Source organism: Notamacropus eugenii, chromosome 6, assembly GCF_028372415.1.
Source record: "Notamacropus eugenii isolate mMacEug1 chromosome 6, mMacEug1.pri_v2, whole genome shotgun sequence".
Classification (NCBI taxonomy): domain Eukaryota; kingdom Metazoa; phylum Chordata; class Mammalia; order Diprotodontia; family Macropodidae; genus Notamacropus; species Notamacropus eugenii.
This window is the reverse complement of record NC_092877.1, coordinates 289,111,416-289,183,504: the sequence shown is the minus strand read 5'-3', so window position 1 is coordinate 289,183,504 and position 72,089 is coordinate 289,111,416. Positions and strand designations below refer to the sequence as shown.

The 72,089-nt window shown below is 35.0% G+C and overlaps 1 long non-coding RNA gene across 2 annotated transcripts; it reads left to right on the top strand.

Moving 5' to 3' along the window:
* Positions 1 to 30,458: 30,458 nt before the first annotated feature.
* LOC140511456 (uncharacterized) lies at positions 30,459 to 61,216 on the top strand. 2 transcript variants are annotated; one of them, XR_011969561.1, is made up of 4 exons: positions 30,459 to 30,558; positions 31,602 to 31,690; positions 31,967 to 32,057; positions 60,801 to 61,216. It is a non-coding gene; the product is annotated as an uncharacterized lncRNA (long non-coding RNA). The 2 variants fall into 2 exon arrangements; XR_011969560.1 differs by lacking the exon at positions 60,801 to 61,216 and adding an exon at positions 46,977 to 47,101.
* Positions 61,217 to 72,089: the final 10,873 nt, after the last annotated feature.

Below are 72,089 nucleotides of genomic sequence, written 5' to 3'. Positions count from 1 at the left end.
GTATCTATAAATGGTCAGACAGTTGGATCTGTCTGCTGATCTGTGACATAAGTGTTGCTTATGGTCAGAGAGTTAGAAGCCCTGTCTGTTGGTCTTTATTTCTCTGCATACATTTTCTCTTTTGGTATATGTGATTAAAAAAGATTGTTGATCCCTCAAAAGTGCTTTCCTTTAAAAAAACAAATCTAAGAACCTGTGCTAGCAGGACATCCTGGATGTGCCAAGGTGCTTGCTGATACACAGAGGTAGAGAACAGCAATATTAGAACCTTGTACACTCTTTTTTTAAGTGACCTAAGTTCACTTTAGCTTTCTTAGCTGCTATATCATTTTGTTGACTTATTTTGAGCTTGCAGCCTTCTAAAATCCCTAGTTACTACTCAGCCATTACTCCATCTCATACTTGTAGAGTTTTACATTTTTTTGTCTTTCTTCTTTTAGATTTGGCCCAAGGTCCTAGCCTTTTCATGGTTGGAAATATTTAATAATAATAAAAAAGCTGGCAGTTATATAAGTCTCTAAGGTCTATAAAGCACTTTACAAATATTTTATTTCATCTTCATAAGAGATTTATGAGAATATGTATTACTATTATCTCCTTTTTACAGTCGAGGAAACTGAGGCATAGAGAGATTTGTGACTTGTCAAGGATTGTATACTAGTAAGTATATGTAACTAGATATCAATTTAGGACTTCCCAACTCCATGTTTCATGCTCCATGTACCGCAGTACTTTAGTAACCTAAGATGACTTTAGCTGAGGTGGTCATTTGATAAACAGGACACCTCTGCCTTTGTCTAAGTCATTAATTAAGAGATTAAACACTTCAGGACAAAGTAGAGATGAACATCACTATACTGAAGCCTTCTTGCAAGTTTATATTGAAACATTTATAACATTACTTGACTGTAGACAATCAACCAGCTCCATAAATACTGAGTTATTCCATCTTCTGGTCACATCTTAAAAGTCTTAGTAATATGATTAGTCCTCATTTTCTTTCTCTCCACTTAATCACACCCCTTATTTTCCCCTAACCTCTGTGTCAGATTGATTCCATGGCTAAATTAGATTGCAAAAGTATTTTCTTCCATTGTCAGCATTTATAAGTAATTTTTTCAAAAAGTCTTGTATCACTCCCTATATTGGTAATATCCTTGAGGATAGAGTATACACACACACACACACACACACACACACTCATTTCTCTGACTCTTCATATTGCCTAGTCCAGTGTGTTGGCCTTAAACACAATATGTTCTTAGCAATATTGTTAATTGTATCACTGACAAAGTCTCAGAGTCACACAACATAATAGCAATATAGTCATGTTCCAAACCAATCAAGACTCCTTCCTGATTTGAATTAAATAACTGCTTTGTCCTTTTACCTGAGAATCAACAAATCAAAGAGTAGCCTGGACAAAAGGGAGAAAAATTACAAATCTGAGATCCTTTGTGGAAAATTCCAACTCTGGCTCTATGGAATTAAACTTTGAAAAGGGTAGCTGGTACACTTAATTGCTGTGCATTGCATAGAGAACTAGGTGAATCCTAAGTCAATGAGTGCTCAAATTTTATGAGGCTTAACAGATGAAAATCAGCACCTGAAATCAAGACTATAATGAGTAGCTAACCAGTGCAGATGGAGGGGCTTCAGTAAAATACATGCTTGTGCTTAACATTTCAATTAATAAATTAGTATTTGCTCACTACCTAGGTGGTTTGGAAGATGGGTTCTGCATTCATTTAAATTAACATTCTGCAGTTTTCACTTGACTATGCCATGCATTTATCTCTGATATTACATAAGCCTACCCATTCTCTGATTTGTGCCACCATCCCCACCCAAACCTCATTGATTCTGCATTGCAGATGGGTTTTCTCCTCTAACATCCCTGGTTCCCCAATTCACAGGAACAAAGACCTAGTTTCAGATACTCTACTCCATTCTCAATCCTGTACAATCCACAGCAGCATTGCTGCCTGCTCCTTTCTTCACCTCAGACTATGTGAAAGGCATTAGTTGTAAAGTATTGTTGAGTTGACAGGTTTGAAGTTGCTGCTGACACTGTAGAAAAAGGCTTCTCAAAAGGTTAAAACCTACATTTTATCAAAGAAAACAGCAATGGAAGATTTGAACTGCTGTGTCTTGAATTATAGCTCACTGAGATACTATACTGAATCACTTAATCCTTTTAATACCATCCTATTTTAGCTTTTATATAAGCATCTGCTCATACAAAGTCTGCGTCAAACTCCAAATCCAAGAACTATTAAAATTACTTGTAAGAGTGGTGGGCTGAGCTGGGAGGTGGGAAAAGATTCAGAAAATAAGGAGAATCTGTATCACTTGAGCCCAGGAGGTATAAAAGCTCAGTTCCTCAGACTCTTAGCTTTAAAGTTTCTCACTCACAGGCCTTTTTCTAACACCAGGGTGCTTCTCATACAGAGGAACAAAATGATGTCAAGAAAGCAAATATGTTGATATAATTAGTTGTTAAGCTGCTGAGTCTATTGATTGAAACTGTCATAGGGAAAATACTTGAGTAGCTGTTGTGCCACATGACTTTGAAATCAATTACACTTGAGTTCTTGTCTCCTGTGACAAAACTAATGGATTTGATTGATCTGTTTGGTGTAAGGTAAGTACTCACTTTAATAGTAACTGTAATGGTTTGATTTTGTTATGTTACCAGTAGGCTATGTGAGAAAGGAGCAGGCAAGTGAGTGTGCTAGAGTTTGTATCACTTTGAAGTAGAAAAAGCCATGAAAAATGTCAGCCATTCCACACTCTGGCCCCCTGGGATAGATGAGAGACCCAGAAAATTAAAGAGGCATGAGTCAGTGAAATAGGAAACATCAATTCTTCCTCCTCTACAAAAATGGAGAAAGATCTTAAGTAAAATGCAGTTAGTTACGTAGTTCAAAAAAAAAAAAAAGCTCATTTCTTTTTTTTTTTTTTTTTTGCATTGAAAGGTATATCCCTCCTCACTTCTTAACCTTTTAAAATAAGCCCCCAATAAAAATAAAGCCATTCCACTGAATTCTTCCCAGGTTGCATGACTTTATTAAGTGAAAATAACATGCTTAGGGAGAGAGTAGAGAAATCGCATTTCTAGGAAGAGGCAGCAACAGAATACCAGGATTGTACGAAAATACCCCATGAATAGTTTCTGTCTGCTACCCTCTAGCTGTAGGCAAGAGAGGCCCCAGCAGATCATGCCAGCAAGTCAGACCTATGAAAATAGTCACTGAAAACAATCCTGATTTACTGTTGAAAGCCTCAATTAAACAAATGAAAAAAGGGCTTCCTGTTATCAAAACTCACAACGAATTGGCACAACGAGTAATGGTGACTTCAGTAAACAGTTTGGCATTCTTTGCTCTCCAAGACAGAGGTAGTGGAATCCAATGTAAAATGAGGAAAACAGCAGGCACAAACAATATGTTATTTTAGCGCATGTCACTGTTGCAAGACAGTCTGTCAATAAGCATTTATTAAGCATATAATATTTACCAGGAACTGGGAAGAAAAGCAGAAATTTTCTGGGAGATTCACTGGGAAATTACACTGATATGAAGACAAATATGTCAAGAAAATATCTATTTTATTATAAAAGCTGCTTCTTTGTTGTGAACCCAAAAGTTACAGTGTGTGTGTGTGTGTGTGTGTGTGTGTGTGTATGTGTGTGTGTGTGTGAGAGAGAGAGAGAGAGAGAGAGAGAGAGAGAGAGAGAGAGAGAGAGAGAGAGAGAGAGAGAGAGAGTATCTGTGATTCTTTATATAGGATAAGCCAACACTCTACATAACCTCTACGGAAATGTGATCAGTACATTACTGTTTCAGTTCTCTTTCCTTATTATCTTTATCTTGGTACAAATTATGAACATTTACTTTTCACATTCAGTGCCTTCACTGAATGTTCACTGCATATGTCTTCATGACAAACATTTAATAAAAGCTGATATTTATATAGCACTTTAAGATCTGTAAAGTGTGTTTTACCTACCATCTCATTTGAGCTTCAGAGTTACTCTGTGATGTAGATGCTACCTATATGATTATCACCATTTTAACAGATGAGGAGATTATGGATAAGTGACTTGTGTGTGGTTATACATCTGAAAGCAGAATTTAAATGCAGACCTTCGTTGCTCTAGCATTTCTGTATTAGAAATGACCATCTCTGAGAAAACAAATTGAATTTGATCCTTGTATCATTTGTCCACAAAAAATAATTTCCATGGATTATAACTTTACACAGAGGATAGTCTCATCCTCTCCTGGGAATTTCAGCTTTCACCAATATATGAAGAAGCCAGATTCAGGTTTTACATACAATCTCCAAACATGAAACAGGAATAAGACTTTACAATCATCAGTACCACTTTCCCCTTAGAATTAAGCATAGGAGTACATTTGCTAAGAGACCAGATAAGGATCTTCAAGCATAAATACTTTAAGAGGACAACCTAATCACTTACTTCTTCATGAATAACCCAGGGAGACATTCCCTCTCAATCCATAGGCTGGCACAGAGAACTGTCTTTGTAAAATAGAAACCTTACCTCTTGTAAAGGATTGTATATGGTGTAACGCAAATATCATTTGGATATTCATTAGGAATCCATGAGGCATAAAAAGTCAAAGAGCCACAAATGATTCATTCTGAAATAAAAGAAGACATTGTTCTATAGGAAAAAAATGAAAATATTAGATGAAATTGAGTAGTGGTTACCAGTTAGTCTAAGATGAATACAGGTTTACCTGAAAATGAAATGTGACAATGCCCTCCCATTTTTCCTGGTGTTCCAGAAAAGAGTAAAATGAATAATTCCCCAACTAAAGTGCTCTCTACTCACAGTTGACTGCAAAATAGAAATGCTGTTGAGACATATTATTCTCAATAACAGTTACATCAAAATGGACAACCATTTAAACATGGAATTGCTAGGTGAGGGTTTTTTTTTTAAATTCAATTTAAAAAAAAATTAAAGCCATATTTGAGAAGTATATTAAAACCTCCAAAGTTTCTAAAAATTTCAAAGTATTTCCACTAAGGAATACTCAGGAACTGGAAAAAGAAGAAACTACCTTACACATGAAAATAGAGAAAATACTTTACATAGTAAGTCTGGTAGTGGAAATCTAATTTCCTGTGCAAGAATTTGTTGACTAGCTATAGTGTACTCTGTGTCTATGTTCTGAAATTCACTCTCAATCTACTTGAAACAGGATTTTAATTTTTTAAAAAATATATATTTATTTATTTTTAGTTTTTAACATTCATTTTCACAAGATTTTGTGTTCCAAATTTTCTCCCCATCTCTTCTCTCCCCCCATTCCAAGATGGCATACATTCTGATTACCCCTTCCCCCAGTCTGCCCTTGCTTTTATTATCCCCTCTCTTATCCCCTTCCCCTTTATTTTCTCAAAGGGCAAGATAGATAGCTATACCCCATTGCTTCTATATCTTATTTCTCAATTGCATGTAAAAGCAATTTTTTAACATTTGTTTTTAAAACTTTGAGTTCCAAATTCTCTCCCTTCTTCCTTCTCCAACAACCCTCATTGAGAAGGCAAGCAATTTAATATAGGTTATATATGTGTAGTTATGCAAAACACTTCCATAATAGTTATATTGTGAAAGACTATGTTTTCCTCCATCCTATCCTGCCCCTCCCAATTATTCTATTTTCTACTTTGACTCTGTCCTTTTTCAAAAGTGTTTGCTACTGACTACTGCCTCAATCTAACCTCTCTTCTATCATCTGTCCCCCCCATCCCCTTCCTCACTACCCTACTGTAGGGTAAGATACCCAATTGCGTGTGTATACTATTCCCTTCTTAAGCATAATCCAATGAGAGTAAGGTTCACTCATTCTTTCTCACCTCCCTAATATTCCTCTCCATTGTGAAACCTTTCTCTTGCCTCTTTTAAGTGAGATAATTTATCTCATTCTATCTCTCCCTTTATTCTTCTCCCATTATATTCCTCTCTCACCCCTTAATTTGTTTTTAGGTATCATCCCTTCACATTCACCTCACCCTACTCCATCTATCTGTCTATCTATCTATCTATCTATCAATCTATCTATCTGTCTGTCTGTCTATTTTCTCCAACTATCCTACTACTGAGAAAGGTCTCATGAGTTACAAATATCTTTCCATGTAGGAAAGTAAATAGTTCAACTTTGTAAGGCCCTTATGATTTCTCTTTCCTGTTTACCTTTTCATGCTTCTCTTGATTCTTGTGTTTGAAAGTCAAGTTTTCTATTCAGCTCTGGTCTTTTCATCAAGAATGCTTGAAAGTCCTGTATTTTATTGAATGTCTATTTTTTTCCCTGAAGAATTAGGCTAAATTTTTCATGGTAGGTATTTCTTGGTTTTAACTGTAGTTCCTCTGACCTCCAGAATATCATAATCCAAGCCCTTTGACCCCTTAATGTAGAAGCTGCTAGATCTTGTGTTATCCTAATTGCATTTCCATAATACTCAAATTGTTTCTTTCTGGCTGCTTGCAATATTTTCTCCTTGACTTGAGAACTCTGAAATTTGGCCACAGTATTCCTAGGAGTTTTCCTTTTAGACTGTCTTCCCAGAAGCAATTGGTGGATTCTTTTCATTTCTATTTTACTCTCTTTCTAGAATATCAGGGCAGTTTTCCTTGATAATTTCTTGAAAGACGATGTCTAGTCCTTTATTTGACCATGGCTTTCAGGCAGTCCAATGATTTTTAAATTCTCTCTCCTAGATCTGTTTCCCAGGTCAGTGTTTTTTTTTTTTTTTTTCCACTGAGATATTTCACATTGTCTTCTGTTTTTTTTTTTATTATTATTCTTTTGGTTCTGTTTTATAATTTCTTGATTTCTCAAAAAGGCATTACTTTTGATTTGCTCCATTCTAATTTTGAAAGAATTATTTTCTTCAGTGAACTTTTGGACCCCCTTGTCCATTTTGCCAATTCCACTTTTGAAGTCATTCTTCACCTCATTGGCTTTTTAGATTTCTCTTGCCATTTGGGTTATTCTATTTTTTAAGGTATTTTCTTCAGTACTTTTTGGGGTCTCCTTTAGCAAGCTGTTGACTTTATTTTCATGATTTTCTTGCATCATTGTCATTTCTCTTCCAAATTTTTCCTCTACTTCTCTTACTTGATTTTCAAAATCCTTTTTGTACTCCTCCATGGCCTGTGAGCAATTCACATCCCTCTTGGAGGCTTTGATGTAGGAGTTTTGACTCTGTTGTCCTCCTTTGGTTGTATGCTCTGTATGTATGTGTATATATATATATATATATATATATACATGTATGTATGTATACTTGTCACCAAAGTGAGATTCTATAGTCTGAGTCTTTTTACGATGTTTACTCATCTTCCCAGCCAAACATTTGACTTTCTAACTCTTTGTCAAGGTAGTTCTCTGCTTCCAATGGGTGTGGGTGTTGGGGTGGATATACTGTTCCAGGCTTTAGGGACTTTGTACCATCTGCTCAATCCCCCACCATCTGTGGGTCCAGGGTTTCAGAAGCAGCCTTTGCTGGATGCCACTACTCCCACCCCCAGTATCATGGGGTTGGGTATAGACCTGGTCATACCTCATGCTCCTCTTTCACCTAGCTTCCACTGAATTTTCCCACTGACATTTTGGGGTTTTGTGGGTTGAGCAGACTGGAAACTGTCACAGCTGCCAATGATTCATTACCCTGAGGCCTGTTCCAGCCCACCTGTGCCAGTCTTGCCCAAGCTCACCCTGCCTGGTGAGAAAGACAGTTTCTGTTGACTTTCCAGGTTGTCTTGGGCTAGGAATTTTTGTTACTCTGACATTTTGTGGGTTCTGTGGCTCTAAAATTTGTTTAGAGTCATTTTTACAGATATTTGGAAAGCTTTGGGAGAGAGTTCTGGGAATTCCCTGCTTTTACTCTACTATCTTAGTTCCACCCTGAGGATTATTTTTTAAGGTGCAGCTATATGTTCCTATAATATCCTATTGCAACCAGATACTGTTTAGGTTTTAAGATCTCATAGTATGAAAGATAGTAAATAATTAACAGACTGATACCATTTAATCACAGATTGAAAAAAAGATTAAAGTAAAATCCTTTCATTGTAGATTATATTTTTGAACCTGGATGAAGAAATACCAGTCTTCATCTAGATTGGGAAAGTTCAACAAATTCCCTCTGTTAGTGTGCCAACATCACCCAGTCATTGCCATGTTCTATGATATTTCAGGGTGTAGCAGTGTGTATGAAGATGTTTAAATTTAGAAGCACTCTGAAAGTGAAAATATATATATGCGAATACTGCTGCAGACCTTTCTCTCCTCATATCCTTTCTGCTGCTAAGACTGCATGGAACACTTTCTTTGGCTCTTGGATTTGGCTATATGGAAGCCCCAAACATCCTGAATCACATCAGAAGTCAGAGCAAGACCTACATAATTTTCTGGAATCTTAGAGCTTTTTGGGGGGAGGGGGAGGGGTGTATTGGGTAGATATTTTTAGATTGAAGAACTTTCATTAGAAATAAGCAAAAGTGAATTGATTGCTTGACTAATTGCAATTCACTCATTCCTCCAAACATCCAACACCTGAATATCAAAAATTAATTAATTTATCCAACAACAAAACAAATATCAAGTATCTACTATGGGCAAACCACTGTTGCTTCACACTGAAATAGAGAGACATAAAAAATTTAGATGAAACCTTGCTCCTAGATTTCTGAAATGTGCAATACTGTTAAAGGATATACAACTGGGGAGATGATAGAAGCAGAAATAAATATAATGTACAGGATTAAATGATAAATCAACTAAGCAATTTTTTTTTTTTACATATACTTCTAAACTCTTATTGTGACTATATTGGCAATGGATAATCTACCATAGGTACAGATGCATTACTAGGATATGCAATGCCTGTTAGTTCATGCCATCACGCACATTGAGGACATTGTTTTCATATTTTTACATACTGCCATAACAATTCTGGTAAATCCCTGTTGGATTACCATTCCTAAATTTAATTTGTATACCAGCAGATGCAAAGTTACTTCTAAAGCTCCCATTCGTATAACTTGTAGCACTACAGACATCATTCTGAGTTTTTACCTTAAAGTCTCTCTGAAGCAGACTAGAATAATCTCTACCATAATTTTTCCTGTTTGTCAAGGTATTAAATCTATCCATTTTGTCCACAGAGAACAAGTTTTAAAACTATACTATGAAAATTCTAAAGGAGAACATGATACTTGTTTGAGATGATCAAGAAAGCTGTTTTAAAGGAAACCACACTTGAAATAAACTTTCACTGGGTTGATTGAATTTCAGCAGTAGGGAAAATTCCTTGGTCTGGGACAAGGAAGTCAATTTTAGGTACTAAGAGCTTTATAAGAAAGGGCATGGACATAGAAGGAAGCAGAACATGTTCAGAAAGTCGAAAAAGAGTAAGAACTATTTGACTAGAGCATTCAGCTTACACCCAACAGTGATAGAAGATAACACTGAAAATATAGCTAGACATATGACATGGGGGATCTGGAGTACTACTCAAAAGGCAATAGGGAATTATAGAGGATTTCTGAGCAGAGCATGAATATATGAATTATATATTTATACAAGGAATATCATTCTTCCTTGAAAAGTCCCAAGTTATTAACACCTTAACTTTTTACTTATTAACATAAAATTCTTAAAATATTAACATCCATCTATTGTTTGGTGTTCAAAGCCCTTCACAAACTGCCCAGCCTACATTTTCAGTTTTCCTACATCACTTTACCCCACCCCCTGCCTTCATTCTCTTCCTCCAAGCTACTATGTATGTACTCTACAATACAGTGATACTAACCTCTTTGCTCTTCCTTGTACAAGACACTCCACCTCCAGACTCTTTGCATTCTCACAGGCTGTTCCTCATGCCTGAAATTTTATCCCTCTTCATCTATCTCTTGGCTCCTCTAGTTTCTCTCCTTCAAGTATAAACTAAAATCTCACCTTCTATAAGAAGCCTTTCCTGATCGCCTTAATAATTGAGCCTTGTGTCTATTCTTATCTCCAATATATTCCGAGCATATCTTGTTTTTGCATAGTTTTTTACATATACTCTCTTTCATTAGACCATGCGCTCCTTTAAAGTAGAGACTATATTTTCATCTTTCTTTGTATCTCTAGGACTTACCTAGCATAGTTCATGGCACAAAATAAGTGCTTGAAAAATGCTTGTTGATTGAATAACACCTGGGATACTTTTGTCAGAGCAACAAAGGAAGGTCCTGAGATCTATCTCAGAAAGGTATTTGGGAGTTGGCTATGGGTATCTATGACTTAAAAAGCTGGAAATCTAATGGGGATGATTTGGTATCATCCCCTAAGAATTTAAAGGATTAGAGGTTTACGTTGTGAAATTAATGAGTTGTTCCATTATTATGACAGTATTTCTTTGATACTGATCAGAAAAAAAGAATAGTTAAGGTATCTAGACGAAAAATTATTCTTGTTAAGCCTATACTGACCTTGTATATGAAAATAGTTGTTAGATATCATGCATTTTCTCTCTACCTATTTTTGAATAGTAGAATTTGAATGATTCTTAGATGTAATCCCCTTCAATTTTTTTACTGTAGCGAAGTTAAAATTGAGGTTCAGAGAAATGAATTGATTAAAATGCAACTGAGTTCTCAACAACAAAATGCCTGAAATGTGGAATCAATCCAGATTTTCAGAATCCCAATCAAGTGTTCTTTTCACTAAACATGCAACTTTTGAATAGGTATAATAGGTCTATATTAATAGACTATAGAAACAAATATTAGACCTAAAGTTATCCTGCTCTAAAGTACATATCTACACACATACACAGACACACACACAAACAAACACACACACAGGCAGTCCCAAAGCTATGTCATATTTAATTCTATGGAAAAGGTGTTAAAGTTATGTTGACATCTTCTAAGTTCCAAGGTTTCCAAAGAATTTTATTCTTACTTTTATTATTTCCAAAGGCATGATCTGATAAATTACAGGACTTTCTGTCTTCTAGCCATTGATCAGTAAATGTTAAATATCCCTACCACACATTTATGTCAATTGCTCCTATTTTGCTATAAATCAGTAATAATACATAATTATATCTCCAATGACAATCACTTAACAACATAATTGGAAGTAAATATATCTTAATTGCTGCTTAAAATGGGGTTATACATTTTTTTAAATTTTTGCTTCCATAGACAGATAAACCTTTCATTATGCTACTGTCTGGGAAGAGTAAACCATGTCTAACATGGAAGAAATCTAGAATACAAAATAAAGATGTGATGGTTTTCAATGAAAAAATGGTATCTCCAGGATTTAAACTCAGCTGTCATTGTAAAAGTTTTTTCTCTGGTCATATGCTGGCCATGCTTGGAAACTATAGCTCCAGTTCTTCAAAAAACAAGCAAAACATGGATAATAGAGTATTATTTCTTCTTACTTCCCCTGCTCTTCTGAGAAATGGCTACTCAAAGTCACCCCCCCTCTCCAAAACTCTTAAACTTGTCTAAAGTCATGTTCTGTGTTCTAATCTACCATATCATGGGGGAGGGGAGGAATATATAAAGATTTTTTTAGCTTATTCTACCAGTTTCTTTTCTTACCCTAAACCCTGAACCTCCTGTAAGCTATCTTCCTGATAGTTCTACCTAGATATATCACCATTCCCTCAAATTTAATATATGCTAAATTGAATTTAGTTTTTGTCTGCAAATAACTCCCATTTTCCCTGACTCCTCTATTTTATCAATGGTGCTGACCATTTTCCTAATTATCTACCCTCCATCTACCCTTATATCTCATCTATATAGTTCAGTTCTATAATTTTTACTTCCATCTTTTTCATCATTTCATTTTCTCCATTCTTATCACAATAGACTTGTTACACAACACTATTTAAATAGGCTACTCATGAGTTTCTGCCCTCTAGTTAGTTCTCTAGAAGGTGGTCCTTCCTATATACCACCACCAGTTTAGTCTTCCTTAAGTAAAGTCCTCATAATATCACCTCCGGCCTCAAAGCCCTTGAATTACTTCTCCTTGCCATTCAGTTTCAGTAAAAATTAAACCCCCCCAACCAACTTGAACTTTTATTATATCCCTTCATGTATATTGTGTTACATTCGAAGTCAGCTACTTGACACTCTCTAAAGACACCCAAGCATTCTAGCCTCCATAATTTTACTCATTCTATGATTTTTCCTGGAACACATCTGCATTCTCACCCTCACCCACCCTGACTGTCCAATTTATCCTTATTCTTCATAACTCAAGTGCCATAAAAATTATACATGCTTCCTTTTCAGTCTGAGCTACTTAAGTTCCTTACCCATTTTCTATAACACTTTGAAATTTTGTTTCACAGATATTTATAGGTATATTATCTCTTCTACCAGTCACTAGTTCCACAAGGGTAGTAGGCCACAACTTATACATCTTTTGCGTCTATCTCAGCTCCCAGATCAGTATGTGCCTTGAACATCATACAAGTTCAATATATTTGCTTAAGGAATTGATGATTAAGTGATGTGCCTGTTGAACTTAACATTGAGGATTTCTTTTTTCTGAGTATCTTCCATGATGCCTGTGACAGTGCCTTTTACAGTAGTTGCTTAATCAACATAGGGCAATTGAATGAATGAATAGGTCACACTTCCACAAAAAAAGGTTACTAAATATATTCTTCTTTGCATTTATCAAAAAGTCCCTAATTCTCAACTCTTTCAAAATCTTTGAGGATTGTTTTTTTTTTTTCTTAAAAAGCACTTATCAACTTTGATAATTTTGGATATATAACTTCAAAAGATTTTTCTCTCAGTTTTGTTCCAAGTTATAAAACTAATATACTTCTAGCCTTGGAACAAAGTTGCCTTTCACTGATATTTGACATCTAAATTATTACAACCCTCTCTTTCTTTTGTTTGATCTTAGAGTATATCCTTATCTATAGATCTAACAGGAAATGTTTTTCATGCTCCCCTAATTTACTTATGATTTCACTCTTTATGTCTAAATCTTGCACCATTTTTAGAATTTATATTGGTATATAATGTTAAATTTTGGTCTATTTCTGGTTTCTGCCAATTTTTTTTTTTTTAGTTTTCTTAGCAATTTTACTCAGTGAGTACTTCCTCCTAAAGCTTGGATTTTGGGGTTCTAACAATAATAGATTACTGTGATCATCCACTGCTGTTTTTGTGTACCTAATTTGTTCCACTGATCCACCACTCTTTTTCTTCTCCAGTACCAAATTGTTTACATGATTATTGCTTTGAAATCTGGTATTGCTAGGCTGCCTTCCTTCACAATTTTTTCATTGTTATCTTGATATTCTGTACCTTTTCTTCTTCTAGATGAATTTTATCACTTTTTCTAGCACTATAAAATTAGCTTTTGATAGCTTTAGTGGTAGGACACTAAATATGTAAATTAACTCACATAGAATTTATTCTCCTTCAGTGTATTCATAAACAATTAATATTTCTCTAATTGTTTAGATATGTCTTTATTTGTTTGAAAGGTATTTTGTCATTATATTCATGTAATCCCTAGATTTGTCTCTGCAGATAGCATTCCTAGGATTTCATATTCTCTATAGTTATTTTAAATGGAACTTCTCTTTCTATTTCTTCCTGCTGTTTTTTTTTTGGGGGGGGTAACACAGAAATGGTAATGATTTAAGATTTATTTTAAATCCTACAATTTTGTTGATAGCTTTAATTATTTCATCTAGTTTTTTAGTTGATTCTCCAAGTAAACCATCATATCATCTTCAAAGAGTGATTGTATTTTTTCATTGCTTAATTGTATACCTTTAATTAATTTTTTTTTTGGTCACTGTAAGAGATAGCAGTTCCAATATAATATTGAATAATAGTGATGATAATGGACATTCTTGCTTCATTTCTATCATATTGGGAATGCTTCTAGTTTGATCCTATTATATATAATGCTTGTTCCTGGCTTGAGACAAGTACTACATATTTTAAGAAAAGCTTCATTTATTCCCATGCTTTTTGATATTTTTAACGAGAATGACTGTAGTATTTTATCAAGAGTTTTTCTGCACCTATTGTAATAATAACATGATTTTACTTGTTTTTTTTTGTATTGACATAACTAATTTCCTGCTTATAGTTTCTTAACATTGAATAAGTCCTGCATTCCCGGGGTAAATCCCAGCCAGTCATAGTATATGATCTTTGTGATATATTGCTGTAATCTCCTCATAAGTATTTTATTTAAAAATGTTGCATCAACATTCATTAGGGAATTGGCAAATACCTTTCTTTCTTTGTTTTTGTTCTCCTTACCTTAGGTATTAAAACAATATTTGAATCTTTTTTTCCAGTTATTTAGGTTACTCTTTATTTCTTTTTTTCCTTTTTAAAATATATTTATGCATTTTTTAGTTTTCAACATTGATTTCCATAAGATTTTGAGTTCCAAATTTTCTCCCCATCTCTCCTCTCCCCCACCCCAAGACACCATGCATTCTGATAACCACTTCCTCGAATATGCCCCCTCTTCTATCACACCCCTCCCTTCCCTTATCCCCATCTTCTCTCTTTTCTTGTAGGGAAAGAGAGATTTCTATACTCTATTACATGTATTTCTTATTTTCCAGTTACATGTAAAAACAATTCTCAATATTCATTCCTAAATCTTTGAGTTCCAACTTCTCTCCCTGGCTCCTTCTTCACACATCACCAATGTGAAGGCAATCAATTCAATATAACCTATACATACATAGTCATGCAAAAGATTTCCATAATAGTCACGGTATAAAAGTCTAACTATATTTCCCTCCATCCTATCCTGTCCCCTATTTATTATATTCTCTCTTTTTTCTTGTCCCTCCCCAAAAGTGTTTACTTTTAATTACTCCTTCCTCCCATTTGCCCTCCCTTCTATCATTGCCCACATAGCCCACTTATCCCTTTCTCCTCTACTTTTCTGTAGTGTAAGATAGGTATTCATACCAATTGAGTGTGCATGCTATTCCCTCCTTAAGTCAAATGTGATGAGAATAAACTTCACTTTTTCCCTTTCACCTCCCTTGCCTTGCCCCTCCATTGAAAAAGCTTTTTCTTGCCTCTTTTATGAGAAATAATTTGCCCCATTCCATTTCTCCCTTTCTCTTCTCAATGTATTCTTCTCTCCTCCCTTTAATTTTTTTTAGATATCATCCCTTCCCAATCAACTCACCCTATGCTCTCTGCCTGCATATATATATATATATATATATATATATATATATATATATATATATATATATATATATATACACATATATATATATGTATATATATGTGTGTGTGTGTGTGTGTGTGTGTGCGTGTGTATGTATGTGTATGTATATATAACCCCTCCAAATACCCAAATACTGAGAAAAGTCTCAAGAGTTACAATTATTATCTTTTCATGTAGGAGTGTGAACAACTCAACTTTAGTAAGTCCCTTATGATTTCTAGTTGTTGTTTACTTTTTCATTCTTCTCTTGATTCTTGTGTTTCAAAGTCAGATTTTCTATTTAGCTCTGTTCTTTTCGTTAAGAGTGCTTGAAAATCCTCTATTTCATTTAATGACCATTTTTCCCCTGAAGTATTATACTCAGTTTTGCTGGGTAGATGATTCTTGGTTTTAATCCTAATTCCTTTGACTTTTGGAATATCATATTCCAAGTCTTTGATCCTTTAATGTAGAAACTGCAAGATCTTGTGTTATCCTGATTGTATTTCCATAATACTTGAATTGTTTCTTTCTGGCTGCTTGCAATATTTTCTCCTTGACCTGTGAACTCTGGAATCTGGCTACTATATTCCTAGAACTTTTTCTTTTCAGATCTCTTTCAGGAGGTGACTGGTGGACTCTTTCAATATTTATTTTACCCTCTGGTTCTAGAATATCAAAGCAGTTTTCCTTGACAATTTCATGAAAGATGATGCCTAGGGTCTTTTTTTTGATCATGGCTTTCAGGAAGCCCCACAATTTTTATATTGTCTCTCCTGCATCTATTTTCCAGATCAGTTGTTTTTCCAATGAGATATTTCACATTGTCTTCTATTTTTTTCATTCTTTTGTAATTTATTGATTTCTCGTGAAGTCATTAGCTTCTATCTGCTCCATTCTAATTTTTAAAAATTATTTTCTTCAATGAGCTTTTGAACATCCTTTTCCATTTGGCTAATTCTGCTTTTTAAAGCATTATTCTCTCCGTTGGCTTTTTGGACCTCTTTTGCCATTTGGGTTAGTCTATTTTTAAAGATGCTATTTTCTTCAGCCTATTGTTGGCAAGCTGTTGACTCACTTTTCATGATTCTCTTGCATTGCTTTCATTTCTCTTCCCATTTTTCCTCCAACTCTCCTACTTGATTTTCAAAATCTCTTTTGAGCTCTTCCATGACCTGAGACCATTGCCAATTTATTTTGGTGGTTTTGTATGTAGAAACCTTGACGTTGATGGCATACTTTGTTCTTCCTCATCCAAAAGGATGGAGGAAAATACCTGTTCACCAAGAAGTTAACCTTCTATAGTCTTATTTTTTCCCCTTTTTGGGGGATTTTCCCAGTCAGTTACTTGATTTTTGAGTCCTTTTTCAAGTGGAGGATATTCTCTAGGGACCTGTAAGTTCTCAGTTCCTCCAAAGTCACACAATCAAGGGAGAGGAGTTTATTCCTCTCTTGGCCTATGCTCTGGGGTGGGAGCAAATATAAGCTTTTCTCCCCAGAATCTGTAAGTAGGCTTCCCTTTCCACAACCACCTCCAGTTCCTCCATGTCAGTATGCTTCCTCACCCCAGGGTCACCACACAGGACTGAGATTCAGATCATCAACTTGATTCTTCCAAGGTCTTTAGGAGGAAGGCTCCAAAAATGGAGTTGCAGCTGCCTGGGGCTGGGGCTAGGGTAGGACCCTGCTCCCTTCTCATTCAGGTGAAAGACCTTTCTCACTGACCTTTGAAGCTATCTCTGGCATTTGTGGGTTGAAGAATCTGGGAAACACAGCTGCTACCCAGGATTCCACTCTCTAACACCTGCTCCATTCCTGTCCCTGCCATGTGTGTGGCCAAGGCTGGGCTGCAATCCTTATGCTGTGCTCTATTCTGAGCTGGTGTGATAGACCTTTCCTGTCAGCCTGCCATGCTGCCTTGGGCTGGAAATCTTTTTCACTCTTTCATTTTGTGACTTCTGGCGCTCTAGAATTTGTTTAGAGTAATTTTGATAGGTATTTTATAGGCTTTGGGGGGAGAACTACAGCAGGTCCATCTTACTCTACCATTTTGGCTCTGCCCCCCACTATATTTGTATCTTAAAAGGCATTTGGTAGAACTTTTTGCCTAGTTTTTTCAAATTATTTATATAATGTTGACATTATTTATTCCTTAAATAGTTAGTAAAAACACTTAAAAATTCATTTGATTCTGGGGATATTTTTTCCTTAGGAAGTTAGCTTATGTCTTGTTTAATTTCTTTTTTCAAAGATAGGGTTACTTAAGTGTTTTATTTCCTCTTCCATTAATCTCAGTAATCTACATTTGAAAAATATGTATCCATTTTCACTTTAAATTGTGAGTTTTATTGGCATAGAATGGGGTAAAATACCTCCTCAGAATAACTTTAATTTCATCTTAATTGGTAGCACATTTACCTTTTATGTTTTTGATATGGTAATTTGTTTTAGTGTTTTTTAAAATAAAATTGACAAATGGTTTACCTATCTTATTGTTTTTTTCATAAAAGTAGCTCCTAATTTTATTTATTAGTTCAATATCTTAAAAAAATTAATTTTCTTGTTCTTTCCTTTGATTTTAACGATTTCTATTTTATTGTTTTGTTGGGAATTTTTAATTTTTATATTTTAGTTGCAAGCCCAATTTTTTTATTTTTTTATTTTTTATTTTTTTGTTTTTTTTGTTTTTTTTGTTTTTTTTTCATTTTCTTTTTTATTTATTTATTTAATTTTTAACATTCATTTTCACAAAATTTTGGGTTACAAATTTTCTCCCCTTTTATCCCCTCCCCCCCCAAACCCAAGCATTCTAATTGCCCCTGTGACCAATCTATTCTTTCTTCTATCATCCCTCTCTGCCCTTGTCTCCGTCTTCTCTTTTGTCCTGTAGGGCCAGATAGCTTTCTTTACCCCTTTACCTGTATTTCTTGCAAGCCCAATTTTTTGATCTTTAGTTTTTCTCTTGTAGAAAGGCAAGCATTAAAAAATAGAAAATTTCCCCTAAGTACTGCTTTAGCTTTATTATTTTAATTATCTTTAATGAAATTATTATTTCTATGATTTGTTCTTTGCATCAGTCATTCATTATATGTTATTGTTTACCTCTTCAAACATGTCTGACATTTCATGACCCCATGCACTATAGCATCCTATAGCATTCTATCCTTCACAATCTCCTGAAATCTGTCCAAATTAATGATTAAACTATTTAATATCCAATTAATTTTTAATCTGTGCTTCAATTTCACTTTAATGAAAATATATTCATTGCATTTTGGTCTGAGAAGAATGTGTTTAATATATCTGCTTTTCTGCATTAGTGAGGTTTTAATGCTTTAAAATATGGTCATTTTTTGTGAAAGTATCATGATGAAAAGGTGCTGGTAAAAAAGTATATGTACTCCTTTCTATTCCCATTCAGTTTTCTCTAGAAATCTATAATATATAATTTTTCTAAGATTGTATTCATATTCTTGACTTCTTTCTTGTTTTCTTTTCTTTTTTATGGTTAGATATATCTAGCTTTGAAAGGGGAAATCTGAAGTCTCCAACTAAGATAATTTTACTTCCTATTTCTTCCTGTAACTCATTTAACATTTCCTTTAATAATTTGGATGCTGTGCTGTTTGATGTATATAACTTTTAGCATTGTTGTTAGTTTGTTTTCCATTGTACCTTTTAGGATGGTGTTTCCCTGCTTGTCCATTTTAATTAGGTCTGTTTTTGCTTTTACTCTGTGTAATATCATGATTGATACCTCCAAATCTCAGCTGAAGCATAATGATTTCTGTCTCTTTATTTAAATTTGTGTATGTCTTTCTATTTCAAGTGTGTTTCTTTTAAGCAATATATTGTTGGATTCTGTTTCTAATGCATTTTACTATCCACTTACATTTTGTGAGTGGATTCATCCCATTTACATTAACTGTTATGATTACTAACTGTGCATTTCCTTTCATTCAATTTTATTCTATTTATCCCTCTCTCTCTCTTTTTAGGCTATTCATCCTCAAAAGTCTGTTTTACTTTTCACAATTGCCTCTCTTAATTTATCCTCCCTTTTATTGTTCCTCTTTCTCTTATCCTCTTCCCCTCCTTATTTCTTGTTGGGTAAGATAAATTTCCATACACAGCTGAATACACACACACACACACACACACACACACACATATATGCACACATTTTCTCTCCTTCTCTTTGAACGGAGATGACAGTGAGTTTCAAGTGTTGCCTGTTCCCTCTACCACCTCCCCCTCCAGTGTTACAGTTCTTCCTTGTACATCTCTTGTATGTGAGTTTATTTACCCATTTTTCCTCTACTTTCCCCCTTCTCCCAGTGTTTCCTTCTTTTCACCTATCATTTGTTTGAGACCATCTCAACAAAATTGATGTACTCCTATGCCTTCTGTCTATGTAGCACGCTTGCTTAATACTTACATGTGTCATCTTCCTGTATAGGAATGTAAACTGTCTTAACTTATTGAGTCCTTTATGATTTCTCTTTTATGTTTACCTTTTTAATGCTACTTTTAAGTCTTATATTTGAAAGTCAAATTTCTTATTCATCTCTGCTCTTTACATCATTAATGTTTGAAATTCCTTCATTTTATTAAATCTTTTTTTTTTTCCTCCTGAAGGGCCATGGTAAGTTTTTTTCTGTGTAGATGATTCTTGGTTGCAATCCTAGGTTCTTTGATTCTGGAATATTGTATTGTAAACTCTCTGCTCTTTTAAGATGATAAATGCTAAATCTTGGATGATCCTGATTCTGTTTCTATTGAGTATTTGAATGAATTCTTTCTGTCTATGTAAAATATTTTCCCTTTGAACTTGTAGCTCTAGATTTTGACCATAACATTCCCAGGAACTTTCATTTTGGAATCTTTTAGGAGATGATTGGTGATTTCTTTCAATTTTTATTTTATCCCCTGGTTCTAGGATACTGAACAATTTCATTTTGTGGGGAGGTGGGGGTGGGTATGATGTCTAAACTCTTTGATATTGTTTTTTAGGTAGTCTAATAATTCTTAAATTATCTTTCTTTAATCTATTTTCCAGGTCAATTGTTTTTTCCTATGAGGTATTTCACAAGGAATTATTTTCTCCAATGAGCATTTGTACCCCATTTTTATTTGGCTAATTTTACTTTTTAAAGAGTTGTTTTAATGGTGAAATTTTGTCTCTCTTTGACAATTTTTGGACAATTCTGTTTTTTAATGTGTTATTTTCTTTAGTAATTTTTTTTTTTACCTCTTTTACCAACTTGTTAATTGTCTTTTCATAACTATTCTTGTTTCTCTTGTCATTTTACCTCTAATATTCTTATTTAGCGTTTAAAATATATGTATTTTAAAATTCTTTCAGGAATTCTTTTTAGGCTTGTGTCTAATTACCATTTTTGAGACTTTGCTTGTAGCTGTTTTGACATTGTCTTCTTTTGAGTTTGTGTCTTGATTTTCCCTATGATTTTAGCAGCTTTTTATGGTCATGCTCTTTTTTGGCTGTTGTTGCTGCTTGCTCATCTTTCCAGCTTATTTCCTGATTTGGAACGTTATGTTGAACTCTGTTCTATGTGTGTTGGGGGAGGAAGCTGTGTTAGGGAACACTGTCCCAAGCTTCAGTTTTTTTTTTTTTCATGTGATTGTGTCAGATCGAGTTTTGGGGTATCTATGAAGCTTTCAATACTTCCAAGGTGTTTGTTATGTTCCAGGGAGGGAGGTGGTCAGTGCTCTCCTGACTTTTCCTCTGGTCTTTAACTAGAAATGTCTCCAACTCCCTTGGGACCAAAAGTGATACTGCTCCTTAGGGCTTCAGCTTCCTTAGGACTGAAATAGCTTCTACTCTGTTCCTGTCATGTGTGTTGGGAAAGGCACTGTGCTAAACTTCAGGCTTTTTTTATACTACTGTTTTCAGTCAGTTTTGTTTTTTATTTTAAGTTTTCCATATGTACAAGGTGGTGTGATCTAAGGAGAAATGTGGCCATTGCTCTGCAACTCTGTGCTATAATCCTTACCCAGTAAGTGCTACTGATCCCTGGGGACTGCAATAGATCATTCTGCTCAGGACTATTGTCCCCTCATGAACTAGAGTGTTTTTCTCAGCCTTTGAACTGTGAACCATAAGTGGGTATAGGCAATGGAGTTGCAAACAGCATGTACTTCTACATCCTGTGTTCTCCCAGGAGATCCCTGTTCTGATTAGTTTCCAGATTCCCTTCCCATCTATGGCTTGGGATCCCCTGGAAGCTACTGATGTTGATACTGTTTCCAAGGCCCATAATTGGAGTTGTACTTACATAGGCTGCAGGCCAGCCTCCACCACTGTGTCATAGATCTCTCCTTCCAATCTCCTAAGTTATCTTGGACTGGGAGAATATCTCACTCTGACCTTTTTTTCCCTTTGGTTGTATCATGCCAGAATTTTATTTGCTGTGTTATTTTTAAGGTTTTTTTGGAAGGAAATGCTGGGAGAGCTCAGCTGCACTGCTTCCTAGATCTACCCTCTCATCTTGGCTCTGCCCCCCGCCTTACTCACTTTTGAAGATAAAGATACTAACCCAAATAAAAATCAGCAAATAGAGCTAAAGGGAGGCGATGATTATAGGTGTTATTTCATGGTTTTTTTTTTTTTTATTTTCTGACAAGAAAACAGAAGGGTTAAAAATGAATCCCTCAATTTTTGAAAGCCTGTGTATTTTATTCATTTGTCTCTGATTCAAAATTATCTCAAAATACTACATTTACAGTCTGAAACTGAAGGTGTTTTTCTTTAATAAAGAACTATTATTTTTTATTTCTGCCATTTAAATAACATTTTTCAGTTCTCTTATTGTTTGAGCAGTCACTATATAGTAGGTGGGTATTTAAAATCTATTTTATCTACAAAGATCATTAAACTAACTACATAAGGCCAGAATGTTTTAAATGTAGACATTGAAAAATAAGCATAAAATCTTGAGGTAACCAACACTCTAAACATTCAAAGAATGAGAGTGAAGATTGAGTATACTCCCCATTCACTGCTGTCTCTAAACCTCCCTTGACTTCACTGTTCTTGTGAAAGGAATTGTCATTTCCCTAATCACTCATGATTAAAAACTCAAAACCCCTCATTATTCCCTCCATAAAATGAGCTGCCCAGTCTTATACATTCTACCTCAACAATGTCTATTGTGCCTGTTTCCTTTTCTTGATTATGTCTTAGTTCTCACATGTACTGGTCAGTAAGAGCAAAGCTTTCCATAGCATGCCAGAGGACTTTCTTGATTTCTTCTAACACCACAAGGTAATCAGCACCCTGGCTGTCTGCATCTCATCTGCCACTCACCATTGTCTTCACTAGCATTTATATGTCACTTTAAGGTTTGCAAAATACTTTACAAATATTATCTCATTTATCACTACAGCAAGCCTGGGACACAGGTGCTATTACTTTCACCATTTTATAGATAAGGAAAATGAGTCAGATAGGAGTTAAGTGCCAAAGCCAGATTTGAACGTAGATTTTCCTGATACCAGTTCAAATGCTCTATCTATTATTGCCACAAAACTGCCATGTGATTACTCCACCCTCTCTTCTTATCACATACTTCCTTGATGTTAATTTTTTCTCCTATTCATCTTCAGAGTTCCTCAATGGTTAAATTTTGCAGTCTGCTCACAACTACCATTTGCCTCTCTATTGCCCTTTCTGTGATGCTCATCTTTAGTTCTTCAGAGATAGTGTCATTCCATGGTTTGCTTACATATGTAGAACAAACCCAGATAAATATTAATAATGAATGGACTTTTGCTTTCATGGGAAGCTTAGCACCATGAAAGAGCTGTTAAATTTTCCAAAAGCCAAACAGCCCACTCTCCCCTCCTTCTTGTTCAATTTCTGTTTCCAAAGAAAAGATGAGAATACATTTTCCCTTTTTGCAGAAGGGAGGGACTATGGATCTGAAACCTTATTAATAATGTCAGACACAATTGATGTGCAGAATTTTTTTGGAAGTCTTTATTTTTTTTTGTCCAAATTATACATATACAAACATTTTTAAATTTTTATTTTAAAAAATCAAGTTCCAAATTCTCTCCCTCCCTGACTCTCCTTCCCCCTCCCTGAGAGAGCAAGCAATTAGATATTGATTATACGTGTGCAATCATGTGAAATCTATTTCCATATTAATCATGTTGTAAAAGAAAATACAGATAAAAAATAAAAGCAAGAAAAATAAAGCTAAAAAAAAGGATGCTTCAATCAGTATTCAGACTCTGTCAGTGATGTGCTATTTTCTTTCCCATCTTTACATCCTCTCTAACAAAGACTAACTCCCTGGGTATGGAATAGGAAGAGGGATATTACAGGAAATGAACATGAAAAAAAGATATCTATGACTTTTAAAGAAGGTCATATAACAATAACTCACATTTATATCCTATCTTGATGGTTACAAAGCACTTGTAATATAGGCACTAAATGGATTAGTATCCCTATTTTATAAATTAGGAAACTTCTAAGATGTCAAGAGACATAGAATTGTTATTTCCAGATTGTCATTTTGCAAGAGAGTAAATTGAGAGACTCTGAGGGGTTGTGATTCGCTCAAAGTGACAGAACCATGCCTTGAACTCTGACCTTCATGGAACCTTGAAACCTAGTCAGTTTTTATACCACAATGCAGATGTCAGTCAGGATTAAAATCCAGGTCTTCTGAATGAATGTTCAGGGCTTTTTCACCTGAAAGGTTGCCTTTGAGAAAGAACCACTGCTATTAGAGTGGTTCTCATAACTGACTGACAATCAGAGGGCAACTGAGTTAGAGTTTCACCTATTTTCACTTGATCAGCTTCTTAATGCTTCACATAAACCCATTTCACATGGCACTTGAATTATCCATTACTTAGTTTCACCTAGCTTCTGGAACTTGAAGGAAACAATCCCTTATTTAATTCTTCACTTTTTCTAAATTAAGCCAGTAACAAGTAACTATAGAAAAAGAATTTGGAAAACAGAAATTTCCTACAGATGGCATTTAACTGTTACCATTATTTAGCTATAAAAGTTTTGTTTGTTTCCACACAGAATAAACAAAACCTCGGCATTAATTTTTTTCACATTTCCAATGATCTTTTTTGGCTTTCATGTCATTCATGTTGTTTTTCCCAACGTTTATACCATTTAATCAGTCACAGAAGCACTAGTGGGTGGTTAATAAGTTATTTACAGGCAAAATGAAGCAAATAAGCAATAACGAAAGAGAGTAAACTGACATTCACTGAAGAAAATGTGATAAAACTTGACTACCTAAATGTCTTATAATCATCAGCCACACAGGATGTCATGGATTATAATTCAGTGAACATCATTTGCTCTACGTTGCACTCTGCTCTAAAACTTTCTAATGGCAGGAGGGGAGAGATGACAACATTTGGGTCTTTGAAGTGTTGGCACCAGGCAGTAGTTACAGGACTAAATGAATCCATCTAATTCCTTATCTCTGACCTTGGTGTCAGAGTTGATGAGAGAGGGATATTAACCCTAAGCTCAGCTCTCCATTATACACTGAGAGAAATAAAACAACTTCCAAGGTTCCACTGTCTTTGGGAGTTTAGCTTATGTGTACTGGGAGAGTAAATGGAGGAAACGCTGGATGTTTTGCTCTTTCATTAGTTCTTAGCGCAGTTTAATAAACTTGGTCTGTAAAACTGGTGGGTAGAAGGTGTTAAAGGGCTAGCAGGAGGAGGAAGTCTGTGTATCACAATTTCCTTGCTCTGAAAAAAGAATCCCTCCATCACAGACCTATGAGGAGCATCCTGAGATCATTCAGCCACTATTTTATCCCCTGCTACTGGGCATGTCCCTTTTTAATTTAGTTCTGGAATTTATTAATTATTAATTTATGAATACAAATATCAAAGGGCATTTTGAGTCCTTTGTGCCAAGAATGTTAATAACATTTTGTATATCAGGCTGTTAGGAGCCTAGAGTGAAATAAACTCATTTTACTAGGGTTCCTAGATGTGCATAATGCCAAGAATTATGTCAAGGTTGAGTAACTTGCTACCTTTCCAGGAAATGATTTCCTTCCTTCAGCAGTTCTAGTGTTGGCCAAGCATTTTATATTATTTTGTTTTTTTCTGGTCCAAATCTATGGTTTCATCAGTGTGGAGAACTCCCCGTATGAAAGCTCCTTCCTCTTGTACTGACTGGCAATTTGTCATTAGATTATGTTTTAGAAAGTTACTTAGAGTACTAAGAAATCAAATGACTTGTCCATGGTCATGAACATAGCATGCGCCAGAGGCATGACTTGAATTCAAGTCTTCTTTTCAAGAAGAGAGATCTTTTATTATTTCAACATTAAAAATACATTGTATTTTTAGGAACTTTAGATTATGGGGAAAAGCATGAAATATCATATTATATTATCTTTAATTTTAAGCACTCAATTTCACAATCAAGTAGTTATATTTTGTTTACAAGAAGATTGCTTACTTTTGTCATTTATTAGTTTTTTTCAATGATTAATTTAGTGACTTTACAAAGCACAAATATGCCAAATAGAGTGATTGTCTGTCAAGGGTATAATACTGGTGAGATATTAATATAAGATGTATATTTCTTCATTTAAATTTTTAAGGAATAATGCTGTACTAAAAAGAATCATCTGAAAAAGACTGTGATTAAAACAAGTGTGTCATTAAAATAAGCAATTTCTTTTTAGGCTTTTCTGAAGTTCCCCATTTATTCTTCCTAACTTTATTAGCATTTCAGCATAAAAACTTTGCATATTGAAGTCAAATCTACACACAATTCCTTAATATAAAAGTGGTAACCTGATTTCATTGTGTCCTCTTTTCCATTTTCCTCTGATCACTAGATTGGTGTTGGATGACCATAGATGAGGAGTAGTTCTGCCTAACTTGTGCTGATGATGTAATTTAAGGCTCATTTGATCTTTAGAATCCTTATGGTCATTTTCAAGATGAGTTGCTGCTCATTCAGGCCATTATGCTGCAAAGAAACCTTTCCTTTTCCCTGTGTAGGAATGAAGTAGGGTATTTTTAAAAGTTAGCTTAAGATATTTTCAAATTGTAAAACTGTAATGATAAGTTTTTGGAAGATCACTACCCTGGGAGGGAAGGAAATTTATGTGATTGATGCTATCAAACAGAACCTGGGTGAGTGAACGAACAGAGCTGGTAGCCTAAGAGAGAACTGATTGAACAAAATATTGGGTTCTGGGCTCCTAGTGCATTTCTGCTTTGCAAATGAGTTGAGATTGGAAATGTCTACCTGGCAAGAATCAGAAACTGACAGTGTGGACTAAAATGGAGCAGAAGCTTTGAAACAGAAAAAGGAAATATATGACACTTTTTTTTTCTTTTTGAAGGGGATTAATTCAATGCTAAATGAATTCCCGTTATAACATGAGTCCCCCAAAGTCCTTCCAAAGGACCCTGGCTATGGAAACTCATTATTTTTTAAATGTTCAATAGAAAGGTTTGGGGGTTGTAAATTATATAAATCACAGCTAGAGTTCCCATCAATGTAACACTCCCTATTAACTAATCAGGCAGAAGCAATGTATCATATATGAGAGTATTTAATTAAGACAGAATAGCATGATATACCATGCAAGAAATAAACAGGCAATAGACTCTAAACCTTTTTGAGAGATAAAATATATGACTACTGGCCAAAACTAGCATTTTGGTATTGGTATAGAGATTTATCTCTTCAGGTCATTGAAACTGGATTCACCTTGGCAATATTTTCCAGTTCCTTCTTTGTCGGGTTGATCTCCAAACTTCCCTAGTCTCTAGGGACCAAATGAATCAAATGTAGTGGCACCATTGGCATCTCTTGCTTCTTTGACTATGACCACAGCTTTCTCTATGTCAATCTAACTTTTTCAGTAGACTGTCTAGGCAACAGATCACTGTTGTGGATCTACTTGGGCAAAGTTGGAAACAGGACAAGGAGGCACTCTATATACCTGGGCTCTTCTTTTTCATTTCTCTGACTTAGTTCTTTAACAAGTCATCTATGAACAAGATGATTGCGTTTCTCTAATCAGGTCTGCACAACAGTCTGCCTGTGACCACATGCCACTTGTGGCCTGCAAAAGGATTTCAGGAGCACGAAAAATATAGAGGATGTGAAACAGGGCTGCGCAACGTACCATGCGTGGGTCACTTTCACAGGCAGCAAGTGGCCTGCAGGTATATGTTGTACAGACCTGCACCTGATCCTTCCTTCTTTCAAACTATTCTTTTTTATTTGTGTCATTTTTCACTCTTCAAATTCATATCTCCTGATCCAAAATCCCTATCCCTGCACAAGTCCATGGACTTTGATGTACTCAATTTCTCCCTTATTAAAAAGTTTCCTTGTCTCATCCATTGTTGATCCTGGATTCAGAGAAGAAATCCTCTGTGGTAGTATGTTGTGCCTCTAATACACTAGAAAAAGATGGAATCAACCATCAAGGCTGCCAGGCATGTAGGAAGACTAGAATGAGATAAAACTTAAATATGAGAATAACTTAAAACAAGATGAAATAGTCTATTGACTCACAGAATTATAGAATCAGACTGAAAAAACAACAAGTAAGACACAACATGGAGTGATATAAAGAGTCATGGCTCGGGAGTCAGGGGTCTGGTTTCTAATCCCACCTCTGATATATGTGACCTTGGCTAACTCACTTATTTTGTGCCTCATTTGTAAAATAAGGGGTCTAGATTTAATGATCTTTGAGTTCCTCTCACCTCTAATCTTCTGTTGTTGCTCAGTCCTTTCAGTCATTTCTGACTTTCGTATTCCCATCTGGGATTTTTTTGGAAAAGAAGTAGTTTGCCATTTCCTTCTCCAGTTCATTTAACAGATGAGGAAACTGAGACAAACATAGTTAAGTGACTTGTCCAGGGTCACACAGCTAGTGACAGAGGCTGGATTTGAACTCAGGAAGATGAGTATTACTGACTTTAGGACTGATCTATCCACTGAGTCACCTAGTTGCCCCTAGATCTAATCTATGATCCTATAATTATGTTACAATTAAAATCAAAGTGACATTAACAAAAAATTCAAGACTTCCAAAAAAGTAACGAAGAGGATAGAGAAGGGTTGGCATAGAACAGTCACAGTACTTAATGAGGAATGTCTAGACATGGTAGAGGAGGATCTGCTTTACCCAGGAGCAATCCTGAAGGGACCACATGGCTCAGTAATATATGGCAAGATAGGTTTATAAAAGAACATGCTGTGGACCTTTAAACAAAGGCAAGACTGGGCAGCAGTTCTAGTCTAGATATCACTCCTCCCAGTTAGGTTCAAATAAGTGGAATTACTTTTGATTTCTCCCTCTCCCTAGACCCTATTATCCAATTAGTTCCTAAAACCTATTCTTGCTACCTTTAAAATGTCTCTGTCATCTGTTTCCGGCTTCTGTTGAGGTCAGAGACTATGATGTCGAGGTTTGAGGTGTTTAGGACCCCAAAATACCGACATACCAGGTACTGCCAAATGAATTCAACTCAAGCCTTCTTTCAGCCAAAATAAAACAAAGTTTATTAAAGATTCACCATATTGTGTTGACTCTTAGGAAGCCTAACCATTTGTGATGTTTGTATTGACAAATGGGCCAGATGTAATCTTAGCCAGACAGAATCAGAGCTGGATTGAATCTGCCTGCCTTCATGGAGGCAAGACTGGATTTATATGCAGAAAGACTGTGAAAAGGATCTAGGGGTAGTCTAGTAGTCTGAGGATGGTTCTAAGGAGGATCTTGATGAGAATGGGGTAACTAGTGATGTAATCAAGGGTGGGAAACAGCTGGAGGCAGTTGAGAGGTATCAGACAAAGGAGGGGTAGGCTAGGTTAAGGGAACAGATGAAGGGTCAAATTAAGTGGGAAGATTCAAGGACTGTTCAAGGAGGTTCCTGGAGTCTGTACCCCATCATTTTCAGTCCTGTTACAACAGTATTCATCCTCATCACTTCCTTACTTGAGTGAACTCAATATAGACTTTTATAATAATCTCTGATATCTAATTTTGATCCTTCTAATGCAACCAAAATCTTACTAACAGCTTAATCTTCCTAAAACATCCAGTAAGGACCTGTCTGACCTGGGAGCAGATTCTAAAAGTGAGTGAAGATTCCATCAAGTTTACAACTGAAATTAATCCAAATCTGGTTTAGACTAATTTCTGAGTAACTTTGTCTAGTATTCACTCCTGATAGAACTGAGTCAAGGAAAGACATGAAGTTTAAATTACCAAAATGTGCTCTGTGGACCTATCCCTTTCTACTCTTTTGTGTATCTTTTTTTTTGTTTGTTTTCTTTTATGTCTTATTAAATACTTTTTTTTTTGAACAAAGAAAAGAAAAAGTAATGAAAGAGGCCAAAAATGGTTTCTACACGCTGGTGACTTTATATCACTTGAAATATAGGTGGTGATGACAGAGAAACAAATGTTCTGTACAACCTCTTTTGATCTTTTTTTTTTTTTTTGGAATCATGTATATTTCCATAAAGATAGTATGGCATAGTGATGATACTAGAACAGATATTAGATATTAGAACAGACCTCCTTAGGATCCAAGATAGAAGACTTGGGAAGTTACTTGTTACTGAAATATCTGAAAGATGATATACACTGTGGTTGTCCTTGAATTTCTGTTTCCCAACCCTGGATTCCATCTTCAGTTATAGAATAAGGCTTTTATTAAGTATCAGTGATAGGCAACTTCATTATTGAAGTAACTACTTGAGAATATTTAGCATAACAATGATTGTCATTACCAACACCATTTGCATTACTCACATCACTCCAACTGAGCTTTAAGATTTAGAAAGGCTCTATAAACTTTTTATCAGTTGTGAGAACTTAAATGATTTGAAACATCCAAAAAGCTTACAATGAAGATTCTGTTACATTACAATAGAATGCGACCTAGCAAATATACATAATGCATAGCATCATTGGCAACGGTATATAACAATCTAAGATAACTATTTTGAGAATATTGCATTCATTTCAACGTGTAAAATTTTACATATCTTTTCATATTCTTAAAATAATTATAACTCATACTCTGTAGTACTTTAAGATTTGTGATATACTTTTCTTATCAGAAGTCTACTTAAGTAATAATATAACTATTATTATTTTCATTTTACAGATGAGGGTCCAGAAGCTCTGAGAGGGTAAGTGATGTGACCTTAGTCACATAGCTGACAATTATCTGGACTAAGATTTGAACCCAGTACTCCTGAGTCTATAAGGTGAGCTCTAAAGTACCACACCCCTTAATATTAGATTATATACCTCATATGAAGAAGGATAGAGGAATGTGGGGTCTATAACTTATTCATATTCTCTGGGTTTAATTTCCCTGCATGTAAATAAAGTTGTTAACCACTCAAGTTTCCCCACTACCCCCCAGGTCTCCAATGATTGGTTTAGTTAAAAAGCACAGAATTATACGTGTTCAGAAGCCCATCCTCCAGTTTCCCATTGTTAGTCTGTGATGCACTGTAAGCATTACTTCTTGAACGGTGAGGTGTTAGAATACCCTCCTAATTTATCTGGCTCTGAGTGGCAATGAAATTGAGGAGATTGATGAATAAATATAAAGCACTTCTTTTGTTAGCAGCTGTGTCCTCACTTATTGAGCCTCATGCTGCGTAGGGGAAAAAAAAGACAATTGTGACATGACACCCACAAGTGCTTATTATATTATCCACAGTATTGAACTAAATGATAACAAAAAATTCCATTTTTATCAGACACCCAGGGTGCACCATAAAATATTCATTTACCTTTACACTGCATATAAAGTCATTTGTTTCAACACTCTTTCTGATATAAGATTGCTGTAATGTGGCTCCCCACTACATTAAGCACCAATGTAATTATTACCCTCATTGTATACAACCAACTAAATTAAACACCATTAAACGAAATGCTCTCATAAATACTGTATATCTTTATAGAACTATTATCTACATTTTCCCAAAATACCGTGCTCAATTGGTTCATCTGAATTAGTGTTTTGTTCTTATAATAATATGAACAAGCCTAGAGCTTCATCGGGGGAAAGAGCCCATCTGGCTTCTAACTCTGGGAAAAAAAAAAAAAAAGAGAGAGAGAGATTTCTCAGGCCCTGCCTTCTCTGGAATTGTTTCTGATTTTTCATGACAGCTTTTCCTTGGGTGTTTTCCTCTTAAGGTAGCTTGTTTTGCTTCTCTTTAGCCATGATCATATAGGATGGTTAGCCTTATGAAAATGGCACTATGTCCCCATATTTCTTTTCCTTTCCATTCAGAAATTAATTCTTGACCAAAAGGACAATGTCTAAGAACAAACTCCAGAAAGTTCATACCATGGCACGTGTTCACCTTTCCATAACTGCTAGTAAGTTTCAAAAGTCAAAGATTAAAGGAACTATATACTCCAAAGAGGAATTGTCTCTTTAACCAATAACTAAGATGGAAAGAAAAACCTAATGTGGAGAAATTTTCACTGATGACTGAAAAAACAAAGTTGTTTTTTTTTTTATCTGTATTTCTACATTTCTTTTTATTTCTCCTGAGAAATTAAAATAGAGATAGCTTGGAGAAGTCAATTCTAATAACCTTTGTTTTATAGTATTTATGGTTAACAGACAAATATCTTACATTTTGATAACAGGAAATGGGGTTCATACTTTTTGATAACAAAGCTACAAGAAATCCCAGAATCATCAACAATGCCTTTGATACTCAGTGACTTCAATGTTAAGGTAGGCATGGCAGCTGACACTGATCCGTGTATTAGAAAAGATGCTTCCAAAGTAAGAAAGAAGATTGGCCAAAGGTTTTACATACCGTACAAAGCCTTTACATCAAGAGATATGATTATTGCTGATGTGGAAGTTATTTTCAAATCAGCTTTCTTTGTACAGTCAAATAATAGACTCAGAAACCTAGCTGGTGCAAAGGATTGAGCTCTGGATCTGGAGTCAGAAAAACTTGAATTCAAATACGACCTCAGAAAGAACCTGGGAATGTCAATTAACTTCTGCCACCATTTTCTTATTTATAGAATTCAGGTAATAACAGTGCCTACCTACAAAGTTTATTGTGAGTACTGTCTCACAAAGGAGACTGTGCTTTCCAATCCTTTAAGTGCCGGTTATCGTCATCACTATCTTTGAGTCTAATCCCATTTTTACAAATAAATAAACTGAGGCTCAGAGATGCTAAATTTGACAGGTTCAATTAGCTAATAATAGTAGCTAGCATTTACATAGCACTTTAAGATTTGCAAAGTGATTTACAATTGTTATTTTATTTTATCCTCACCGCTCTGGGACTCAGGTGCTATTATCATCTGCATTTTACTGATGAGGAAAATAAGGGAGACAAAGATCACACTGCTAGTAAGAGTCTGGGGCAAAATTTGAACCCAAGTATTCCTTACTCCCAAGTCCTTCAGGCTTTCTACCAGACTAGGCTGCCTCTCAAAGCTTAAAGCCAACGGGTATTAAATGAATGAGGTGAAGACTTCATTGAAAAATTCATTTATATGTAAATATTCAGTAAACAAAAAGAAGGCAAGGGAAAGGAGTTGTACAAAGGCTCCTTGTAAGACTAATTATTTTAATAAATGCAGAGTTGGGAAAAGTGGGAGAAAAGCTTGCTTTGTTAAGCATTTACTACTTGAGTCTTGCTGAGTTGGGAGCTATTTTACAAACATTGAGGTATTATATGCTGTGTTTAAATTCATGCCTGGAATAAGGGTTCAAAAAACTGGGACTGTTATATAAAATATGATCATGTTTTCTGATTTAATTAAATCATTTTAGGATATTTACTGGGTAAGGATGTAATACACTATTATATTCAATGGCTTTCCTACTTATAGTCAAGCTATCTGGCTACAACTGTAGGTAATGGGATCCAGAATCAATACTGAGGTGGCAAATATATACTAACACCTGCTGGTGTCACTGCTTTTAAGAATTTATTCATTCTTCCTTATTAAATCCTTTTGCCCTTTGACAGGTTTATCATAGTCTAATCATGTTAATTAATAAGAAAAACAAATACAATAGGCATAATTTCTCCATAAAAAAATAAATTCACTACTGTGCTATAAGAAATGATGAGCTCAATGATCTTAGAAAAACATGGATAGACTTGCATAAAATAATGAAGAGTAAAATGAGCAGAATGGAAACACCATTGCATACATTAACAGCAACATTGTTTTAAGAACTTTGAGCATAGAAGCCATTTTGACTTTTAAAAATAACCAAATTAATTACAAAAATATATACAAAGGAAGATGATATATGCATACAGAGAAAGGACTCTTAAAAAGAAGTATTTATATATATATATATAAAATGATTTTACATTATATATATTCATATATGTGTGTATGTGAATATATATGCATATATTATATATAATATTTGTGATTAATGGTAGTCATCTCTATAGTAGAGGAGGAGAAAAGGGAAACAAGGAAATTTACATAATATTATATATTTTGATATTATATACTATTATATTATTATATAATTTCCATATATACCATATATGGAAAAGAAATAGCAAGTTTTACATAACAGATTTGCAGTTTCATGTACTAAAACAAGATAATTCACATAGTAAAGCATCAAGCGTGTATTGGTGCTGGATGTAATATATAAAAAGATGCCTTCCCTACCTAAAAGGAATGCATTTAAAAGTTCAAAGGCAAATGCATAGAAATAGATATGGACAGATATAATGATGATAACCTTTTGTAAAATGCTATGGAGTTGAAGGTAGTGAAATGCACAATTATTTTTCAGCATAGACCTATCCCCTATAACTACGAAAAGAAAAATGCATTATTTGTTTAAACAAAATCCTTGGAATTTGACACTCCTTTGCAGCTACCTGAGTGAAGGAGAAATTGACACTCCTAGGATCAAAGCTGATGTTCCTGACTTTATTGAATACTATTGTATGATTTTAAGATCAAATAAAAAGACATTTTAAAAGCTTCTGATGGATTGTTAAGTAGGAGTCCATCTAGTATAAGATAAATTTCCCTGGTCTTTGAGTTAGAAGACCTGAGGTCTTAACTAACTTAAATACTACTCAAATACTAGTCATTTGATCCTAGGTAAGGCACTTAATAGAATTAAGAAGTCTCATAATTGGAATGGAACTCAAAAATCCCATACTTTGACATGTACCTGAACAAGAATTCTCTCTACAATACATCTGATAAAGGATCATATAGCTATTGCCGGAAGATCATTAGTGAAGGAGAACCCACTATCTCACAAGACAATTTTTTGAATATTTGTGTAGTTCTTGTTAAAAAGTGCTTTCTTTATGTAGGTCATGTGCCTTGCCATGTAGGTTATTTGTATGATGCCCTGAGTTGAACCTACATTTGCACTTACATTAAAGCAATTTTTGTCACTTTGTAATCTTCCACCCCATTCCTGGCTCACATTGCATCCTGGGCCATCATCTTGATGTCATGATCCTCTTTGAGAATGATGGACAAACACAATAACAACCCCATTCCTGACACTGTCAAAACATATACATTAGTTTCAGATAAATACAAGAGTAACTTAGAGATTCCCCTTGGAGGACAAATAAAGGTCTATATAGAGATGGTAGTAGTGTGTTCAAAATCGACAGGAAACATCCCTCCTCCACATAGACAGTCATATTATAATGACATGCTTAAGATAAGTATCTGCAAAAATTCTACCATTAAAATAATAGTCTCTTTCAAGGTGGGACTAGTTGCAGAGGTTGAGTAAGTACAAAGAAATATACTAAATCTCTCCATACTGAATGTTGATGCCAAAGTAGGCAGAGAGGGGCAGAGACTGATCCATATGTGAGAAAGTATGCTTTAGAAGTAAGAAACAAGAGAGGCCGAAGATTTTGCATTCTTCGCAGATGTTTCATAAAGATATTGAAGAACTTCATTAGGAAACGCATCAGAATTTTCTATATATGACTCAGTGGTGGTGTTGAAGTCATTCCCAAATCAACTTTCTCTGTAGAGGCAGATCACTGACTTGTTACAGGGATCAAAACTACTATGAAATGAAGATACTAAAAATGAGTAAAAGATATGTCATGCATTTAAAAGCAACATCAATCTGACCTATTTAAACAAGTTGTTAATGCTGCAAAATAGTAAGGAAAATATGGCAATAGTCAGTATGATCATTATATGAGGCGTATTAATCTATGTAAATCACATGTGGAGTCCAAACACAAGGAAAACCAAAGATTATAGAAACCCAGTAAAGACCTGACATCCTTGACAAACAGATAGATAGGGAAGTCAAGGGCACCAACAATTGAAAATAAAAGCATAGTTTTACATCTTACAGATAATAAACATGAGGAAAACATGCTTATTATTAGCAACATTGTCTCAAAGCAGTGAGAATAAGAAAGGGAAACATCAGTTTAAATAAAGCTTGGTCAGATATCTGTTTAGGCACAGTAATCTCAAGGGCAATTGTAGAAAAGTCTGGATGTAGACTAAGGGATGGTTGAAAAATGGAAATTATAAAGATTTTCAAAATATTTTTTTACCATCAAATATTATAATTTCACCCTCATTTAAACTTTTAAATTCGAATTCCATGTGTGAGATATTAATTAGAAGTAACATAGAGAAAAACAAAAGGAGCCAGATTAGACCAAGTAGACAAATGCTCTTGGATTCTCAATTTTCCATGTTGTGTGTAGTCAGTCTTCAAGGTATCTGGAAGAAAGGAAGATATCAAAAGAGGAGATAAAAATCTTTAATCACATTATTACAAAAAAGGTAAAACATATAATATCAGTTATTATTGATGCATATATATATTATCTCATCTAGACCAAAATACATTTTTTTGACAGATTGTAGATATTTTTTGTTTTCCCACACATCACATATATCCTTGGTGAGAGAATGAGAAGGAATATATAGGTTTTGACAAATAGTATTTCTTGATAGACCAAAATTTTACAGAACTCTATTGAATAACTGATATTTGACAGATCTCCCTAAGTTTATTTCTTGCTGAGTACAAAAAAAAAGTATTTGATTTGGTTGTGTAAAATATTTTTAAAGGCTCATCTTCATTAAGATGGTACCCATTCACATGTCAATATCATACAAGATCTATTGAAAGATGCAACTTTTTGGATGAATCTGATTATTAATATTAAGTAATGCATAATTATATACTTGCTAAAGAGGCTTGCCAGTTATGGACAATATCAGCCCCAGTGTGAAAACTGAAGGATTCTCTGAAGATGGTTTCCCACATATTCCTAGGTATGGATACATTCTGCTAATTTCAACTATTTCCTATATGTTGCAGAGCCACCAAATCACTCAAAAAAAATTAGTGGAACTCTCCTCACAGAGAGAAAAAAAATATAAATAAGCATGTGGTATAAACCAGAATAAGCAGTCATGTGGATAATTGCAAAGACTCATCATCAGTACATGTATCCAGAACACACACAATAGATAGATTGATTATCTGGGCCCAGAATTGAACAGAGAGAGACGCCATGTTGATTACTTTTGGGTGGCATGATGATGCTGCTTTTATGACTTCTGAAGCAAAGAGGCACAATTTTGTCATCAAAGTGTAAGGTAATCAGAATTACGGGATTTGTGAGTTGGAAGGCACCTTAGAGGCCCTCTAATTCAACATGTAAACTGAATAAGCCTTACTATGCAATATACAACTACTCCATACTCCACAATGGGCTCATTTTATAGAGGGTATAACAAAAACAACAAATCAGAGTTTGCCTTGCTGGTGGATAATAAAGATCAGAATCCTGCAAACCTAGTTTTCCTTGTCTAGAGTTTGTTCTGGACAGACACTAGTTATATTTCCTTTCTAGTCAAAGGAACTTGGTGATCTTTAGCACTCTGCATTAGACCTGTGTATATAAAGAGGTTGGGAGAGGAGGGAAATGATTCCATGGAATTTTATTTGCTATGCTCTTTAATTGAATATATTTTGTTTTGAACTAATGTAACATCCAGCTGGTTGGTAATAGTAAACTCATAGTTTTTTCTTTGTTTGTTTTCTTGAAATATGACGTGGGTCTTCTAAACATTTTTATTTTCACCAAACCTATTCTTGTCTTTCCATTCACTCTGATGTTATGTTTGACTCTTCCCTTTCCTTCCACCCCCATCCAATTATTTGGAAAATTCTGTTGATTTTACTTCCCCAAAGTTTCTATGTCTGTCTCTTCCATCCACACGACTTCTGCTCTCCTTTAGGCTCTCATCACATGTTGTTTAACAGATCATTCTCTCTTCTAATGTATTCTTCATACCAAGCTGTAATTAATGTTCCTCAGGCACAGACTGGACTATGCAATGTAAATCCTTACAAGCTTCCCATAACCTCTATCCTAAAATGTCAACTTCTCAGCCTAGCATTTAAAAAATAGAAAACCAACCAATGAAACAAACAAACAAAAAAACACTTGCCACATTTTAGTTCCAACAAATTTTTTCTAAACTGATTTTGAACTATGACTCTTGCCCTAGTTTATATTCTATCCAGACTGGCAGGGGATTTGGAACATGCAATTTCCCACCTCTGTATATTTGCACAATACACCTGGAATATATTCACCCCTTCTGTCTGCCTCTTAGAAAGCTAAAATTAGGAGTCTCCTATTCATTCAAATTTTACTGAGCTCTGATAGCCCTCCCTTTTTCCTCACAATTTCTTTAAAAAAATCACCTCAATTTTCTCTTGCCTTTACCACTCCTGACACTGGAGTCAGTTAATATAATTCTTCTTATTACTTTCTTCACATAAATTTTTGCACATAATATGATGTTTTTTCATAAAGTCTTATACATAGTAAATACATATAAATGTTGATTTAAATTGAATTAAAATATCTTCAAGAATTTGGAGCCCCTTAGAGCCTCTTTTACTAAGCCCATGAAAACCTGCATTACTTTTACTAAACACTATTAAATAGAAATCTGTTTCACCCAAGAAATAATTCAGGCATCATAATAAAGGCTTTTACTTTCTCTAGACAGGTTAAGGGTATTAAGGTTGGGGATGCTTAACAGTGTATAAACCTAACCTGAAAATCTGTTTAATTTTAAATGCCAAAACATTGCTCATAGATTTTTTTCATCAGAATTTCTGAATTATACACACACATATACATACATAAACACACATATGCATATACATATATATGTAATCTCTTTTACTAGTCCCTAAGTGTGTAGTCTTTCCTTGTACTTTGTCAAATATGAATGTAGTCTGAGGGACTGTGCCAGCTGCTAGCTGCTTTTTTGCTGCCATTGATGACAAGACAAAGGAGAATGAAATTATATTACATCAAGAGGCACTTAGTTGAGGCATTAAATGGGATTTTCTAACTAGTAAAAATTAAAAAAAAAAAAAAAAAGAACTTAAGTTCCTTCTAAGGAAAGGTCTTCTAGACCCTAGAGAATCAAGAAAGTTTTAAGAAACAATCTCCCTTAAAGAAAGTCTTATCTTAAAACAGTGGGATGGATCTCTTTTTCTCCCTGTAAGTTGCAAAATTTCAAAATTCTAAAAACTGAAAATGAAAGTCTGAGACTTGCAGACTGCATTAGTTCCTCTTGTAGTTGCTGGTGACAAACCATTGTCTCTTATGGAAGCTTATATGTAAAGATAACACTTGCATATTAAATGGCAAAAGAGTTCTTTACTTTGAAATTAGTAGCATAATATATACTTTACCAGTAAAAATTGTGTTTATCTACTTTCATATCTCTAACACATATGGTTTCCTGACATCGGTGGCGTATTTTTCAGTACAAAGTAGAAAAATGGTATGTCAAAAGGATGGAGGGAAGAAGGGGGAAGAGGGAGAGAGAGAAAGAGAGAGAGAGAGAGAGAGAGAGAGAGAGAGAGAGAGAGAGAGAGAGAGAGAGAGAGAGAGAGAAAGAGAGAGAGGGAGGGAGAGAGAGATATCACAGAAAGAAGATTGGCACTGAAAGGAAAGGATGTGAAAGAAGAAACACACATTGTATTCAACAATAACATCAAATGAATTGTTTTGACAATATAATGTAATATATGCAAAAATGGGCTGTGAAAATCCAACATAAAAAATTTTTAGGAGGTGAGCTGTTTTTATTTCTTCAATTCTATTAAAAATATTATAAAACTATGTGCAAGGTACTGTGCTGGATATTGGGAATACAAAAATCAACAATATTCATCTTCAATAATCTTATAATCCAAATGAGGTGGGGCTTTAGGTATACGCATGAAATAGAACAATAAAAAGAATGTGATCATACTAATGGAAAAATCTAGACAAAAACTTGCAGCAGGATATTTCAGTTGAGAAAAGTAGGAGATATAGCCAAGGTGTATTTTAAAGAAATCTAAACATTTAAAAAGAGTCAAGATGTATAGAAATTCTTTTACTAGTATGGGTCCCACAAGAATGAACAGAGACACAAAGGAACAGGATGATATAGAATATTTGCCAGTTATAGGATCATAGAAGATAATAAATCCAACTCTTTCATTTTACATATTATAACACTAAGGTACAGGGTAGGAAATTAAAATTTGTCCACGGTTCCATAGCTAGTAAATGCTTCAGATAGGATTTTAACTTAGGTCTTCCTGACTGCAAATCCAGAGCTCTAACCATTATACCACCTACCTGCCTCAAGTCTAATCTGGCTGATCCACAGGGTACATGAAAGGAGTATGATGAAATAAAGCTTCAAAGAAGGGTATCTGTGCTACCCTATAAAAGACCTTAAATTCCAGATTAACCTGTTTCATTTTATCCTATAAGAAATGGTGAGAAACTGAAGGGGCAGATGTGTGTTTTAAGAAAATTGTTTTTCAGTCTTGTGAAGGATTATTTTTAGACAGAAATGATCAAAGGCAAGGAGACCAGTTATCAGACTATTACAAGTCAAGGTAAGAGATAATGAGGAATTGAATTAGTTTAGTGGCCACCTTAGTAGAGAGAAAGTATTGGTTGTGAGAAAAGCAGAGTTGCAAAGTCTTGACAACTGATCTGAAGTGGTGTCTGAGGACTGGGTTAAGAAAAAAGATGCCTCTATTTTTTGAGACTGAGAGATTAAAAGGATGGAAGATAGAGTAAGAGAATGAATGATGTTAGAGGAAAGATGATGAGTTGTTATTATGGCAAATTTAGTTAAAGATACCAATGGGACATCTAGATGGAGATACTGATCCAGCAATTCAACATATAAGATCAAACTTCAGAGGAGAGATTGAAGTAGATTACAGAGATTTGGAGGTAATCTCCATAGAGGCCATTATCATCACCCCACTCCAAACTCCTTTACTCATGGTTTGTTTCAGAAACACATCACCTTAAACAGTCCATGGCTTAGGAATCTGATATAACTTTATTCATCCCACAGTATGTCCCACTGAAAGTGGTCAGTCTGTTAACTGAAACCCAGTTGAATTCAAGGCATCCCTAACTGAATTTTTATGCTTGTGCATTAGATCAAACTCCTTAACAATCAGGTATTTTTTACTTAATGAGCACTGTTTTTAAAATATGATTCTTCAGTTTGTTTCCTTATAAACAAATATCAGAGATACAGGATAATGTAATGGATAGGGTACTACATTGGAGTCAGAATGTCCTGGGTTCAAGATAACATATTAGTTATATGACAATGGACAAGTCACTTATACTTTCACTGCCCCCAGACAATTCTCTAAGAACTGAGCGAGACCAAGAAATAAATATAGTCAGTGAAGACAGAGTACAAACAGTTCTTGCTTATCTCTTATTTTTTTTTCTTTTTTGACATGCTACTCAGTGAAGACCCCTGCACCACATATCTTCAAGTTTGGGAACCTAATCCTTTTTCAATATTAAAAACTTTAAATGTCTAAGAGGTTTTCACCCTATCCTAGCAATGACAGTTGAAGTCATGTGAGAGAATGACATTCAGAGAAGAAGAGGTTGCGGGGGAGGGGAGAAGAGAAGAAAAAGGAGGAGGAGACCCAGAAGAGATCTTTGGGGGACATACACCTTTAGGGAAAAGAAGGAGAAAGCTAAACCAGCAAAGGACACTCAGTAAATTTTGTATCCTTATGGCACTGACACATCATTTCAATTCTCTGCTGTCGTAATGCATAGCATTAGGGGCAGCCCATGAGGGAGAGTATCTATTAACTGGTTCATTACCAATGCATTTTGCCCGTCATCTTAGTAATTACTTTTTTTAATCCCTTTTGAATGATATTACACTGATTTCACTTTTCTCCCCAGAAACTGAATTCTAATGAGAAATCACTGCTTTAGGGGCCAGGGAATAACATATTAGTAATAAAATTGCTACATTTATTCATTAGATGAATAAAATCACTTGGATTTGAGAATATACCTGCAAATCTAACCAGTAACCTCTATTAAATGAAATATTACTAAGCCAAATACAACTATGAATGTTACCATGATCCCATAGGACTGAATGAAATTTGGTAGGCCCAGAAAATAGTCTACTTCTACATAAGACAAGTAAAATTTTTAATAAATTATAAAAATGTAATCCATGGTACTAGAATTACACTTCTATGAACTCTGTGCATTAGTCTACTTTTTGGAAAAGGAGGTGTGGTGGTGCAAAGGGAAGGAAGGATGGATTTATCATTGATATATTTGAATTACTTTAAGAGAATGCCATTTTTAGTGAGGGTTATAGACAATATTAGGTAATTCACTGAATAATTGTTACTGCTTCATTTACCTGAATGCCAAGAAATCATTTACATATAGGTGGGACCATCTATTTAACTATAAGCTTATGGGGAGGGGCGGTGAGCAGGCAGGACTAGACCTTTGATTTCTTTGGTATTTTGAATTCCATGTGAGGACTTTCCTCTACAAGTAATGATCTATACCTGCTCTGCCACTTATAATCTTAGGGAATTTCCTGGGTCACTTAGACGTTGTGGCTAGCCCAAGTTCACACAGTCGGTATATATCAAAAATATGATGTAAACATAGAGCTTACTGATTTAAAAACTGCCTCTTAATTTGAGGAACTAGAACCTAACGAAAAAAAGGTGCAAGTCCCACCTGCCTCCAGTAATTTTGCAACTTAATGAGGTAAAAAATAGCTTCCTCAATGGGGACAAAAAAAAAAAAAGCCTCCTTAAGCAGAAGTCAAAAGAACTCACTGGTTAAAAATAAACAAAAAGTAACACATTCAATCCTTAGTCAATAAATAAATGAATTAATAGCAGAACAAGTAATGAAATGAATGAATGAATGAATAAGTGAATATAGAAAAACTATCATAGAACATATTTAGTATTACATCAATGCCTTAGAAACCTTTCTAGCAAACATAAGTGATAATATTTTGTAAACTCCTTTCTCTGCATTCTCTAGAAGAGTCTGATAGATTTTACAGTTTTTACAAAGGAAGTAGAGCACGGATTTTAACATCATGTAGAGTGAATGACTCATCTCTTGCTAATAGCAACAGTAGGAGTGAGGACCCAGCATCTGGACCACACAGCAGAGGCAAATTCCTGGAACATTTATTGAAATCAATGGCATGTTTGTGATAGATTTTCTTCTCCTCCCCCCCCATATTAATTCAAAGAGGTTGATAATAAATACCTACTGTATTTATACAAAGTTCTACTTTGGGAGAACTCAGAGACTCATGAAAAAACAGTCTTATTTGTCTTTTCTATCTCTTGAGGAAGAAAATGGAGGCAAAAAAAAAAAAAAAAAGATTTCCCTTATCTTGGAGCTGGTTTAGCTGAGGCAAACAAAGATGAAGCCACTGATCTAAACACCCATAGAATCATGGGCTAAAGCAAGAAGAGAAAAATGCAAGATTGTCATTGCCCTGCTGAGATTCTCAGTCTAATCCTTATCATGTAGTTTTATAGCACCGTCAAATAGAACACAAAAACTGCTTCTCTGGAAGCAATTTGGAGAAATTAAATAATTATCTGGATAAATCTAAGAGAAAATAAACTTTGTCTTCATTCATCTGGTTATTGCAACTCATAGTATTCATTTTACCTGAATTATCCTAAATATAATCTCTTCTTTTCCATGGGTAACATGGAGAATATCATGTGTTTGCGGGGTGGAAGAAGGGTAGAGTAAATAGTGGACGTAGGTTCAATTCCTTTATCTGTCATATATTTGATGAGACCATGGGCAAGTCGTTTAACCCCTCTGTGGCCCACATCTCCAGAAGATGTTGAAAAATAGTCAATCTGGATTGGCAGAGAAAATTTCCTCACTGGCAAACTACTTCAAATATACCAGTGTAAGGTTCAGCTGAAGCTTCCCCACCCTTTTATTCTGTACCACCCTCTCCCTCCCCCCCTCAAAAAAATAAGCTAGGGAGTTTTTTATAGGAAAGGATTGACCAGCTCAACTATTTTATAAAGACTTGCAAATTCATTTATTCCACCATTTTGATAAGAGGTTTCTGTCCAAAGTATGTTTCCTTTTGTGTAGACACAATCAAAATGGTTTCTGAAGAAAGGTTCCAGTTGTTAATCTGGAAGGAGTCATTGGAGTGTTACAGTCAGAGTGTGACAATTAGTGTTGTTTTCTAGTATGAAGCATCTAGAACTACTCAGCCAGTACTTCAAACCATTGAGGTATCTGGAATTAACACCTATAATACCTGCCATTCAGAAGTACTACTTGAACTGAGAGTCAACTTTCCTGTATTCTAGCCAATGAATTGGCAAATCTCTATTGCCAAATAGTTCCTATGTGCTCTACATCTTTGTTTTTCTGTACATAGCACATATACATTATTTGTGTGCATGAATTTGTATCCACTTTTCCTCATAATTATTTGGGATTTATCCTTGAAATGTAGGAAAAAGAATAAAGGGATGGCATGTTTCTGGACAGAGCACCTCCCCTTTGATTCCAAAATGAGAATGAACAAGATGATCCACAAAACAGGAAATGGTATTGGAATCATTTTTAATGTAATTTTAGAGATAAATCCATTTCATGACTTTTGGATGGCCGTTAGACAGTAAATTAACAAGTAAAATATATGACTATAACTATTCTCTGTGTAATTTGTTTTGGATACAAGTTTGAATTTGAAAATACTGAGTTGCTATACTTTAGAAAAATACTATGAAGAAATGGGCACATTTTGTAAAATGGTGCATTTGTGTTAAATGACACCTTGTATTTTCAGACAGTTTGTTTACATTATAGCTTGTTATTAACAACAAAAACACATTGTGTTGGAAGAGAAGGAAACATTGTGACAAACAGTTGTATGCTTTCCCATAATGCTCCCATGACAGTATAATTGCTGTTTAGTTAATAAGCTTAAGTACCAGTGATGAATGTAGGTTTACGTATGGCATATTGATGATAATATCTGAGTAGGATATGCTGCCAAATGAGAGGCAGCAAGAAAGAAATATTGCAGCCCAAGTTGCATTTCAAATAACTATTTTTCTCTTCATGCAATCAAAATTGTATAGAGTACAGTTATTTCCATAAACCCCCATTGGTACTATAGAATGAAAATATTAACTTCCTGTGATTCATAGCAGACGCTTGTGACATAAACCTACACACCCGTGGAGAGCAGGATTTAGTAATCCCACCATGATTAAGGAGATGTGTGCTTACCCCTTTGCAATTACAGTGGGATGTTTACCTTTCCTATTAGACCTGTAATTAATCATAAAGACATGATCTGTCTGATACCAGGTGGATTTCTACATCCTGGGATGGCTGTTCAGTGGCATGGAGGTTGGATAATGATTATAACTCCAAATAAGTATTGTATATAAAGTGGTCTCTAATACTGCATTCCTTGCTTTTCAGTATTGGTGGTAAATGGGACCTTTGAGCAGGAAGAGAAAATGACATGCCCTAAATCAGCTGTGATGAACAGATTCTTTTGAGTTTCTGCGGTATTTTGTGGAGCATCCTTTTCTCTTTAGTAGTTGCAGTGTTTTAACTTATCTATTTTGCAATTATTAGTGAAAGGATAAAATGACTGCTAATTTAACAGAGAAAAGAACCCTTTCAAAGGTCACAGGACAATAAAGTGAAGAAAGCATAGTGTAGGACTGTATCAGGGAAGCAGTTAAGCTGCAGTAATTCAGGTGTCCTGCAAAGGGAAGCAAAAGCTCTTGGCTAATGAAAGGAAAAGGTTCCAAACAGAGTTTTTATCCAGATAAAAATGTGCATAAAGAACTCTCTCTCCTGGTAATATCAAGAGAAGAGAAGAGAAGAGAGGTAGACAGAAGCATTAAAGTTTATATATTGTCTGTGGAGTTCTGATGTGAATAATAATGAAGTCTCTTGCCTTAAAAGCCTTATGAAAAGGTGCGAACTCTCCCTCCCAAATTGTTCTTAGCACATTATTTAGTAGCTTAACCCTATTATTGAACCTCCATGTTGTAGGATGGTTACTTCCATGCTCTGTCCACATAAATATTTTAATAAACCACCTAGGTAAAGCTGCTTGGACGCAGCATTTTTACAGTCGAAGAATGGACCAGTCCCCCTGAGCTCTGTATTGAACTGCCTATTGGCAAAGCAAATCCCTGAAAGGTAAAAGGAAACTGGCCTGTTTCATCAGATAACAGCTAGTAATTTGAAAAACCTTAACCTTAATAGAAAAAAAAAAAAAGACACTGTGTTTCTCTCAAGTCTGCTGGCATAAAAAGCTTTGGAAATAAGTAATGATCATAGGTAAGTGATGTCAAGTTAACATAGATTCAGTCCTCTTGACTGAAATGACCAGCTAATTCAGCCAAGGCTACAGCCGGGTCTCTGGCAACCTTACGTCGCTAGGCATTTTTTTGTGTAGTCTCAACCAGCTGGAGATAGTTTGAAGAACATGACTTGTGAAAAAAATTGAACAAATTAGTTCTTGACTTTTGTGACATCATAGTGGGTATATTAACCTTTAATAAATATAAGTTAATGTCTATTCCAATTCTGAAAAATATCTGCAGGTTCATGACAGTACATGAATATGTTTGGATTCCTACATGAACAAAGGGAAATTTTACATTTTGTTGATTAATTGCCTTGTAGTTTTCAGACTAGTTCAAGAAAACTTTTTAAAATGTGTAATCAAGGAAATTCTATAGTAAAGATATATTTTGAAATTCAAAGTTTAACAGATCCCCTTATTTGCCAACAAAAAGGGTTAATTGAAAAACATACATATCAAAAAACTCAAATTCAAGGGTGTTATTAAAAAACAAATTCAATCAGTTCCTTCTCAAGTTCTAAGATGTTGAGTTGCAATTTTTATGCAGTTTTTTCCATATAGTCGAGTTGTTTACAATTGACTAGCCCTAGGATAGTATTAAATTATTCCAACAATGTGCACCTTTGGGGCTAGTAAAAATCTGCTTGAAAAACACAAACATACACACAACTGTGCTCATGAGAAACAAGGGCATAAAAAAGCTGTTCCCCCCGCCCTCAAAAGTTTCTTCAAGTTCATAAGCCACCTGGGCATAGGGAAAAGAGAATCAACTGAGAAAAAATGGGTAGTGATATGTGATTGGCCAGAATACACATAAACAATAATTAGACTTGTGGGGCTTCTACGTGAGTATTTATCTACCTGCTTCACTTTTCTTTTGCAGAGCCACTCAGAAAACATTGAAAAGTTAAGCCAGTCAAAGAGATGGAACTGAGCAACCTCCATGTGCCAAGTACTACATGAGCCCTGTGTTTGGCCCTACAAAAATATAATTTATGAACAATCTGATAGTTTCGTTCAAGGAGATTTCATAAATACACAAATAATACACACACACACACGCACACAAATACTGATATGTGAAGAGAAACAAAGACGGAGAGCAAGTCTAAGAGACAGTAATAGAGAGAAACGGAGGAAGGGAGGGAAAAAGAGAAGGATGGAAGGAAGGAGAGACAGAGAGTCAGAGACAGATAGAGAGAAGGGACAGGGACAGAGGCAATGAGAGGGTTAGGGAAAGCTAGGCCTTATAGTAAGGAAGATCATAATTCCAGAAATGCATCCAATATCTATCATTTAGATAATCCTGGCACTAACTTCTTAGTGTCCTAGGCAACTCAGCAATCATCTAAAACAATAAATTGTTGAGCAGCTAGCATCTGAATTGGCAGAGGGACTTTCCTCACACAGAGTTTTCTAGTAAATACTATTGAAGTCACAAATTCTTGTCTAGTTCATACTTGTACATGTGCATGTATGTACATGCTCGCACATATTCATATAGCAATGTATATATATATATATATATACACATACAAGATAACTAGCTAGCTAGCTAGCTAGATATAGATAGATGGATGGATAGATAGATGATAGATAGATAGATAGATAGATAGATAGATAGATAGATAGATAGATAGAGAGATATAAGAATAATCTGATAAGGAAATAGCTAAGGTAAATGTTTTTTTAAACAAATCAGTCAATTGAACAATAGGTTCAGCCTCTTCCCCATGTTCCCTCCTCTCTTTCCCAGTTATTGCTAAGCTCTTTGAAATACTCCTAAAAAGTCTACAAATGCCCCCTGTTCTGTAATCTGTCTTACTTTCCTTCTGAAAAGGGAAAAGCAAATATATCCTCTTTCCCCTTCCCGTAACAACCATGTACTATTGCCATGCTTAATACAGATCTCTCTCCTGTGCTCAAATTATCAGCTTGACCTTGAGGGTGCCTCCCAGACAATAAGGGAAACAAAACCAAGTTGGGTTTCAAAACTAGATAATGAGGCTGTGCACTCAATATGAACTTGTTAGGTTCCATTTTTTCCTTCTTCACATTTGTATTTTGTACATACTCTTTTTGGCATGTATTTTCCCATAATCTTTCAAGGTTTTGTACTTGAGCACTGGGAGAAAATATTGCCTTTTTGGTAACAAACAAGAATTTTAAGACTTCCAGCTCCTTCCTAGGGTTCATAAGCAACAACTTAGTTGAAATTTCACTCATAATCACCCTACACCAGCTTTTTCACACACACCCACACACATAAACGCATACACAAACACACACACATGCACACACAAATACACACACACATGCAAACGGATGAATTCCTTATCAGATATACTTTACCCAGGTCTTAAAGTATACTCCTCCCAACCTTCTATCTTTAGTGCTGTTTATTTTAAAATTGTAATAGCAGGCAATGTAAAATGGAGGGAATCTGTAGATCTATTTTTGTTACAATATAAGCACACAAATGAAAAATGATGTCTTCTGAATAATTCATGAAACACTTGGGCAGTCATTTAAAAAAGGCATGACTACAATGTGCTAGACCCTTTTGTATGAGTGTTTTGTTGACAACAAGAGTGGAACATCAGAGAAACTCACAGGAGCAAGAAATGCAAGGCATCTGGATTTCGGTTCCTACTTGCTTATGTAATCTGAAAATGTGTTGAATTAAATTTGGGGTAATGGACATTGCTTGTTCTCTGTGGACAGCCTACTATTTTTTTTTTTTGTTTGTTCTTTGGTTTGCTAATAGCTAGTTTAGATTTTTTTTTAAAAAGTCTGATTGGAGTAGAATATAAACAGGATGCCCTTCCCCTCACACCTTAACGTTAAACTTTGTTGTATATTTTGGAGGATTGATTCATTCCTTCTGCCTATTTGCCAATGAATAATCAACTGACTGATGTCAAGTTTCATCAGAGAATAGCTTGCTCATTTCATAACTATTCCTTTGCTTGGCACTCTAGAGGTGAAAGACCCTATAATGAGTAAAGGCTCCAGATAATAGAAACAAAGTTACAGAAATTGTCACGTATTTTATGGCGAATTGTCACTTTTATTATACCTACAGTATTATACTTATGCAATGATATTTTCTGAATCAAAAATGCCAACACATTCTGACAAAGGACATTTTATTTTGCCAAGTCTCATTTAAACACACACACACACACGTACACACACACACACACACACACACACACACAATTTCTTGCTATTGTACTGTATGGGAAATCTGAGGCATGCATTGGGTGACAGAGTGGATAGAATGGTAGACTTGGAGGAATGAAGAACTCAATTGGAATCTAAGTCATGTACTAATCCTATAGTTCTAGGTAAGTCATCTAACTTTTCCCAGTCTTTATGTTCTTATCTGCAAAATTGAGGTAATGTAATAGTAAACTCTTATAGATATTGTGAGGATGAAATAAAATAATTAAAGTACTTTAAAACTCTTAAAGCATTACACCAACGTAAATATTGTTATCATTATGTTCACCTCAGTCACAATCTATCTCTGAACCTCAGACATAGAAATAATTTTTGTAGTTTCTCTTAGAAATAAAGGAAGCTCAACGTAACACCTGGAAAAATATACATTTCAATGGTTCTCCTGCCCGCTCAGGTCACTGCCAACTACTAGGCCATAGTTCAATAGAGTAGGAAACCATACTAAGAAATTGTTGTGGAAATGTCTTTCCCTGTCTCCCCGCCTTTCACAACATGCAATCTTAGGACCATATGATACTAGGAAATAATGGGGTCACAGACTGTTCCTTCTGAATGGGTATAGTTATTTGTTATTCCTCGATGGTGGCCATAGTGGAGGTGGATGGATGGGTAGGAATCCATAGCTAAAGAGGATCATGCCCTTTACATAGCTTATTAACAATCCACTGTCATAGATGTGATATTTCATGGAGGAGAAGATCAAAGGAGGGAAAAATACATTTCAATTAGAATAAATGTTGTTAGTTAATAAGAATTTAGTTTTCCTAGTATGTGCTAGTGAGAGTGCCAAACACTAGGGCTTCAAAGACAAAACTACCAAAGAGCTTATATTCTGTGGGAGAAAGGATGTACTTAATAGATATAACTGGTATACATATGAAGTATACACAAGGTAATTTTCTGAGGGGAAGGCACTAATCCTCCGGTAGGATTACTATGAAAGACTTCATGTGGTGCTTCAGTTGAGTCTTAAAAAGATTTTAGAAATTAAAAGAGGCAGATGTGAAGAAGGAATAAATTCCAGTAATGAGTGACTGTCATTTCAAAGGCATGGAGCTGGAAAATCAAGAACAGTAAGAAGGCTGGTTTAGCCAAACCATAGTGTTCACAAAGAGTAGTTATATACAACAAGTCTAGATAATTTAGGCTGTGATGGACTTTATCTTATTTTTTTTAACTAGGAAATAGGGTTAAATGACTTGCTCAGGGTGACACAGTTATTAAGGGTCGAGTGTCTGAGGTCAAATTTGAACTCAGGTTCTCCTCACTCCAAGGCAAGTGCTCTCTCTACCACACCATCTAGCTCCCCCATGTGATGCACTTTAAATGGCAAAAAGAGATAGGCTTAAAAGAAAAATCCATTTTTATCAAAAAAGGGGGAAAAATTGAAATCCTGATGGTTTATCCATCTCTAATTGATTATTTGCTTAAAGCTATGGAAAAATGATATAGGGGCTACAGACACAATTGAACTTCATTATAAATAAAATGGTTTGCTGTAGATTGGAATAGATTGTCCTTCTGTACTCCCATTCAAAGAAGTTTACTTGCTTTAATACCAAATCAACTGCAATATCTTGTGTTATCATCTAAAAATGATGTCATCAAAAAGCTCCTAAAGACATTGTTTTTAGGCCCTAGTATATTTTGGCCATGTTTCTTGAAATGTTTGATATGTTGCATAAATAGGTATATTTAAATACTAGTCTTAATAAATAGAGTCATCTTACATGATTTCAAGTCTAGAGTGATTTTTAACAGCACAAGAGGGTGATGCTGAGGGTATTGCCTCTTTCAAAACCTTAAGGTACTACATAACCTATTACCACCACCACCACCACCACCACCACCATCGCTAAACTATCTCTCCTTCTCCTCCTCCTTTGTCTTCTGGATTCCTTGCCGCCATCGTTGATTTCATTGATATATTGAACTCCCAGTGAAGAATCTTGCTCTACCACTGAAGACTGGCAATTTATACTGTTCTGCAATTTATACCGATAGGAGATAAATGCGTAGAACATTAGACAACTAACCAAGGGTCTCAACTAGTATTTTCTGGAGGTGAAACTAGAACCTAGATTTTACTGACTCTAAAACTCACTCTTTTCACGGTGCTTACATGTTGCTTCTCATCATCATCATCATCATCATCAACACCACAATCACTGCTGCCATAGTCAGTTTATAACTGTTCATTTTATTATTATTAACCAAATGTAATCAAAAGAGAGGGATTACCTCAGAACCAGAAAGACTTGTTTTCAAGTGCTAGATATGATGTATATTGGTTGTCTGACTCTGGGTAATTCTTTTAACATATAAATGTTAACATATAAATGTTAAAAGAATTACCCTGGCAATTCTCTAAGACAATCAATTGCAAAGTGGAAACTTATACTTGTAGAGGGAGTTCCCGCATCTGAAGGTTCCGCTACATTGATGAATTGAATTCGTGTATACAGGTTTTACTATCCCTGCCCTATCATCGGTATCAGAACCTGCAGCATTCATCCTGATACTGGAAATTTGTAAACTCATAGAGAGAGAAAGAAGACAGATATAGAGTCCATTTTCATAATTCATTCTAATTTGCTCATAACTTGATGATTTGGATGGAATAATTAAAAACTACACTGGTCTGTAATCTCACTTTTAAATAGGAATGGATCAACTTAAGCTGTTAGTCACTCTTCTGAGGTATCCCTCCAGACCATTTTGTACTCTCTTGGAGCTATTATTTCCATCTCCTCTCTCCCCTCTCTCCCTGGACTATGAACTCCTTGAGAACTGGGAATGTTTTCTTCCCATTTTGTATCACCAATCTTAGCACAGTGCTTGGCATGGAATAAGCACTAACTGCTAGGTGACTGACTCAAAATGGTCGCTACATTTGGAATCATCTTAAGCTTTATAGTTCAGCTTTGGACCTTATTTTGCATAGTCCACATCCCAACATGACTTCAAACACATCTCCAATCATCTCCCCACCTCCCCCTTTCTTGCTCCTCAACTCTTTTTTTTTTAATGTATTATCTTTCCCTATTAGAAAGTAAGTTTTCCCAGGACAAAGTCTATCCTGTTTCTTTTTATTAATATCCCTAGCACTTATTGCAATGACTTGCACCTAGTAAGCACTTAATATATGTTTTGTCTATCTATCTATCTATCTATCTATCTATCTATCTATCTATCTATCTATCTATCTATTTATCATCTCTCTCTCTCTCTCTCTCTCTCTCTCTCTCTCTTTCTCTCTATCGAGCTATCTATCACCTATCTATCATCCATCCATCCTTCTATCTACCTACCTACCTAGCTACTTACCCAAATGCATGCATAAAAGATTGAGCTTTTTTTAAAGCAATATTTTGTTCAGCAAAAGATTTTTAATAAGGTGAATCAATTTCCTAACTATAATATCATTAGCTCTTGAACTGTCTTCCTGGTGTTTCTTACAGCATGTTCACTCATAACAATATAATACTCAACAGGGCTTCCTTTGTTCTGCAAACAAATCTGTTTGGTTCAGATCCCCTTTTGAATCAGTTGAACAAGCTTCTTAAAGGAACTCAGCAAAGCAGTTCCCTTTCCTTGAAATAAATGCCACAAACTACAATTAGTGCAAGAATCAGTCAAAATGGAATTAGAGGTGATTCAGAGGTTGATTTTGACAGCCTGGCTATGGTGGTAATTGAGCTTAAGCTTCTGCTAAAGCAGAATTCCCCCCTGAGAATTACATCACTATTAGGTTTGATTTTCCTTCTGTTGTAACCTCATCATAGTTAGAGCTACTTTTTAAAAGTAAAAGTGCACTCAAAGTTCTCAGGAGGGTGAAGGCAGATAAATGACACTTTGAAATTATTCTCCAAATAAATATCAATATTTTATGCTTGCTAAAGACCTTATAAAGGTAAAGGGTAACATATGTTCTTACCCAAGTGCATTTAAAGTTCTGATAGGCACTTCCTGAGCATTCAAGAGACCATAATTAAAGGGGTCAAAAACTGTCAAGAAAAGAACTTGAGTTTTTTATAATAATCATTTGCAAAGAATCTTTGCTTTTCTTCAAAGGATAATCAAGAATAAAGAAATAAACCTCTCTACAGAAGGCATAAAAGAGTTTAACAAGCTAGACAAGAAAGTTGTTGGCAGCAAGGTACCTGTTCTAAGAACCAAGTAATTGCTAAGTGATTCTCAGGTGGAGTTATTCCATCCTCTCTGGAATAACTTCTTATCCTGTGAACTCTATAGGAATCTGTTACAAGTGATATCAAGTGAACAGGCATTAAGACATATCATGTAGATACACCTTTATTATACAGAGGGGAGTTTCATCACAAAAGCTCACAAAGACCCTGAAAAGGGCCACATGGTTGGTGAGCAATTGTTGGTAGGCAATCAAGGATCGGTAGGCTGATCTTGATTAGATTTTCATTTTTGCTGTCAAACTTTGATGAAGTATTGAAACTTTGAAATGAAAAAACAAAGTTGAACAAGAGAAATTCAACTGAAATCATGAATTAGTAGTCTGAGAAATTGTAAGCTTGAACCAGAAAATGACTTACTTAGGTACAAGTAAAAAAAATTTGACTTGATCGAACCAACAAGACTGGTACAGTAGTTAGAAAACAATTACCCTGTAATGCCAGCCCACAGTCATTGAAGGAGTTCAGCAAAATTAAAACTAGCTAAACTTGAATTCTTTCTTTCTTTCTTTCTTTCTTTCTTTCTTTCTTTCTTTCTTTCTTTCTTTCTTTCTTTCTTTCATTCTCTCTCTCTCTTTCTCTCTCCTTCCTTCCTTCCTTCCTTCCTTCCTTCCTTCCTTCCTTCCTTCCTTCCTTCCTTCCTTCCTTCCTTCCTTCCTTCCTTCCTTTTTCTTCACTGAATAATGGCACATTTCGTCCTACAAGCCCAGTGAAAGACTTTGTTAATAAATCTTCCCCTGATGGGGCGTTATTCATTCTCTAGTCTCACATCTGTCATCCAGAATGAATTGAAACAGGAAGTTGCTGAGTTTTGACTGCTTGCTCTAGCATTTTCAGTGTTTACTTTCATTAATTTACAAATGTGTGAATACTGAATCTGCATTTAAAACAAATAATTTTTCCTTGTTCTTTTACAGCATACTTGCATGTTTACTATCAATTTCTTTGGGAACTTTGGGAATGAAGCTGTTCTCAGGCAGAAATTATATCTTGCTCTAAATTCATGTTTCCATGATGCCCAAATACCTATTAGGACTCCAAGAGTTAAAGTCCCTAAGACTACATGACATTTCTATGATATATCTCTTGAATATCAAGGAATTGATACTTATTCAAATAATTTAAAGTTAAGCATCATATATGTGAAAATGGCATTAGTGCCTGCCCTTTAATTCAAATAATCAATGTCTAGAGGGTCATGGCTCAAAGACAATAATAAAAATGTATTTGATGATCAGAATCCTCTACGTCTTTGCTCATTCTAAAAAGCAGGCACCATGACATAAAAATCTATAGCTTTGCTTTTTACTTGCATAGATAGAACAAAAGGCATGGTGTTTTTGATCATTTTCTATTATTTTAACTATTAACTTATAATGGCCAAAAATCTTTCATCAAAGTCACATTAGATAAAAAGTTCTTTAAATAAAAAACCAACTTTGAATGCATTTTCTGGGTTTCTAGGTATTCATAATTAGACATTCAAATGAAAATTATTTTTTGATTTTTAAATTAAGAAAATGAGGGGGGAAATTGGAATCAGCATCCAATGGGAACAGGCTTACTGTGAAGAAACCATATTGATTTTAACATGGTCTTATGAACAGATCAGGTTGTAATTAGGTGTTTACTGAACTACCTTGACAATGTGCAATTCTGCAGGCTCACAGTTAATCGGTGATATTGTAGCCTCCTGGACAGTATCCGCACCTCACATACTTGCTAGTGTATGACCCAGGAAACTCTCTTTACCAATCTGTGACCAATCTGCAAAACAGAGGTTTGGGAGGATTTGATGGTCTTTTATGTCTCTTCCATATCAAAATCCATGATACAATAATGTAGATAGTGATAAGGGATAGTACATTGGGAAGGTATTTGGTAGTTAATATCAGGTAGAGTCCCCAGACACTGGCCTTCCTAGGGGCTGAAGGAATCTGTCTCCCTCTCAGCCATGTCCAGATTTAAAAATCCACATAGCTCCTCAAGGTCAATGTTGACATTAATAATGGCCCAGGATTACACAGCATATAAGCCATGTTTCACCTATCAGTATAGGGTTGGCCCTGAGCAATTTTACATGAAAGTAGAAGAATTTATTTTTTTCCCTTCAATCTTATCTCCTCTAATTAGTTTCATTGAAGAATGAAACTAATTAGAAAAATTCTGCAAGTGTTGATCTGGTTTGAAATTGAAACTGGTTATAACTCATTTCTTTCTCCTCACCCTCAGTTCATGTATACTCTTTCCTGATTTCCCTGTTTGAAGCACACAGAGTAACTAATATCTTTGTTATAATAAAATATATCTTTGGGTATGCTTTCTTCTTAAATTTGATACTACACAAGCAGCAGAGATTCTTAGCCCTTACAATTTTCTTCTTAAAGAAATTATTGTAGGTTTGTTTCAAATAATTTCTCTTCCAGGTTTTCCAGGATATATTCCTGACAACACTTTGAAGGTAGTGGCACAAGTATTACTGCAGTTTCAGTAATATGATTTTTTTCTCAGTGCTAAGAAAGGAATATTTTGAAAAATGTTAAATTATTTTAATAAAATACTTAAATCTAGGCAATTTGGGCAACTATGGAGGACACTTTGAGTGTTCTCCCATATACGATAATCTTCCACCTATTGAAATTTTGCCCACAACCTATATTCTCTATGAATCTTGACCTAATCCTTCCTTCTAGAAAGGGTTTACTAGCAAGTGTGCTAGTTTTGAAGTCAGAGGAATTGAGTTCAAATTCTGACTCTTAATTATGTGCCCTTGTACATATACTTATGAAATATGGTCCTCAGGTTCCTTATCTTTAAACTGAGATGGTCAGACTGGATGGCTTCTAAAGGTCTTCCATGCATCTGTAGAATATATTTGGCTTGTGTATGAAAATGACACCAATAGTAATGTGAATCATGCAACTAGAAAATGTAATAGTTTCAATAGGATACGTTATGTATTATTAGTAGCTTATCAAGAATATATGCTTCTTAGATTTATGTGCAAAATCATGCTTTAATATGTTTTATGAATATATTTTATATGTTTATAAGATACTAATGTGAACAGAATTAAAATGAAATTGAAAATTGAATTAAAGAGAAATAATATCTGTTAGTGATGGGTTATGAGCACAAATTGCTTACACATGTACGAAGTATATAAATCCGAAGCAAGATATAAGCAAGGAAGTACTTCTTAATTTGTTCAGACCAGTTATTTAAAGTTTAGTCTTTCCTAAGATTTAAAAAAAAAAATGCAGAGGCAATTAAAAAAAAAACAGAACATTGTTTTACCAAAATATATACATATTAGTCTGACCATAAGTCTCTTCATTTTTCCTCCTCTCCTAGGATCCAGTATGAAGGATTCAAAACTAGGGAGGTATAGACAGTCACTAGTGTTGGCAATGTAAACGCACTCTTGGAAACTCAATCACCATTTGATTTAATGTTGACTGTTTAATCAGATTATAAACTTCTTCACCAACAGGTTTGTGTAATTGCCTCTTTAGCAGAAAAGAGTAAACAGCTTACCTTGCAACTCCTATTCCGTTAAATAGGCTATTACATTCCTGGAAACATCCAAAGGTTTGTCAGCACTTTCATTATCAATTTCCATTTTCTAGAGTTGATAGTCTGGCCATAAAATTTTACTCTGGGCTGAAAATTGGCATATAATGTCTTAACCTTGGAGTAAACGTGGTGGTGCTGGCATTTTAAGCTTCTCTTGCTCCCAGTTCACGTTAATCATATTCTTATTTCCCAAAAGATATCATGGACTTCTAAGTATATTCTTTCTAGTGCAGAAATCAGGACAACACAGTTGACAACCAAAAGTGGGATCTTTACAATTCAACAACCAACCTGTTTTATCTCAGTTGCCAGAGGGGACTGTCTTTCATAGCCAATTATAGTTCTCCTAGATATTATTGCTACTTATTTTGAAGAAGAATTATATAACACACATTTGTAGGTATGTTTGTTTATATTAATAGGTAAGAATTAGAAAAAAGGTATTTTCATAAGATAGATGCTGTGCTTGTTTAATATACAAAAGAAATTGGAAAAAATGAATTCACATCAATAAGCATTTCAATCTAAAATACAGACTAATTGGCATAGGTGTTATTGTCAAAAGAAGTTGTTAAGTCTTAGAATTCGTTGACTCCAAAAACAATTGGCTGTCACAGATGCGCTTTTTGACTTCTTCAGCAAAAATCCCGTAAGGCTTTATTTTTTTTCACACAGGGAAAGTTTATGCCCCTGACAACTAGACTAATGTGACAGATCAGATGGCTCATCATGTTGGAAATCCATTTTAACTTACTAATACATCGAAAATAGTTCTATGAATAAGTGCTGAACAGTGTTGATGGTGCTGCTAATTCTGTTCTATCTTGGCTTCAGGGGCAGAAGCACATTTTAGAGGCAGGGAAAAGTAGTATATTCATTTTAAAAGAAAGAATAATCTCATTAGCTTGAATAGAATGAAACCTGGGCTGCTACTCTTCCTTTTTCTACTTTTGCATTCATAGCCATCACCATTATCATCAAGAATTTAATATGTATCCCCTAGATATTGTGGGGTTACATACTTCCTAAGGACACCGAGTTACGAGCAACACAGATGCTATCTATCAATGTGGCTGAATTGTACACAGCATTGTTGACATGGCATTTTAAACTGCCTTTATGGTTGTTCAAGAATAGACAGAAATGACTACCCAGTAATTTGAGCTGACTATTAAAAACAGAAGCATATTGACTGAGATTGGGCTATTTTAAAAGTTGACTAAAAATAACCTCTCTCCTAGCCTTAAAAATATATTTTTTGGGGAAGTGTGTGTGTGTATATGTGTGTGCATGTGTGAGTGTGTGTGTGTATGTGTGTGTAAAATTATATATAAATAAACACATATGCATATATATATGAAATATACTGTAAAATAGAAACAAAATAAAATAATATACCATCACCATAGGTACAAACAAGGGCAGTCAATACTTAAAAGAAGCTGGATTATCCAAATTGGGGTAGGGAGCAATAGAAGAGTATTAAATCAATCTTTCTTTTGGAAAAAAAAAAGTGAGATGGTATTGCAAGGACCTTAGACATAACTGATCTAGCTTCTTATCCTAGATCTTTGAAAGCATTGTAAATGAATGTCATTTAACTTTACTGATACTCTTGTCTATAAAGTGGGGGTGCTCATCCTTATACTAACTTCCTGTTGGTATAAGGCATCCTGTATGAAGTGCTTTGTAAGTTTACAAGGAACACATCATAGAATCCATGCTAAATAAATATTAGGTTAACTTGAAGATAATCTCTGTTTACTATGTATTTCCTCATGTAGCTGGAAATACAGCAGGACCTCAGGGTGAATATTTTTTAAGCCAAAACATTAGAGTCTTTTGAATCTGAAACTTTGGTGACTTCCTTCCCTGTGGGAAAGATACGAATTGGAAATGCACTGAAAAGTATCATTACAGTGAGGCAAAATTGTAAGGAATATATGTTTCTAAGGAAATCCCGAACTCTAATACTGTGGACCTTCATGTCCTTTCTCTTTCTCAGAAAAGTCAACGCAAAAGTTCACTGATAGAGGCAGTTGAGCTATGGCAGTCCTTGTGGATGACTTCAAGGATAAACTGAGCAACTACCCAGATGGATAACTCTGATGCTTAAGTCTGTCATTCCCCTTTTGGGCTGTTTGCTTACTCTAGGTAGGGCTGGGATGCTCCTGTTCTGGGCCAAACCTACTAAGTTGTCAGGGTTTCTCTGATGCCCTTTGCATTGGAAGAGGTAGGTTGGAGCGATTTGCTTTAAGGCTGATATAGAAAAAGTACTGATTAATGATCAGGCTGTGAAAAGCAAAGTTGTCACTCAATATGTAGACTGACCTCAGATGTTTCTTACTATAGGATCCCTTTCATGGTCCTTCTCAGTCTCTATTTCTTCCCCTTCTGTGTTCACCTTCCATCTAAAATTGATCTTGTATATACATACTTATAGATATCATAGGATCCTAGGAGCCTACAGGTAGATCTGGAAAGCACTCTGGCTGCCTTATAATTCAACTCCCTTATTATACAGATTGCATAACAGCATAGCTCTTGGTGCATCTTAAGCCATAAATGCTTGTTGATTGACTGAAGATAGAAAAACACCAGAATTCAAAACAAGGTTTTGGTCTTTGGAAACATTTTCTAAGATGACTATAAATAGTGATGGGGAGATTGCCTAGAGTTGAAAACTGAGGAATTTTTGCATTTGCCATGTTGAATTTGAGGTGGTTCAAGGATATAGAGGCAGAGAGAGTTTATGGTCAAAAGTCAGTGTGGATTTGCCCAGATTAGAGAAACTTTTAGAGAAAATAATGCCAATAGTAATAGGTAACATTTACATAGCTATTTAAGGTCATTTGATGCATACATTGGACCTAGGAGTTAGGTGTTATTATTATCCCTATTTCATCCATGAGAAAAATGAGGGTGAGTAAGAGTAGGTGATTTGTCTATGGTCACACAGCTAGTAGATGACTTAGGCAGGATTTGAAGTCTTCCTGACCCCAGGTCCACCATTCTATAGCCTATTCACCTACAAAGACAGTGGTATAGTCCAGAACAGAATCCATAAGTGATATTCGATGGAGGGAAACTTGTAAAGTGGAAGACTATCACAAAAGAGAAACTAGTACCAATTGAAGAATTCCAAAAGAAATTTGAAGAAGACAGTAGTATAAAAGTTAGAGATTATCTTGTATCTTTTGTGTGCATAATTTGTTTATCTTTTTTCCCCATTCAAGTGCAATCTCCTTGAGGATAGGAACTATTGCGTTTCTACCTTTTTGTCATCAGTATCCATCTAGCATAGTACAAGTCAGTTTGTAATCACTTAATAGTTTTTGGCTGATTGATAAAGCAAACACCAGAAGCAAGTGTCGTATGTGTGTTATAAATATATTACATGAAGATATATGTGACATGTATATAAATTTTATATATACATGTATATTCATATATACATATATATTAATTATGGTGACTTCCTTCCCCATGGGAAAGATACGAATTGGAAATGCATTGAAATGTATCATTACAGAGAGGCAAAATTGTAAGGAATATATATTTCTAAGGAAATCCCAAACTCTAGTAGTGTGGACCTTCCTGTCTTTTCTCTTTCTCACATATGCATAAATATTTATACATACATATGTATTTTAAATATACATATATACTTATTGTAGGATCAAAGAACAAGAACGAAAGTGAGTGGTCGTCAGTTTTGAAATGGTTCAGTGAAATGTGACATACACACATAATGGAATATTCTGATGCTGTAAGTAGCAACAAAGGTGAAGAATTCAGAGGAATAAAAAAGACTCATGAACTGTGGCAAAGAGAAGCAAGCAAAATCCAAAGAGTAATTTACATTGTATATGTAATAATGCAAAGGAAACCAACATTGAAAAGCTTAAAAACTGGTAGCTTCAATGAACAATAATGACAGAGGACTGATGCTGTAATGTGCTTTCTGCCTCTCATCAGAGAATATAGATGTAGAATGAGCACACATTCTTAGACATGCCCAATGTGTTGATTTGTTTAGTTTGACTTGTATATCTTTCATGTAAGTGATGGTGTTATGAAAAAAGAGCATCAATAAAATATTGAAAAACAATAAATGAAGTCAAGCTATTTAATAACCTCGTAATTACTTTTCCAAAATCTATAGAACTTGGCAATCATAGGAGGAAATTGGATCATAAAAGATTTTGGTCCATGTGAGGTTGTGCTCTTTTTTAACTATATCCACATAAAGTCCTTTCCTACTGTTCCTTTATAGTTAATCTTTCTTTTAGCTTTGTATCTCTCCTAGCACCTAATATGATAGTCTTCCTGATCTCCCTACAAGCTGTACCTCAAGGAAATGGAGTAAATTCATTAATGACTTTTCCACAGAAGTCCTTAATAAATGTTTGTCAGACCACTGCATCTTGGACCATATTCAGTCATCCTGATCTCTATGTGGCCATTGGATCCAGGTGGCTCTGGAGGAGAAAGTGAGGCCGGTGACTTTGCACAGCCCTACCTTATTTAAATCCAGTTCACCAGTATGTCATGGTATGACCTCCATGATGTCATGGTCTTCTTTGAGAATGAATAACAAACAACCTGTGTAAGCAGAAAAGAAGCTTCCCACTGGGGACCAAGCTGAAATGTCTCTTTTCTCTTTTTTTCTTTCTTTCAAGCTCTTCTTGGGATGGGGGGCTGATTGGGTCAGATTGAATGTAAATAGCAATTATTTCTGTTTTTGGCCAGAAACCCTGAGAGTCTCCTTCTCACAGATGGATTTTTTAAAATTTCATTTATTTATTTGTTTAGTAATGCCTTTATTTATTCATCTATCTATCTATCTATCTATCTATCTATCTATCTATCTATCTATCTATCTATCTGTCTGTCTGTCTGTCTGTCTGTCTGTCTGTCTGTCTGTCTGTCTATCTATCTATCTATCTATTTTTGAATAGGTAAAGAGGTCATTCTCTACTTCAATTCTTATTAAACTTTAATCACTGAATGGCTGTTGTCTCATTCAAACTGAGACCTATTAAAGACCTCTGCTTGAAAAGCCCAAGGTTTACCACTGCATCCTGGACCATCTCCAGTTTAGCCCTCCAACTTATCATCAAGGACTTTGTTCAATGCTTTCACTCTATAGACAATAAAGAAACTGAAGCCTACATTTCCCCAAGATCAGATATTTAATTAGAGACAGAAGTGGAACTGAGGGACCATGTGATTCAACAGTTATTAGACACCAGCTGTGTTCAAATTAAGTTACTATATTAGGTGATAGAGGTAGTCTAAAAAAAAAATCAATGCTTATTTGCATACTATTTCGATAATTATGTTCTAAGGTTACTTCTTTATCTTTATTTCTGTGCTAGGGAATGCGATCAGACTTTTGATGTTTTCACACCATTACCAGTCCTCCATTAATTCTGAGAGAAAATACAAAATGACTGGAATTACTTCAATCAATTTCTTCAGTTAACAAATTTCAGTTGCTGAGGCCTTCAGGATTGAATCTAATCAATTCCTCCTCTAGCTTACCCTCCCACTGCATATATTTTAATGAAATCTATCTTGTTTAACAATGGTTTTGAGCCTACCCTTACCAAGTGCCATTTCCTCCAGTGATTAAAGAGTATTTGTTTCATTATTATTTTGGGGGGGTAGGGGGATTTAAAGATAGAGTTCAGAGTCCTAAATCTTAAAAGACTATTAATTACCATCATTTAAAATTACTTTCTTCCCTTTTTTTTAAAATAAAGGTAGTACATTGAAATGAAAGAAGTACTAAATATCGATAGCCTTGGGCACTTTTGTTCCTGACTGCTGTGAAGCTCCTTGTATAGACAATTATCTTCTTAGCTATATCTTATGTTGCTTACTCTCCAACCACCTTCACACTAGCTAATTTTCTGTCCTGACTGGACACTTTGCCTAGATAACTGCCCATTTTGGGTCTAGAACTTCTACCCAGAGGTTCTGCTATTCTCATTAGTAAATATTTTTATCTAGGCAAGATGAAATCATAATTCACTTTGTCTTTTGGTCATCTTTCTAACCCAGCATTTTTGTCATTTATCTATTCCACTTCCCCTCAAAACTTTCCAGTTCTGGAATCATAATCATATCACTACCACCAACATTTCTCCTGGAAGAGGTATGTTACCTGAGTCTACTTACTAATCCTATAAATTTAAAAGACTTTTGAAAATTTTTCTAAAATTTATTATTTTATTCTGACCTTAATAAAAACCAGATCAAATAGGTATTTATGTATATGTGTATGCATATACCTATGTATATATATATATATATCTATCTGTATATATATATATACACATACATATGCAAAAAAATGCATGTATGCATGTATACACATATGGGCAGGTATGTATATGTGCATGTATGTATATTATCTTCTTGCATACACACATATATGCATATACTTACACACAGGTATTCTGTTATATATGCATATATAACAGAAGAAAAAGATGATACATGATATTGTGTGTATGTGTATATATACATATATATAAAACCTATATAAAACTTTCATTTTAAATTATATTAAATTATTCTGGAATTACTTCTTTTCTGCATATTAAATAAAAGGATGAGCTTCATTTATTTCTCTTCTTATTCTATTTTTTTACTACCCTAACCTTATTCCATTTCTTCAATTCTGACTCCCTATTTCCATTTCAAACTGGAAAGAAAGTAAAGACCTTGTCATTAATATGCATAAAGTAAAACCAATACCCAAATTAACCATTTGCAAAAATCGTAGTCTTATTCTGCATTTTGGGTTTATCAACTTTCTCAGTATGTGGAGTGTTTTGTCATTAGCCCCCTGGAATCATGGTCTATCATTGTATTCATCAGAACTCTCAAATATTTTTTAAAAATGTTTTAAATAGTATTGTTTTTTAGAAATTATTTGCCTGGTTTTTCTCATTTTGTTTTCCATTACTTCATACAAGTCTTTCCTTTTTTATCCCCTTATGAAACCATCCATTTCATTGTTTTTTAAAGTATGATATTTGTCAACCTGAAAAAAGAATACTATCAAAGTAGCAAAAACTAGAATCTTTAATGGAGGCTAGGGGATTGTAATCTGGGGCCGTTGTACAGCACCAAAGTACTGGAATGCCCAAGAGAGGTAGATGAGGGAAGAGTTAAATACACTTCAACCAAGAGGGAGTCTCATGGGAACTCCAGCTTCAGAAGCTGCCATGCAAGTTATTTTGCATAAAAATGAATGTCCATAGAGAAGGCTGGGGGAGGCTGAGGAATGATAACATCTGTTCAGAACTGAAGCTCTCTTCTTTTTTTAGCTGGTTTTAAGACTTCTCTTTTCACCTGGTTTTGATTGCTCTCAGGCAATTCACAGCTCTGGGATCAGGCAAGGTCGGTTCATAGTCAGCTGCATTCTACATGTTCCATTACATTAATATATCATAATTTGTTTAGCTCTTTCCCAACTGATGGTACACTCAGCTTCTCAGTACTTTCCTATAACAAAAAGAGCTGCTATAAATATTTTTGTTTATGTGAGTCCTTCTTTGTTTTCTTTTATCTCTTTTGGCCATAAACCTGGTAGTATTGTAATTGGGCAAAAAGATATGCACAGTTTCTTGACTTTTTAGGCATGGTTCCAGTTTTCTTTCAAAAATGTCTAAACTAATTCATAACCACATGAAGACTACATTGAAATCCCTGCCTTTCTACAGCCTGTCCAACAATTATCATTGTTTTGCTTATCTTTGCCAGTCTGATAGATATATATGGCACAACTACTAATTTACTTTAAATGCATTTCTCATATTCATAATTCAGATTTATTTTCTTTTTATATTTCTTGAGAGCTTAGATTTGTTCCTCAAAAAACTTTTCCTATCCTTTCCTTTTTCCATTTATTTATTGGGTAGTGGCTCTTATTCTTTCACATATGGGATTATTTATATGCAATATTTAATTTCTTTCTCTTTTAATTTGAGAGCTGTATTAGCTTTGTTGATTGAAAGTCTTTCCATTTTCTTATTGTAAAAATCTCCCCTTTTATCTTCTGTAGTCCCTTATAAACTTTATTTGCTCATGAACTATTATATACTTCTGAAAGACAATTTATTTCGTTTCTCTGGTTTATTCTGATGGGATCTTTTAGTCATATATCTTTTGGAGTTTATCTCTGTATATAGTATGAGGTATTAGTGTAGATTTAATTTCTTCCAGAAGACTTTTATAGTTTTCCTAGTAGTTTTTGGTCAAGTACCCAGTCCTTATCCCAGTAGCTGAAGTCTTTGCGTTTATGGAATACTATCCATTGCACCCATTATGTTCTCTTCCACTGCTCTCCCTCTCTATTTTTTAACCAATTTCAAAATATTTTGTAGATTATTGTTTTGTTGTACAGTGTGAGATATGGTACTTCTAAGCCTACTTCCTTCCTACTGTTTTTCTTTATTTCACTTGAGATTCTTGACTTTTCTTTTACTCCAGATAAGTTTCAAAAGCTGTATTAAGCAAGTTGTTATTATTTTGGCTTTTATGGTATTTAATATTTCTGATTATTTTCATTTTTATAGTAGCTAGCCTTTTCCATGAACAGTTAAACACTCTTTATAGAAATACATGGTTCCTACCCATGTCTCGGTAAGTAGACTCTTGAGTATTGTATACATAATGTAGTTATTTAAAATGAGGTTTCTTTTTTACTCCTTATTCTGGTCAAAGCATTGTACTAGGTGTTGGAAGTAGGTTCTAGACACTCTACCCAGTCTTTTTCACACCATATTCAAAATCTTCTAAGGCTACCCCTCATCCTGTGTTTCTACAGAAGGCAATGTAATTGGATTTTTTTCTGTTTTCATACACTTTACCAGTCTTCTCTGAATTCGAAGAAAGAATACCAAATGACTAAGCAATTATTCAAAGAGTTTTTTTAAAGACTAAATTTACATTACTGTAGCCTTCAGGACATAATAATCCATTCAACTTCTACTTACTACTCTCATTCACATTTAAATACTTTCCTACTCACTTAACAATGAATGTGAACCCATTCATCCCAAGAATTATTTCCTCCACTGATTAGGGAATATCTTTCTATCATGACCTTCCCCTTAAATCCACCTTTTGCCTCTCCCTATCCTCACAAATTTCACTATTAAAATTAATCTATATCTGTAAAGCTTTCTTTTAATGTGTGGTTTTAAATATATTTGTGGATTCAAGCCTCCCTTTTCCAGGTCATATGAAAATGAAATTAATGAAATACTTATTCTTCTAAACCTGATTCTTATCATCTTCCTCTCATTTATCTTTCTTATACAGAAAAGTTCCTTCTTCCTTTCTACCTCAGTATATTCCTGTTTTCCTTCTTCTCTAAAAATGGATTAAAATATAATAGAACTGCTCTCAGGTTCTCTTCCTGTCTTATTTAAGTTTTTCTGACTGTTTTGAAGGACATGTTTCTTTCTCCCTCTCTTCTGCATTTTCCCCTATTATGTAAATAATCACCCTCTAGTACCTTCCAATGAATCAAATGTATTTACCTTTCTGTTTCTCTTGACTCTTTCATTTTCATTTCAAAAATTCTGCTCAATTTTGTCTTTTCATCAGGATTTTTGTTTTTAGAAATTCTCTATTACATTAAAGTTTCATTCTCTATTTCTCTTCCTCTTTCCTTCTACCCTCTCCCACTCAAAGGATTATACTCAATTTTATGAGCTTTGCTACCCATGATTGAAAGCCTCTATCCTTTGCCTTTCAGAATATGGAGACTTTCCTGTCCCTTATGTTGGCAGCTGCCAATATCTGTGTAATTCTGACTCTGGCTGCCTGATTTTTAAGTTTTTTTTTTGCTTTTTTGGCTTTTTGCAGGATTTTTTTTTCTTCTTCCTGGAATTTCTAGATGTTGTTTATGGTGTTTCTGTAACTTTTCACTTGGGGGTTTCTTTTAGGAGACAATGAACCCATTCTCTGTTCACTTTGACTTCTGGTTCTAATAGGTTGAGGCAGTTTTCATTTATGTGTTCTTGCAATATGGCATATTGGTTTTTATTGTTGTTGTTCATGAATTTCATGTTGTTTGATGATTCTAAGATTACCTCTTCTTCACCTGGTTTCCAGGTCAGTTATCTGTGATAGTATATACCTTCCATTTTCTTTTGTTTCTACAGTCTTTTGATTTTGCTCAAATATCTCTTGACTTTTAGAGAATCTACTTTTTGTTTGACCTCTTCTAACTTTCAGTGAGTTCAGCCCTTAGGGTAGGCTTCCAAGTCTCTAGCCAAAGTTGAGGATTCACATTGCTGTTCTTTCCCCTTGGCTGTCATTTCCTGTAATGTTGCATTTTACTTTATTATTTAATTTCTTTCATTTAATGTGTTCATGACCATCAGGACTCTACTTTTCTCTAAGACTCTACTTGAATTCACCTTCCAGATAACCTTTTGTACTTCTCTGAGTCCAAAACATTTCTTCATCATGTTTAGCATTTTCTTCTCTTTTTTTAGATCTCCAATCTCAATTTCTAAATGGGGTTTTTATGCTTGGGTCAGTCTCTATTCCTTTCCATAATCTTGTATAGTATAGACAAGCCCTACTTGGTTTTACAGGTGGTGCAGTGATTAGAGCACCAGTACAGGAGCCAGGAGGACCTGAGTTCAAAACTCACCTCAGACACTTGACACTCACTAGCTGTGTGACCTTGGGCAAGTCACTTAATCCCAGTTGGCTCATCCTGGGTCATCTCCAGTCATCCTTATGAATATCTGGTCACTGGATTCAGATGACTCTGGAGGAGAAGTGAGGTGGTGACCTGCACAGCCCTCCCTCACTCAAAACAAAGTCAAGTGCAAGTCATGTCATTATTTCTCTGATGGCATGGTCTTCTTCAGCAATGAAGGACAAACATACACACACACACACACACACACACACACACACACATATTTGGTTTTACATGTAGTTAAGGTCTAGTCCTACCTTGTGCAGAAAGTTTTAGTTTCTGATTCAGGGTCCTGGTGGCCTAAGCTCCTTCTGTTTCTTGCTTCTTATGTAGTTACAAACACAGTGATGGCTGGTACTAAGTCTTCTTGTTAGCCCTCAGTGTTTTGATTCATAGTAGCTTCCTTACCTATTTCTCCTGTGGTTTATTGATGGATTTTCCATTCCCTGGGTGACATGCTACCTAGGCCTGGGTAATGAGATTTTCCTGCCCTATTCTCACCTTATTTTTTGTTTTACTTTTGGCTAGGATGCCCATTTACTCTGGGCAGCCTGGGCACTGAACACCAGAAACAGTGTGCCATGCTGCCTAGGCACTAATCTCTCCTGTTAAGCCTCCCTTGGAGCTGTCTGAACTCTAGGAACTAAGCTGACTAGATATTAGTTTGGCCCTGGCTACTACTGGGTCTCTGGAAGATTTATTAGGTTCTGAGCTGCCTGGGAGTTAAGCTAAATGGGGCCTGTTTTCCTTTGTCTTTGGCATTGGGTCCCTGCTTTGGATTCTTGTTTCCACTAAGAACTTCCACAGAATACTGACAAGCTTTCCAAGCAGCAGTGGACAGAATAGAAGAGCTTATAACTCTTTCTACTTAGTTTTATCCTTTCTTTTTGGTTAAATTAGAATTTTCTGAAGGTATTTATAGGGGACCTGGGCTTCCAGAATTGCCATGTAACTTTCCACTGTAAAATCCTGCCTCTTTAGCCACTATTCCTTTATATATGCTATGTCTTTTTGTTGGATTACATGCTCCTTCAAAACAGTAATTATCTTTTATTTTATATTTGTAAGCTCAGTACTTAGTATGCTGCTTGGCACATGGTAAATGTTCAATAAATATTATTGTTTAATATAATTGTTTAAACTTCTAGCATAATTTATTATTGATATTTGAAATTGTTTAGGGTCAATAAATAAATGAATTAGCAAGAATAAAAACTTTAGAATAAATTCGAATTTTAATGTAATAAGCCTAAAAGGAGGAGTAGACGTCCTTGATGTTCCTTTCTAGATTTAAAATCTGTATTGGAACCGGGTTGTTCAGGTTATGTCATGCTGAAAATAATATCATTACAGGACCATTTGTTCAGTGTAGTTTCAGATATTTTCTTTTTAGCAGACAAATCTCACTTTCTGCCTCTTCTTCCTCACCTCCCACTCACTTTCGAGACCCTCGAAAAGTCACTTAAGACTTCACCAGCATGCAGTAGAATGTCTAAATCTGATAAACTGCTTTCCAGATTCTCCTCCTAAGTATCTGATGTTAGTCTAATTTGATGAATTTTCACCAATCTGTTACCCCTTAAACATTGGGCCCCCTCCTGTTATATCTCTAGATTCTCTCTTAAAGCTTTTCTAAGTTCTGATAGTTTCAAGTACCCTTTGTATCTAGATAAGTAAGGCAGCCAGGTGGTATAGTGGAGAGAGTGCCAGTCCTGGAGTCAGGAAGATTCTGAGTTCAAATCCTGCCTTAAGCATTTTTCAGCTCTGTGACCATGGGCAAGTCACCTAACTCTATTTGTCTCACTTTCCTAATCTGTAAAATGAGCTAGAGAAGGAAATAGCAAACTACTCCCATATTTTTGCAAAGAAAACCTCAAATTAGGTCACACAGAGTTGGACACAACTGCAAACAACTGAACAACAAAATGTAGATACGTAAACAATCTGCACATCCAATCCAAGTATCTATCTTTACCTGGTGGTTCCATTAACTGATTAGAACTCAAAAGTTTTAGAACCAACTCATTATCTCATCCTTTACAACTTTCCAGTTTCTGTTGAAGTCATCATCTTTCTTCAGTCTCTCAAGTTAATGACCTTGAGGCCAACCTTGACACTTCTCTGTTTCCCATATCCAGACAGTCGTTTCATTGCCATTTGTTTAACATTTGCCACCTCACCCCCTTCTATCTATTTACACTGATGCTACATTATTTCAGGCCCTTATCACCTCTTGCCTAAACCCTTGCTATCGTGTCCTGATTTGGGTCTTTGCTTCCAGCCTCTCCAAGCAATCCTCTACACCTGCCAAATTGATATTCCTAAAGAAAATGTTTGATCATATCACTCCCCTGTTCCAAAATCTTTCAGGGGTCCTTACCGCCTCTTTGACACAAGATTAATTCTTTCATTTGGCATTGAAAGCCGCTGCAACATGTTTCCAGCTTTCCTTTGTTCAGGCGTTTCATATTAATTACCATCCACAATCTAAATTAGAGGGAACAAGGTGGGGAAGTGGACAGAGCCCTGGACCTTGAATGAGGAAGACTTGTGTGCAAATTCAGCCTCAAATATTTACCAGTTGTATGATCCTGGGTAAAATAAATTATGTAACCTCTGTCTCAATTTGCTCATAGGCAAAATGGGGACAATAATAGCACCTACCTGTTAGGGTTGTCATGAAGACAAAAATGCAATAGTATTTATAAAACACCACATAAATGTTAGCTATTAGCATTGCATTTTAGCAAAACTGGACTACAAATTATTCCTTAAATTTACTACTCTATATGGCAGCACTATGCTTTCAGGAAACCTCTCTGTTTCTATCTCTCTCACTGTTTCTCTCTTTTTCTCTCTCTCTCTTTCTTTTTCTCTTTGTCTCTGTCTCTCTCTGTCTCTGTTTCTCTCTCTGTCTCTGTTTCTCTATGTCTGTCTCTGTCTCTGTCTCTGTCTCTGTCTCCGTCTCTCTCTCTCTTTCATTGTGATCACTTGGAATCCCCTACAATTCCCCTCAATCTCCTTCACTTCTAAGACATTTCAACCTCCCTCCCTCCTTGTCTTTCCCCCTCCCCTTTTTTTTTAAGTCCCAGGTAGATTCTTTACTAAGAAGGTGGTAGACTTCATTGCAACACTATTATAATTGACAAAATGATCTTTAATAAATTTTTTAGATTCCTTAAAAAACACAACAGGTGAAATATTTCCAAAGAATGCCAAACCTTCTCTGTTAAATCATTCATATCAGACAGTTGTTTTTTTTTTTTTCCTTTCTATACCATAGAAAGAAATGTTTGGAAACAAGTAATCCCACATACATATAAAGAAATATTCCTTCACTTAAATAGCAGGAGTCATATTCCAAAACAACTTAATACCATATGATTCAATGTGTTAGATGGTCCTGTGTTACAATCCTCATTTTTAATGAGCCATCTCACAGTGTTTAACTAAAAAGCTAGCCTACAGAATACAGTGGAATAAACTTTTGCTTTTTGGGTATATATTTATTAAAGTTCAATGAGGATTTAGATAGAAAAGCTGATGTCTCCTTTTGATATAACATTATACCTCTATATATATACATATATTTATGCACATATATGTATATACATATATACGTCTACACACATATACGTATATATTTATATACACCTACACATATGTATGTATATCTACATACATACATCTACACACATGTAATTTCATCAGCCCAAGATTTGGGTGCCTCCTTTTCATGGCTTTGTCCATTCTTTCTGCTTGGAGAATAAGCCCAGGAGCTTACATGTACAAAGAAAAGATAAAATGTTACCTCTAGAGCTCTCATCAGAGAAAAACTCAAACCAAATATTCTAACAAAAGGCAAATTCAAAATAAAGTAAAACATGGTAACAAATATGTAATGAGCTCCAGAAAGCATAAATCAAGAATTGCATTCCAGCTTTGTAGAAAGGATGCTGCCCTAGATTCTAGCGGGAGCCAATTTTGCTGCAGTGTTTTGTGAACAGAGCTATCCTGTGGGATCAGGCTGCAGAGGACATTTCAGTGGGAGGACGAAAGCAATAGGAAGAGCTGTGTGATTCATGTTCAGCATCTCAAGTGGAGGATGGAGAGCAGGGACTGAATAATGAAACAAAAGGAAGATATTCAGCATGCCAGGAAGGTTACTGTTAGAGAGCTGTTAGAATTATTGAAAAAGGTTAGTCCATGAATAAACAGGCTTCAT